This window comes from Nicotiana tomentosiformis, chromosome 6 (assembly GCF_000390325.3).
Source record: "Nicotiana tomentosiformis chromosome 6, ASM39032v3, whole genome shotgun sequence".
NCBI classification, from domain to species: Eukaryota; Viridiplantae; Streptophyta; class Magnoliopsida; order Solanales; family Solanaceae; genus Nicotiana; species Nicotiana tomentosiformis.
In genome coordinates this window covers 142,876,348-142,938,852 of record NC_090817.1, presented here as the reverse complement: position 1 = coordinate 142,938,852, position 62,505 = coordinate 142,876,348, and the positions used below count along the sequence as shown (strand labels likewise).

At 36.6% G+C, this 62,505-nt stretch overlaps 1 protein-coding gene and 1 pseudogene across 4 annotated transcripts; both read left to right on the top strand.

Annotated features, from left to right (window-relative positions):
* The first annotated feature begins 16,676 nt into the window (after nucleotides 1-16,676).
* LOC104092928 (uncharacterized) lies at nucleotides 16,677-39,212 on the top strand. Of its 4 annotated transcripts, none has more exons than XM_009598627.4 (17): nucleotides 16,677-16,882; nucleotides 17,936-18,070; nucleotides 27,175-27,219; nucleotides 27,603-27,643; nucleotides 27,744-27,825; nucleotides 30,241-30,285; nucleotides 30,517-30,573; nucleotides 30,749-30,808; nucleotides 30,906-31,033; nucleotides 32,800-33,067; nucleotides 33,148-33,214; nucleotides 33,868-33,938; nucleotides 34,015-34,104; nucleotides 37,195-37,303; nucleotides 37,735-37,826; nucleotides 38,156-38,261; nucleotides 38,795-39,212. In XM_009598627.4, the coding sequence occupies exons 2-17, from the start codon at nucleotides 17,939-17,941 to the stop codon at nucleotides 38,917-38,919; spliced, it is 1,518 nt and encodes a 505-aa protein (XP_009596922.1). In that variant the 5' UTR covers nucleotides 16,677-16,882; nucleotides 17,936-17,938; the 3' UTR covers nucleotides 38,920-39,212. The 4 variants fall into 4 exon arrangements, with proteins under 4 accessions (XP_009596922.1, XP_009596923.1, XP_033511197.1 ...); XM_009598628.4 differs by having other exon boundaries at nucleotides 16,685-16,882; nucleotides 17,946-18,070; XM_033655306.2 differs by lacking the exon at nucleotides 16,677-16,882 and adding an exon at nucleotides 19,512-19,603 and having other exon boundaries at nucleotides 17,935-18,070.
* A 12,725-nt stretch (nucleotides 39,213-51,937) lies between these two features.
* On the top strand, nucleotides 51,938-55,407 carry LOC104092927 (cathepsin B-like protease 2; annotated as a pseudogene).
* Nucleotides 55,408-62,505: the final 7,098 nt, after the last annotated feature.

The following is a 62,505-nucleotide window of genomic DNA, read 5'->3' as shown; positions in this document are numbered from 1 at the left end:
ACAATACACAATATAAGATCCTGTACCTGTAGGTAATACCAATACTGGGGTTATAGTCAAATCTGTCTTGAGCTTTTGAAAGCTCTCCTCACATTCCTCGGTCCACCTGAACGAAGCACCTTTCTGGGTCAATTTGGTCATAGATGCAGCAATAGAAGATAAACCCTTTACAAATCGGCGATAATACCCTGCCAAACCAAGGAAACTCCGAATTTCCGTAACTAAGGACGGTCTGGACCAACTCTGCATTGCTTCAATCTTCTTTGGATCTACCTTAATCCCCTCGCATGAAACTATATGACCCAAAACTCCCACTGAATCAAGCCAGAATTCACACTTTGAAAATTTTGCATATAACTTCATTTCTCTCAAAATCTAAAGCACAGTCCTCAGGTGTTGTTCATGATCTTCCCAACTCTGGGAATACACCAGAATGTCGTCAATAAACACAATGACGAAGGAATCAAGATAGGGCTAAAATACACTATTCATTAAGTGCATAAATGTTGCTGGGGCGTTGGTCAGCCCAAAAGACATCACAAGGAACTCGTAATGACCGTACCGAGTCCTGAAAGCAGTCTTCGGGATATCTGGCTCCCTAATCCTCAATTGATGATAGCCTGAATGTAAGTCGATCTTAGAGAATACTCTGGCACCCTGAAGCTGATCAAATAGGTCATAAATACGTGGCAATGGATACATGTTCTTAACTGTAACCTTGTTCAGCTGGCGGTAATCAATACACATCCGCATAGAACCATCCTTCTTCCTTACAAATAAGATAGGAGCACCCCAAGGCGATACACTGGGCCGAATGAAACCCTTATCAAGCAACTCCTGTAACTGTTCTTTTAATTCTTTCAACTCTGTTGGGGCCATACGGTATGGTGGAATAGAAATGAGCTGAGTGCCCGGTAACAAATCAATGCCAAAGTCAACATCCATGTCGGGTGGCATACCCGGAAGATCCGCTGGAAATACATCAGGAAAATCCCTTACTACAGGAACTGACTGTACAGTAGGAGTATCAATACTAACATCTCTCACATAGGCTAGATACGCAACACACCCCTTCTCAACCATTCATTGAGCTTTAAGAAATGAAATAACCCTGCTAGGAACATGATCTGAGGTACCTCTCCACTCTAGCCGCGGTAGACCTGACATAGCCAATGTCACTGTCTTGGCGTAACAATCAAGAATAGCGTGATAGGGCGACCACCAATCCATGGCCAAAATAATATCGAAATCCACCATACTGAGCAATAATAAGTCAGCTCTGGTCTCAAAACTACTGATAACAATCAAACACGACCGATACACACGATCCACAATAATAGATTCACCCACGGGTGTAGATACATAAACATAAGAACTCAAGGAATCACGTGATACGCCCAAATACGGGGCAAAATAAGATGACATATAAGTATAAGTGGAGCCTAGATCAAATAAGACAGACACATCTCTATGACATACCGGAATAATACCTATGATAACAGAATCGGATGGAACAGCATCTGTCCTAGCAGGAAGGGCATAATATCTGGCTTGGCCTCCCCCTCTAGGGCGACCTCCACCTCTAGCCGGATGTGCAGGTGGAGTGGCAACTGGTGCAGTAATTATGGCCTGAAAAGCCTGAGGACCATGTGGAATAGGTGGGGCCTGAGAAATCCGTGGAGGTGCACCCCTTCTAAGTATGAGGCAATCCCTCATGATATGACGAGTGTCACCACACTCAAAACAAGCCCTCGGAGGACGTGGCTGCTGGGACTGGCTCGGGCCTGATCGACTAGACTGTCCGCTGAAAGCACCCCGTACAGGAGGTACAGAAGACACTGGTGGTGCATAATATGGAACCTGAGGTCTGGGAGTAGTCGGAATACCACTAGAAGCTGGAAGTGCTGAATGAATAGGACGGCTCACACAACCTCTACCATGACGGGTTGCAACTGGGGCACGAGAATTATTATATGTGCCAGAATCTTGGGGTCTCTTAGCTTCTCTCTCTTCCCTCTCCCGAGTCTGCATACATTCTAATCTCCTAGCAATTGACACCACCTGTTGGTATGTAATATCCATATCTAGCTCTCGGGCCATACTGTATCTGATACTAGGGTGGAGACCCTCAATAAATCTGCGAACCCGCTCTCGAACAGTAGCAACTAAGGCTGGTGCATGACTAGCCAAATCACTGAATCGGACCGTATATTATGACACGGTCATAGAACCCTGGCGCAGCTGCTCAAACTTTACGCGTCGTGCATTTCACTGAATAGGGTATACAGTTCTACTAATTAATTTCAGGCAACTATATATGTCTATAATACTATTACATAATACACATGCATAAAGAGAAAAATCAAAAAAATAGTATACCACATATTAATATAATAATATATTTTAAGATATTGTACTATAATACTATTATATAAAACAAACGCATAAAGAAAAAATCAAAATGATTACATAATACACATGCATAAAGGAAAATTAAAAAAAATCAAGATATTGCACTATTCTACTATTACTAAAGAAAAATCAAACAGTGTACCAATTAAATATAGCTAATACAACCAAAAAAGATTTCAACTAACATATGATACCAATATAGTATATAGTTATACCAACAGAGTATACAGTTGTACACAAAGATTTTAAAAAAGATTTTTTAATTCAATTATTAAACTGAAATAATATCAGTTGTCACATAATCTAATTAACTCAATTTTGTACATCATCGATTATACTAAAATTTAGATGTGTTATTTTACCTTAAGCTTAATCACTTCCGTTGAATGCGAGTTCTACTAAAAAGGTCGTGATGACAACTCCTTTTTTACGCAGAGATAGATGGACGGGTAATTAATTTTGGTGGAATATGTATGTATTGTAATTATTTTTAAAATGGGTATAAACGGGTAATCATTTTGACTTGAGTAGGTAGTTGGAAGAATATGAAGAGAAAATGAATTGATGTCGTAAAAGGAAGAAAGAAAAAATGGGAAAAAAACAGGGAAACATATAAGCCAGCTTTAACTATAAAATAACAAAGGAAGAATGAAAGGTAGGTCGGGTAATTAATATGGGTGGGGTAGGTGAATATTGTAATTATTTTGAAAATGAGTAAAAGCGAGTAAATATTTTAGTTTTTGTGGGTATATAGTGTAGTTTCCTCTTTTAATAACCCAAGTATAGAGATGGGCAAGTCTTGGGGCAGCCCAAGACTTATCTTCCCAAGCCCATTAGTGGGGCCATATAAACATAGATATATCTCAATTTCACTTAGAAAATAATTCATAATACCTCTCTCTCCATTGCAACGTGAAGGAACTCCAAAATATCATCCCAAGATATCTCTCAAAGTTATCCTAAGGTTCAAGACCAAATCCACAAGTTGGTAAGGTGATTTCTCTCTTTGAAGATCAAGATCACCTAGTTATCTCTCTACTTTGTTGTTTGGGGTAAATAGCTTATTTGAGCTTGAAGTAAAGCTTAGTTGGATGAGTATTCTTGCTGCCAAGGTAAGGTTTAACTTCTCCTATATGTATTTAAGATCATATATGTATATTTAGTTGATTAGATAAAGGAAACTTGTGAAATAAGAATACTATTGCTATTATGGTTGATGTGTTTGGAAAAATAAAAGGCTTGGAAAGTGCAAGTTAGAACTTGGTTATTGGGTGAGATGGTGTGGACTATTTTGGTGATGTATTGTAATGAATATGAGGTTATATATATATATATATATATATATATGTTTGTATATATATGTTTGTTGATATTCTGAACATGTTGGTCTTGTTTGTGGATTTGAGGAAAATAAAAAGAATAAGGGGAGGTGCTGTCCAAAATTTCGTAGATGAGCTAGTCGCTCATTTGTGTTGAGTTCTAGCTTCCGTAATCTTAACAATGGTCCCTTATTGTTTGTTGTAGATTGAAGTACTAACGGGCTGAACCGACGTAGTGTGGTTAGGTAAACAACAAAGGTATGTTAAGACTATTCCTTCTTTTCTTTTGGCATGATTCATATGATACAAACGAAACGAGCAAATGCGCAACTTTCACAAATGACACTATTCTTAAAAGTACTAGGGGTTCCTATGTTATAGATTCTCCATGTGTCATATTATTCTATTGTTTGTTCATGGGTCTCAGAAAATACGTAAGTTGATAAAGTTTATTTCATGATATTAATCGAAGGCATAATGATCTTATGACATTCCGATAGATCTTATTGACTTACTTCTCATGCATTGTATTCATTTATCCATGTACATTGACCCATGACCATATGGCATTATACACGCATATATTATATGTATATGGGATATGGGGAAAGGTTATGGCCTTATATACGCATCACCACCTGATCAACTGGTATACCTTAATGATTTCGCCCACATAGGCCGAGATGATATGATGGGATGCCCTCAGAGACTTGATGATGTTATGTACTCATATACCTATGCATGGTATGACATTTGCATGCATATGCATGACATTATAATGTTTCACGATTCACAGAGATATTCAGACTTACATGCTGAGTTTTTTATACCATGTTTCTTTCATGTCTTACATACTCGGTACTTTATTTGTACTGACGTCCCTTTTGCATGGGGACACTGCGTTTCATGCCCCGCAGGTCCCGATAGATAGGTTGATAGTCCTCCTAGTAGGCTATCAGCTCAGCAGAAGGTGTTTGTGCACTCCACTTACTCCGAAATTACCTATTTGGTCAGTATGATTTGGACATGTATTCATTGATATGACGGGGCTTTGTCCAGGCCTTTATGACGTTTATGTACTCTTAGAGGCTTGTATATAGATGTCATATATATATGGATACTTGTATAGCTTTATCAGCCTATGTTTTGAGTGTACAAATGATCATGTCGGCCTTATAGGCCCGTACGTCACGTGTATAAGTTTCTATATCATATTGGGTTGTCCTATGTCTAGCACCCTCTTATGTTTATTCTGGTTATCTCATGACGGCATTTTCGAATCATTTGCCTATGATAGTATAATACGGAAGATACGTTACGCTGGTATTCGGTTGAGTAAGGCCTCAGTCCCGTTGCAGCCTTTCGGTTTGGGTTGTGATAAAAGTGGTATAAAAGTAGTTCTGTTCTAGGGAGTCTACAAGCCATGTCTAGTAGAGTCTTGTTTATGGGTGTGTTGTGCACCACACTTATAAGCATGAGGCTACAGGGCATTTAGGGTTGTCACTCTTTCTTCTTACTCTAGATCGTGTGGTAGAACTCAGTTGTAAGAATTCAAACTCCTAACTTTTATTTCATTCGTACTATAATGATACCTACATCCAGAAAGATAGTTGGTAAGAGACTTAGCTGTGGAAGAGTTGGGTCAGAGGAACTCGATTTTGCATCATGCTTATGATGAGTAAATATGAGGTCTTCAGCAGATCATGTGTGTACTAAGACGTATAAGCTTCTTGATAAGGAGCCCTAAGGCGTGAATATCTATCCACCCATATGGTAAGAAACAACGAGAGAATCAGAAGGTAGTTGCAAGTTTCAACAAGTAAAAGAAGCAAGGTAAAGAAGGGTACGAGGTACCAGTTGCTAGGCAAGCCAATAACGGAATTCCCACCGTCGGGACTGTGATGGCGCCTAACATTTCACTTGCTAGGCAAGCCAACGTTAGAGACTCATTAAACCAATCATTATTCCATTCAGTGATTAACAACAAATTAGCTAAGATGAAATACAGTAAGTGCGGAATAATATCAAATTAACTACTACCACCCGGATCTGGAATCACAATTCACGAACATTCTAGAATTCACTACAAGTAATAGTCTGTAGGAAATACAACTGTTTGGATGAAAGAAACAATAAAACAGAAAAGATAGGTGGGGACTTCAAGGTCTGTGAACGCCGACAGATCTACCTTGAGCCTTCGAATAGCGGGTCCAATAGCAAAAATCTCGATCAACTCGAGCCGGTACCAAAATCTGCATAGAAAGTGCAGAGTACAGTATCAGTACAACCGACCCCATGTACTGGTAAGTATCGAGCCTAACCTCGACGAAGTAGTGACAAGGCTAAGACAAGGCACTACAAATCAACCTATACAATTTAACAGTGTATATATAAGTAACAATAATGAAAAGCTTGACAGGTAATATCGGGAGGGGGAAACATGCTGAGGGAAATACGAGATAAAGAACTACAGCAGAATAATCACTCAAATAACCAGTGTACTATAAATCAACAGGAACAACGAATACAGTAAAGGAAAACAAATTGCACGGCATCACCCTTCGTGCTTTTACTCTCAACCTCACCATAAAATCAATAGAAACTGCACGACATCACCCTTCGTGTATTAACTCTCATATCATGGCACGACATCACCCTTCGTGCATTAACACTCATAATACGACACGACATCACCCTTCGTGCGTTAACACTCACAATATGGCACGGCATCACCCTTCGTGCATTAACACTCACAATATGGCACGACATCAGCCTTCGTGCATTAACACTCTCCCTTACTATAATGCAATGAACAATTAACAACAGGGAGATATAATAACAAATACAAGCCTTACTTCAACATTTGGTTCCACAATATCAACCTTAACTTCAGAGTCAATATTTAATTATCACTAGGAGATCCATAAACATGATGAGAACAATCAACTTAACAACACTAGTCTAAACACGTAGCAATCAGGCATGGGAAAAAGAGACAATATGAGCAAACGAGAGAAACAGGGAAAACAAGTAAATTGGTGGTGGATAAGTACTCGTCACCTCACATATACATCGTTCACATGAATTTCACATAGCAAATAGTCTAAGGTTTCTAATTCCCTCAAGTCAGGGTTAACCACGACACTTACTTCGCTCCGAAGGCCACTCAATACTCAATCACATCTTTTCCTCTAGAATCCACCTCCAAACCACTCGTATCTATTCAAAAATGACTTAATAATATCAAATATTGCTAAAGGAATCAATTACATTGCATAAATTTAGATTTTCCCAAACTTCCTCCAAAAAGTCAAAAATCGACCCCGAGCCCGCTTGGTCAAAATCCGAGGTTCGGACCAAAATCCATTTACTCATTCACCCCTATGCCCGGATATATAATTAATTTTGGAATCCGACCTCAAATTGAGGTCTAAATCCCTAAATTTCAAAATCCATAGTTTCTACCCTAAGCCCACAATTCTACCATGAGAACTCTAGATTTTAGGTTGAAAATTTATGAAATGTAATGGGTAATTGAAAGAAAATGGTTTAGAATCACTTACCAATACTTTGGGGAAGAAAATATCTCTTGAAAATTGCCTCTAGCCCGTTTGGTTTTAGAGAAGTTGAAGAAATGGCTTAAGTCCCGTTTTGGAACTGTTTTATGAACTGGGCGATACTATCAAGTTCGCGAGGACACTATCGCGTTCGCGAAGAGCAGAGTTTGCCAAGCTTACACGTTCGCGAGTCCTCCTTCGCGTTCGCGAAGGCTACTCCCCCTGGCCTTCGCGTTCGCTAGACCTTGCTCGCGTTTGCAATTAAGGAAAGACTGACCCCTCCCTGAGATCCCTAACAATATGCATTCTCGTTGAGCTGGTCACGTTCGCGAAGGGTAAAGCCCCTATCGCTTCACATTCTCGACCAAGCCTTCGCGTTCGCGAAGAAGAAAATTCAGCCATCCCAGTTTCTACTTCACGTTCGCGAGAGTGCCTTCGCGAATGTGAAGAAGGAAACCAGAAGGCACGTGGAACTGCAGAAAACCAGATTTTCCTAAGTTCAAACATCCCTTAGCCTATCAGAAACTCACCCGAGCCCTCGGGGCTCCAAACCAAACATGCACACAAGTCTAAAAATATCATACAAACTTGCTCGCACGATCAAATCGCTAAAGTAACACCTAGAACTACGAATTTAGCACCAAATCCAATGAAATTTTCAAGAAAGCTTTAAAATTTCTATTTTTACAACCGAACATCTGAATCACATCAAACCGACTCCGTTTCTCATCAAATTTAACAGATAAGTCATAAATATTATATTAGACCTATACCTGGCTCCGAAACCAAAATACGGACCCGATATCAATAAGGCAAATATCAATCAATTCTTAAAAATCATTAAACTTTCAGACTTTTAATTTTCATCAAAAATTCATAACTCGAGCTAGGGACCTCCAAATTCGATTCCGGGCATACGCCCAGGTCCCATATTTCGATACGAACTCACTGAGACCGTCAAAATATGGATCCAGATCCGTTTACCAAAAGTGTTGACCGAAGTCAACTCAACTGAAGTTTTTAGGCAAAAATTCTTATTTTTATCAGTTTTTAACATATAAGCCTTCCGGACCAATACCCGGACTGCGCACGCAAATTGAGGAGGGTAAAAATGAGATTTTTAAGGCTTAAGAGCGTAGAATCGAGTTTTAAAATGTAAGATGACCTTTTGGGTCATCACATTCTCTACCTTTAAAACAACCGTTCGTCCTTGAACAGACATAGAAAAGTACTTGAGCTGGTGAAAATGTGGGGATATCTACTCCGCATATCGGACTCGGACTCCTAAGTAGTTGCCTCAACCGGTTGACCTCTCCACTGCACTCGAACTGAAGGGTAACTCTTTGATCTCAACTGGCAAACTTGTCGGGCTAGAATAGCCACCGGCTTCTCCTCGCAAGTCAAATCCTTGTCCAACTGGACAGAGCTGAAATCTAACACATGGGACGGATCGCCGTGATACTTTCAAAGCATGGACACATGGAACACCGGACGAACTGATGATAACCCCAGTGGCAACGCAAGCCTGTAAGCCACCTCTCCCACACTCTCCAGAATCTCAAAAGGTCTGATATACCTAGGGCTCAACTTGCCCTTCTTTCCGAACCTCATTACACCCTTCATGGGTGATACTCGAAGTAACATTATCTCCCTGACCATGAATGCAACATCACAAACTCTGCGGTTGGCATGACTCTTCTGCCTGGACTGAGCTGTGCGAAGTCGATCCTGAATAATCTTGACCTTATCCAAGGCATCATGTACTAAGTCTGTGCCCAATAACCGAGCCTTCCCCGACTCAAACCATCCGACCGGCGATCGACACCGTCTACCATATAGTGCCTTATATGGAGCTATCTGAATGCTCGACTGGTAGTTGTTATTGTAGGCGAACTCTGCAAGGGGCAAGAACTGATCCCACGATCCTCCGAATTCTATAACACATGCACAGAGCATATCCTCCAAGATCTGAATAGTGCGCTCGAACTGTCCGTCTGTCTGAGGATAAAATGATGTGCTCAACTCAACCCACGTGCCCAACTCACGCTGTACTGCTCTCCAGAAGTGCGAGGTGAACTGCGTGCCTTGGTCAGATATGATAGACACGGGAACACCGTGAAGTCGGATGATCTCGCGGATATAAATCTCGGCCAACCTCTCTGAAGAATATGAAACTGCAACAGGAATGAAGTGTGCTGACTTAGTCAGTCTGTCCACAATGACCCAAAACGACATCGAACTTCCTCTGAGTCCGTGGGAGTCCAACAACGAAATCCATAGTGATACGCTCCCACTTCCACTCATGAATCTCTATCTTCTGAAGCAAACCACCAGGTCTCTGATGCTCGTACTTTACTTGCTGACAATTTAGACACCGAGCTACATAAGTAACTATATCCTTCTTTATTCGCCTCCACCAATATTGCTGCCGCAAGTCCTAATACATCTTGGCGATGTCCGGATGAATAGAATACCGGGAACTATGGGCCACCTCAAGAATCAACTCACGAAGTCCATCCACATTAGGCACACAAATACGACCATGCATCCTCAAAACTCCATTATCTCTAACAATAACCTGCTTGGCACCACCGTGCCACACTGTGTTTCTAAGGACAAGCAAATGAGGATCGTCATATTGCCGATCTCTGATGAGCTCAAACAAAGAAGACCGAGCAACTGTACAAGCTAGAACACGACTGGGCTCAAAAACATCCAACCTCACAAACTGATTGGCCAAGGATTGAACATCCAATGCAAGCGGTCTCTCACCAATTGGAATATATGCAGGGCTACCCATACTAGCTAACTTTCTACTCAAGGCGTCAGCCACCACATTGGCCTTCTCAGGATTATACAAGATGGTGATATCATAGTCTTTCAATAGTTCTAACCATCTCCTCTGCCTCAATTTTAGCTCATTCTGCTTGAACAAATACTGTAAGCTCCGATGATCCGTGAATACCTCACATGGCATGCCGTAAAGATAGTGCCTCCAAATCTTCAACGCGTGAACAATGGCTGCCAGCTCTAGATCATGAACATGGTAATTCTTCTCGTGAACCTTCAGCTGTCGCGAAGCATATGCAATAACATTGCCACCCTACATCAATATTGCACCCAGACCAATACGGGATGCGTCACAATATACTGTATAAGATCCTGAACCTGAGGGTAACACCAATACCGGTGCCGTAGTCAAAGCTGTCTTGAGCTTCTGGAAGCTCGCCTCATACTCGTTTGACTACCTGAACGGGGCACCCTTCTGGGTCAACCTGGTCAATGGGGTTGCTATGGATGAAAACCCTTCCACGAATTGACGGTAGTAGCCCGCCTAACCCAAGAAACTAAAGATTTCTGTAGCTGATGTGGGTCTAGGCCAGTTCTGGACTGCCTCAATCTTCTTAGGATCCACCTGAATTCCCTCTACTGATACAACATGACCCAAGAAAGCAACTGAACTCAGCCAAAACTCGCATTTTGAGGACTTAGCATATAACTAGTTGTCTTTCAGAGTTTGAAGAACGATCCGAATGTGCTGCTCATGCTCCTCTCGGCTGTGGGAGTAGATCAAGATATCATCAATAAACACAATTACAAAGGAATCCAAGTAGGGCTTGAATACTCGGTTCATCAAATCCATGAATGCTACTAGGGCATTTGTTAGCCCAAACGACATCTCTAGAAACTCATAATGCCCATACCGAGTCCGAAAAGCTGTCTTAGGGACATCAGATACCCTAATCCTCAACTGATGGTAGCCAGATCTCAAATCAATTTTCGAAAACACATGGGCACCCTGAAGCTAATCAAATAAATCATCAATCCTCTGCAATGGGTACTTGCTCTTGATGGTGACTTTGTTCAACTGCCGATAATCTATACACATCCTCACTGATCCATCTTTCTTATTCACAAACAACACATGTGCACCCCAGGGTGAGACACTAGGTCTAATGAAGCCCTTATTAAGTAAATCTTGCAATTATTCCTTCAATTCTTTCAACTCTGGCGGGGCCATGCGGTATGGTGGAATGAAAATAGGCTGAGTGTCCGGAGCCAAATCAATGCAGCGATCAATATCCCTGTCGGGTGGCATCCCCGGTAGATCTGTAGGAAACACCTCTGGAAACTCACAAACAACTGGCACTGACTCCATGGAAGGAACCTCCGCACTAGAATCGCGAACATAAGCCAAATAAGCTAGACACCCCTTCTCGACCATGTGTTGAGCCTTCACACAAGAGATAACCTCGCTGGTAGAATGGCCAAGAGTCCTTCTCCACTCTAATCGAGGAAACCCCTGCAAGCCTCCACCCAATATCCCTGTTGGGTTGTTCTATGTCTAGCACTCTCTTATGTTTATTTTGGTTATCTCGTGACGGCCTTTCCGGCTTATTTACCTATGACTGTATGATACGGAAGATACGTTACGCTCGTATTCGGTTGAGTAAGGCATCGGTCCCGTCGCAGCCCTTCGGTTTGGGTTGTGACACCCAAATAACTAGGTAAAAATGGATATATTTAGATAAAATTTGTGTTTTACAAGAAATATATTGGGTCATCATTTCCTTGGCCAACATCTGAACGATGCGTAGAAATTAAGGTCGTTCATATTATTTTCCACATAATTCATTCATGAGTAAATTCACATGGCATATTTGTTTACTAGGTATCCAACATCTATCTATCTATATCTATATATAAAAGAGGGCCAATAAATGCTGACATGGCATATCTCTTAAGCTAGCATTGATATTTATCTTTTTTGTCAAATTTTTGACATTTTTCTCTTATTTTCACCTTAAGATATTGCTTAAAATTATATAAAGACCCTCTATTAATTTCTTCCATAAGTTTCTACCGTTAGCTTCTTTATTATTAGAATTTACTTACATGTATGGACATTACATTATAACACAGCCGAAGAGGCAAAAGCTTGATGAATTTGTTCTTATATTTGAAGACCAGGTTTATGGCTTTGCACTCGGTAAGTACTATTTTTTTTCTTTAATTTCTTATTCATACTCTTATGCAATTGTTATTTGTGTTCCCTTGGGTGTGTTGCAGGGTCGGCAAGATTCAACGTATCTGTTATATCGTAAAGGGAATTAAATTTCAAAGCCAAGCACCTGATCTGACAAGTACTAAATTTCAAAGTCAAGCACCTGACCTGATAAGTACGTTGTAAACTTTGTTCGTAATTATTTTTGCATCATGTCTTTTTGTAATCTAAGCCTCTTTCTGATAATATTGAAAGTGCTCCGAGTGATACTCGCAGACAGGTTAGCCATCGACAAACTTTTTATATCTCATGGAATTGCATCTATTTCATATCCTTTCTCTAATTTAAAGGTTTATCTGAGTAATATTTCAATAATATAAAAAAAGAAAAAGAGAATTTCAAGAATCACAAGAGTTCTCAAGGCATATATGGCCTAAGGCAAAGATCTAAAATGCAATTTTATTATGAGTTATTTACATAGAATACAACTTATTTAATACTTATTTAAATGAGTTACAACTAATTTTAAATTATTATATATAATGCAACTTTTTAAAAATCTACAACATTCCATATTCCTAATACATATCTCTTAATTGAGTTAATAGTATTGACTCCTTAATTTTCTCATTCATTAACTAGACGGTATTGAGAAATCATAACACACTTGTTCTCTTTAATATCCAATCATCTCACCAAACCATATTGAGAATGAACAGACATTCTCTACCACAATTCCATGGAAATAATATTATTTTCTCCTTGCACTTCAATTTCATCTACTCGTATGAGCACTCAGAGGAGTCACCCAAAACACTTATTTTTGGAAATATTTGTCCTGTTATCCATGGAAGCAGAAATGAGTTACAAAGCCACCAAGAACAACAATATCGCTAATGAATTTGGATTTCGGATCTTCAAACTCATTTTGATTTTTGTTGTTCACACCAATGGTGTTCTTTTCTTCCTCTTTTTTCTTTCTTTTGTTCGGTATTAAATTCAATCAATAGAAATTAATATTCTTAAATTTATTTTCTGAGACATTGTTGTGATTCAATATTTTCATTTGAAAGTAACAATGTTTAATCACGTGTGGATTAAGGCAAAATACCAAAATATTTATTTATGAATTTGGTATAATATATGTAGATACTTTTCATATAGTATATATGAATACATTAATATACGTATTTGCAAAATATATTTAGATGCTCTATTATCTATATACAAATAAAGAACATTGGATATAAGAGGATTATATATAGTATATTTATAGTATATGGTATATAGTATGTAGTATATAGTATATTTATACTATGTACAACATACAATTTCTTTAAGTATATTGTATATTTACTTAGGTAGAAAGTATATTATTTTATGTATATAAGTTAAACCATTATTTCATAAGTAGAATATATAATATATTTTATTGTTCATTAATGATTAAATACATTATACAATATATTATATATCTATACCACTGTATAAGGGATATACAGTATACTTTCAATTATATGCAATACTGTAAAAAAACGTATTGTTACTTGATGAACATATATTATATATAGTGTAGTCTCTTACCTATTTTCAAATAACAGCCAAAGGACATCTTTTAAGAGAATTCATTGTATTTGAGTTGTAGTCCATTTGGTTAAACTATGTTTTAGGAATTTAGAGATTTTAGTTGTAGTCAATTCAGTTAGGCTTAAATTTAGGAAATAATAAGAATTTTATTAAATATGCCAAAATTTTGGGATCCTCATTCACTGATTTCGAGAGGAGAGAGGAGGTTTTTTAGGGATACTACCATATTTGTAGGGTGGCTTAACAAAGCTCGATACTCATTAATTTTTTAAAGCATAAATACAGTTATACAAAACGTAAATCAAATAATAGTTGTACATAATGTAATATACTCTTATAGAAGTTGTAGTTATAAAAATTTCTCTTTTATTATAGCACATGAGTTTGGCTCTTCAAAAAACTATTTCGTTATAATTTTCATTCTCAGCATTTTCACTATGGTGAAGAGCACATTTTATTTGCTCTTCAAACCATGCTGTTATCCAAAGCTGCGAAACAGTATTGTTGTTTGTGCCAGTTCACTTATAAGGGATCTCTAGAGGTATTGTTAATTCTTTCATTATTACTTCTATATAAATTTATATGCTTAATAACACTATTCTCTTTTCTCCTATAATGATTACCAGATGAATCACATCATGGTGTGTGCACAAGTGGTGACGGTACCTGCTATTTGGCTTTGTATTCACTATTCAGGTCCTTGGCTTGGTTACAGTTGTGACAATGACATTTTCGCTCTTGCATATGATTCTCCGCAAAAATCCTAAAGTGTAGTACATAGACATTATTCATGTATTATTGGATTTTGATTTTGATGTAATTTTCACTCTGGTTCTTTCACTATTTCTTGGATTAGTTTTTCTACTCTTATGTCAAACCAAAACTACTTTAAAATTTATTCAACAACTCGAGAGGATACTATTACTCAACATGGTATATTCTATTATTATTATTATTATTTTTCATTTTCTTGCTTTTATCTTATACTTTCCTATTTATCCTATGGTTAGAATAAAAGTCTCTACATTCTTCTTCTTCTTCTTATTATTTTTGCAATGAGAAGCACTGGCTATGTGTTGTCTGATGACTATAATGTAGATGCATTTGGTGAAGAAAACAAATAAAAGTAGGAAATAGAAGAGGCAATGTCACCGTATTAAAAGAAGATAAAAGTGAAAAATAAATGGATAAATAAAACCTATGAATACTTTTATACTGTCTATATAATTTATATTTAATAAAATAGAGTTTTTTTATATATGAAAGACATATATGAATTGATGTTAACAAATTGATCTTCTTAATTATTTTGTTAGTTAGTAGGGAAAAGAAGTCTCAACACTAAGCAAAAAAGAATTTGTCTCTCTATCTCGACTTGATTCATAAGAAGATAATTCTAAATTCTTTACTGTATCGCGCTTTTGCGCGAACAAATTCACTAGTTTCACTAGTAATGGTAGGAGTGAAAGTCAAGCGACTATTACGCTTAATACCACCAATTGTAGAGTAAATTTTATGGATGTCATTTAACTTTGTGTTCATTACCCTAAAGTCACTTTTCTTTTTTGCTGTTACATAAAAGTCATTCAACTCTGTGCTCAGTATCCAAAAGTCACTTTTATTTCTTTTGTTACATAAAAAATATTTTACTATACTCTTGTTATCATAATAGTCATTTTGGCCAAATTTTATAAAACTTTCACATGAAAAGTCTATTATGCCCTTGACATTATAAATTCCCCCATTTATACAATACCTTCTATATTATATACTGTATAATATATTTTTACCTAGGTATTTTATTTATAATTAAAATAACTTAATATTATTTGATTTATTATTTTTAAATATATTCGACATTTAATTTTTTCTTAAAGTTAATTTTCAAGATATAGAGCTAACATTATTAAATTTGTTAGTAACATTACTGTGAATAAATTTCAAGTCAATATTCTTAACTATACCTAATGAAATATTTTTAACAAAAGTTATAAAATTAAAGCTCATATATTTATCAGTCAAGCCGTATTCGTTAATCAAATAAACAAAATATCCACATTTAGCACAGTAACACATCAAATTAACACTTTCAAAAAAAAATAATTAACAGATAAAAGCTTTAAAAGACTTAATATTAAACACAAATATCTTTGAATGTTTTTGAAAGTTTTACTGACTATAAAAAACTATCATTTGTTAACTATTTTTTTTTTTTTTTTTTAATTTTTATTGGTCTTTTTTATGTTTCAATATATGTTCATGTTTGAATATGATTAAATAAATTGAGTGCCATGACAAAATTAAATATACAGATATATTATAAAATAATAAATAAAATAATTTAAAGTTATTTTAACTATAAGTAAAATACCTAGGTAAAAATATATTATATAGTATATAATATATAAGGTATTATATAATGAGAGGATTTACAATGCCAGGGGCATAATAAACTTTTCAGGTAAAATTTTTATAAAAATCTAATCAAAGTGACTATTGTAATAAGTAAAGCATAATAAAATAATTTTTTGTGTAAATAAAAAAGAAAAATAATTTTTGAGTAATAAACACAACATTGACTGTTACGTAACCAAAAAAAGAAAAATAATTTTAGTATAATAACATAAAGCTAAATGACAACCTATAAAACTTAATCCCAATTGTATTGCATTAATTATGCAAAGATTTTTCTTTATTCGGCATTTTATTATTTCATGTAAAATTTATACAGGAATTATTTTGCTAATGCGACTGAGCAAAGACCCTTTTATTTGTAAACCCTAAAGCGTATCAAATGGTTTGGTACGGTAGAGTTTTACTGTCTTAATTTGAACAATTCATGCGCTCGCCCTCAATCATAGAGATGCGCAACAGTTCGTTCGGTTATTCATGGGAAATGCTTTTTCAAGCCAAGTTTATATGACTACGAGTCTCCAATTTCTATTCCTTGCTCTCACACAAAGAAGGCCGAATATTCCAGCTTTTTTTGGATTCTGTCTCTGGTACTTTTCTTTTTCTTTTTATTTTATTTTTATCTATCTTATTATTCTATGTATTTTAGCCTAATACTGAAATACAGCAGTAAAAGATTGCATCTCAGTTATCTTTGTAGTTAGTCATGACTTAAAGAAAGGATTTACTTTGTTAAAATTTGCAGAACAAAAGAAAAATGTACATAATCATTATAAAAAGAAAGAAAAGAATGGCTAATTTTTACTAATAGAAATATTTTAGAACTTTTAATAAAACTATTCAAATCTTCATATTAATAAATAAAGCTTTCTACAACAAGATCCAAGGTAATATATTGTAAACAATGGCTAATATCTTATTCACTTGAATTAAACGCTACCAGTATAAGTAATGATCTTAAACGCTTTATGTCTTGTAAGCATACTACATTATAAACAACAAAGTGCTAAAAAGAAAAAAAGAAAAAAGACAACACTAGCCTAAAGCCAAATGTTAATAAGAGACCTTAAACTTTTAATTATATATAAATATATATTAAAAAAAGTTTAGGCCACTTATTAAAATCTGAATTTTAAAAAACGAAAAAGTGTTAAAAGCGCCATCTGTGGGGATCGAACCCACGAGCACGTGGTTAAAAGCTATGTTACTCGGACTCTTCAAAAATATTGTTGGGTGCGTGTCGGATCCTCCAAATTTAGTGCATTTTTGGAGGATCCGACATGGGTGCGTCAGCACTTTTGGAGAGTCCGAGCAACATAGGTTAAAAGCCACGCGCGCTACCGCTGAGCTAAGACGACTTGTCGAACTTTCCTCTCTATGCAAATATATTTATTAGGTCCTTTTTTATAGTTACTGTGAGTGCCGAATGTGCCCATCTCGTGCCCTCGCGCTTCTACTAGACTCTTGCGCAGCTTCTCGAACCAAAACTTCTACAACCCAATATTATTAGAACCTGTCTTCTGCCACCATTAACTAGCACACGAACCTTAGAAAGCTTGCTTCAAGAAAAAAAAATAAGAGAAGCATGATTGAAATATACTTTTGATTATTTTTGTCTCACCATTTGATTATTATTTTATTAGAGAATGGCAGGTGCTAAGGAAGAGACAATGGATGTTCGGTCGGTGGTGGAAGCAGTAGCAACCGCCGGAGATGATGTTGAGATTGATACTCCTCTTTATGTCGTTGAAAGTCTCTGTATGCGCTGTGGTGAAAATGTATGATAACCTTCTTTCTCCTTTTTGCTTCTTTTTTATTTTCTGTACGAGGAAAAAAGGTTTTTGTTGTTTATTTTTATCCTATTTCAGGAAAAAAATGTAATCTTTTTCTTTCTTCTTTAGAAAAATGGGAAGTTTGCTTTAGCTGAAGAATGTAAAAGCTTTTGTTGGTTAATTTACTTTTACATGGATTGTTATTTGCTCTGTCTTTGTGATACAAGCTATCGAAATTAAAAGAAGAGTTAAGTATCCTAAAGAGCAAATTGAGAGAATTGCTCTTGAACAGACCACTTGGAGAGATGATTCAAAGATTTTAGAGAGAGAAAGAGAGATATTTCATTAAGAATCAATTAGCCCAAACGTGGCAGCCCATAAAGTCTTGATCAAAGCCTAATATGTGACTCTTAAGTGAATAAAATAGGTGGCACATTTGGAGAATTTATGTGGCCTAGTCATCACAAAAATGTGGGGCCCACACCCAAAAGATTAAAGAGATCTCTTTAATTCACTTTGAGTCTACAATTCAAAGAAGGTTTCAGCAGGAAAAATTTCATCCAAGATCATCCAAGATCATATATGATAGTAACGTAAGTTACTTCAATTCATACGATACTTCTTAGCATAATAGCAACAAGATTTTGCGATTCTAAGGGAGTACGGTGCAATCTTTCTCAAGAATATCATATGGATTTTTCCCTACTTCGATCCGCCATTAAATGATTTGTCGCAATTTATGTATGTTAGAGGTTGTGTCAAGAGAATCGGCTCAGGTATGTTAAGGCTATCCCTTCTTTTCTTTTGGCGTGATCCAAATAATAAAAATGAGACGAGCAAAATACGCAACTTTCATAAATGACTCTATTCATAGAAATACTAGGGGTGTCTATATTCTTGTTTCCCCATGTGAATTATTATTATATCTTCTGTTCATGGGTCTCAGAAAAATACTTATTTGATAAAGTTTATCCGAAAGGCATATTAATTTTTATGGCATTCCGAGAAATCTTATTAACGTAATTATTATGCATTTCATGCATTTATACATGTACATTGACCCATGACCAGATGGCGTTATATACGCGTATATTATATGTATATGGGATACGGGAAAAGGTTATGGCATTATATACGCACCACCACCTGATCAACTGGTATATGTTGATGATTTGCCCACAGTGGCCGAAATGATATAATGGGATGCCCTCAGAGGCTTGATGATGTTATGAATGCATATACCTATGCATGGTATGACATTTATACGCATATGCATGATATTATAAAAATGAAATGATTTACAGAACTGTGCAGACGTACATGTCGAGTCTTTTACTCCATATTTCTCTCATGTTTATTATTTACTGATTTTCATTCCTTACATACTTGGTACATTATTTGTACTGACGTCCCTTTTGCCTGGGGACGCTGCGTTTCATGCCCGCAGGTCTCGATAGACAGGTTAAGAGTCCTCCAAGTAGGCGATCAGCTCAGTGGAAGATGTTGGTGCACTCCATTTGCTCCGGAGTTGCTTGTTTGGTCAGTATGATTTAGATGTGCATTGTTTGGTATGGCGAAGCTCTGTCCCAACCTTTATGACAATTATGTATTTTTAGAGGCTTGTAGATAGATGTCATGCATATGAAAGGTTGTATGGCCTTGTCGGCCTATGTTCAGTGTACGAGTGATCGTTTTGGGTCTTATAGGCCAGTATGTCATATGCATAAGTTTATTCCCTCATGCTTTACTCCGGTTCATTTACTTATGATGGAATGATACAAAAGATACGTTATGTTGGTACTCGGTTGAGTAAGGTACCGGGTGCCCATCGCGGCCCATGGGTTTGGGTCGTGACAATCGGGTGGACCGGGAGTATTTCGGCGCTTATTACGGAAGGTTGGCATTTTGAAGGTTTGATAATTTCCTAAGTTTGGGTTGAAGTGGATTTTGATGTTATCGATGTTCGCTCTGGATTTCGATCCTGGAAATAGTTTTGTATGGTGATTTTGGTCCTATGAGCGTGTCCGAACGTCGATTTGGAAGTCCGTAGGTCGTTTCGGCTTCAATTGGCGAAAGTTGGGAATTTGAAGATTTTTGAAAAATTTGACCGGGAGTGGACTTTTTGATATCCGGTTCGGATTTTTATTCCGGGAGTTGGAGTAGGTCCATAATGTCAAATGTGACTTGTGTGCAAAATTCGAGGTCAATCAAACGTGATTTGATAGGTTTTTGCATCAGATGTAGAAGTTTGAAGTTCTTAAGTCCATTAAGCTTGAATTGGGGTGTGATTCGTGGTTTTAGCGTTATTTGATGTGACTTGAAGGCTCGACTAAGTTCATATTGCATTTTGGGTCGTGTTGGTATAATTGGTTGGGGTCCTGAGGGCCTCGGGTGGATTCTAGATCGTCAACAGATCGAATTTGGATTTGGAGGAATTGCTGAAGCAGTTGGGCATCTGGTGCGATCGCAGGTGCGTGAAAAGGGCCGTAGGTGCTAGCCCACAGAAGCGGCCCAGTGGTCGCAGAAGCGGAAGGGAGTGAGGGACTGGGAGTCCGCAGGTGAAGAAGATTTTCCGCAGAAATGGATGCGCATCTGCGGTGAAGGAGCGCAAAAGCGAAGGAGCTGGTCTTGGGGGAGAGCCGCACCTACGAGTAATCCTCCGCAGAAGCGGAGGCGCAGAAGTGACAAAAGGACCGCAGGTCCGAAGGTTGGGGCTGGGCAATGAGTTGTTTTTAAGACGGGATTTGACCCATTTCTGTCATTCTCTCTTGGTTTGGGGCAATTCTTGGAGAGCTTCAAATGGAGGTTTTCATCATTAATGGCAAGGCAAGTTATCCCCACCTATTGTGAGTTAAATACAAGGATTTTATATGGATTCAAGCATGAAAATTTGTAGAAATTTGGAATTTTGAAGAAAAACCTAGAAATTGGTATTTTTTGGATTTTGACCACGAAATCGGACATTGGATTAGGAATAAATCATATATTTGAGTTCGTGATGTTATGGGTAAAGTTTATCTTCGAATATTTTCGAAATTCGGTCGAGCGGAGTTGTAAATTGTTTAAATTGATTAATTATGGGTATTATAACACATTTTGATTGGTTTGCACCTTGTTTGCATAGTTTTGGATCGACGAGCATCGATTTGAGGTGTTAGAGTGGCGTTGGAGCCGGCTATGGAGCTTTGGAGCGAGGTAAGTCTCTTGTCTAACCTTCCAACCTAGTTTGTTTTCGGAGACCAAAATGGAAGTTTTGTCGGATGCAATCGTGAGAAGTGTCTGGGGAGGTAGTTGGGTGAAATATGACTGGGTCCCAGCAACGGGAAGTGCCGGGGGCATTCTACTTATGTGGGATGATAGAAGCTTGGAGGTAAAGGAGATTAGGAAGGGAGTTTTTTCTTTGGCAGCTCTCGTCAAAAATAGAGTGAGTGGGGTGGAGTGGGGATTTGAGGGAGTGTACGGGCCGGTAGGGGAAGGGTCCAAGGTGTCTTTCTGGGAGGAACTTGCCAATATTATGGGGGAATGGGACATTCCATGGGTTCTAGGGGGAGACTTTAACACTATTAGATTCCCGGAGGAGATATTAGGGTGTAGTGTGATTTCGAGGGCCATGGAGGAGTTTTCTGACTTCATCAATGATCACTTTCTCATTGACCTTCCTCTGTCAGGGGAAAGGTTTACTTGGGCCAGGGCGGAGGATTCTAACTCAAGGTCTAGACTTGATAGATTCTTGACATCTCCCTCATGGGATGAGCTGGTGCCGAATGTGCTGCAGATTCCGTTACCTAGGTTGACTTCAGATCATTTGCCTATTTTGCTAGATGGATGCAGAGGGAGGGGGTGCGTGCTCCCTTCCGATTCGAAAACATGTGGTTGAAAGTGCCAGGATTCGGTGACAAGGTGAAAGAATGGTGGACAAGCTACGGGGTATCAGGGACACCTTCATTCCGTCTTTCGAAGAAACTCAAATTGCTTAAGGGAGATATTATTAGGTGGAATAAGGAGGTTTTTGGGAGGGTAGACGTTAAAATGAGGGAGCTTATGCATGAATTAGGGGAATTAGAAAGAGGGGAAGGGGCGGGGGAGTTAGATGAATCTGAGAAAGCGAGATTGAGGGAGGTTAAGAGGGAAATAGTCGAGTTAGCAATAGCCTAGGAGACTAGTTGACGGAAAAAAATCGAGGGTGCTCTGGTTAAAAGAGGGGGATTCGAATACCAAGTTTTTCCATAAGGTGGCGGTCGCAAATCGAAGAAGAAACTTCATAAAGTCCTTAGTTGTGGATGAGGCGAGGATTGAGGGAGAGGAGGAGGTAAAATGGGCGATAGCGGGGTTTTATGAGAACTTATATAAAGAGGAAGTTAGTTGGATGCCGACTTTGGGGGGGAATAGAGTTCAACCATATAGGGGAGGGAGACAGCAAGTGGCTAGAAACGGTTTTCGAGGAGGAGGAGGTGCACGAGGCTGTGTCGAGTTGTGCTGGTGATAAGGCCCCCGGGCCTGATGGTTTCTCCTTGGCTTTCTTTCAGCTCTTTTGGGACACCATCAAGGGGGAGTTGATGGAAGCCATTGAATACTTCCATGTGAATGGTGTTTTTGAGAGAAGTATCAATGCTTCCTTTATTACTATTGTGCCTAAGAAAGAAAGTGCATCTTGTATCAGAGACTACGGGCCTATTAGTCTCGTGGGGAGCATTTACAAGATTATTTCTAAAGTGCTTTCCAACAGACTTAAGAAGGTTCTTGACATGACTGTTTCGTCCTCCCATAATGTGTTTGCGGAAGGTAGGCAAATCCTGGATGCTGCTTTGGTGGCAAATGAACTTGGAGACTCTAGAAGGAAAAATAAAGAACCCGGCTTACTATGCAAGTTGGACCTTGAGAAGGCTTTCGACCATGTCAATTGGGAGTTCCTGGACTTCATTATGATGCGGATGGGGTTTGGGGCAAGATGGAGGGGATGGATCAAGTTCTGCATTTCCTCAGTCAGATTCTCTGTCCTGGTTAATGGTAGCCCGTGTGGTTTCTTTGGCAGCTCCAGGGGTCTCAGGCAAGGTGACCCCCTATCCCCCATGTTATTCATTCTAGTGATGGATGCTCTGAGCAAAATGATGGATCGTGCGGCGGGCGGAGGCTTCTTGAGAGGATTCTCAGCTCCGATTGGGGTGCTCAGTGCCCAAAGAGTCTCACATTTGCTTTTTGCGGATGACACACTGGTTTTCTGTGATGCCGATATGGATCAGTTGACCTACCTGAAGCAGGTCCTGCAGTGGTTTCAGTTAGTATCAGGACTCAAAATCAACATCGACAAGTGAGAGATTTTCCCGGCAGGTGAGGTTGCTAATATTGATGCCTTGTCTTATGTTCTCAGATGCAAGGTGAGCTCCTTTCCCACTACTTACCTGGGCCTCCCATTGGGCGCTTCATATAAGGATACTACGGTTTGGAATCCAGTGATCGAGCGGGTTGAAAAAAGATTAGCAGGCTGACAGAAACGGTATTTGTCAAAAGGAGGTAAGGAAGTGCTTATCAAAAGCACTTTATCGAGTATGCCCACCTATTACTTATCCCTGTTGTAAGCACCGGTGAGCATCATAGAAAAACTGGAACGACTTCAAAGGAACTTTCTTTGGGATGCGGCGGATGGAACTAGAAAGTTTTATCTAGTGAATTGGCAGACAGTCACTTCCCCAAAGAAGTGGGGTGGACTTGGAGTGAAAGATCTTAGGGTATTTAACAGAGCTTTAATGGGGAAGTGGCTGTGGAGATTCGGGGTAGAAGAGCATGCTCTATGGAGGGAGGTCATAGTACAAAAGTACGATTCCACGGGAGGGGGTTGGAGGACCAAGGCAATCACAACACCTTTTGGGTGTGGCATGTGGAGGAGCATCATGAAGAATTGAGAAGCATTCAGTGGCAACATCACTTACAGGGTGGGAGATGGAAGGAGAATCAGCTTTTGGAATCATAGGTGGTGTGGAGAGGATACTCTGAGGGTCTCCTTCCCCCACATCTTCAGAGTTTCAAACCAGAAGGAACTGATGGTCCAACAGATTCGTAAGGAGCATGAAGGGGTAGTATGGGACCTCTCATTCAGAAGCAACATGCAAGATTGGGAGATTGCGGAGCTCCAAGATTTGTTGGCACTGCTATATGGGCAAGACAGGTCCCGGCCATCCTGCGACTCTTGGAGATGGGGCTTGCGTGGCGATGGTTTGTTCACCGTAAAGTCCTTTTACCAGAGTATGTTGGTGAGAGAGGAGATCACTTTTCCATACTCCTCGATCTGGATTCCTAGGGCGTCCACGAAGGTATGCTTTTTTGCATGGCTAGCGGCGAGGGGAGTGATCTTGACTGCTGAAAATCTCCGTAAGAGAGAAATTACACTTGTTAGTTGGTGCTACATGTGTAAAAGCTCAAGGGAAAAAGTTGATCACCTTTTGTTGCATTGCCCTGTGTCCTCTGCTTTGTGGAGGGCAATCCTGAATCTTTTTGGTATTCAATGGGTGATGCCAAGCACTGTAAAGGAAATGTTATATAGCTGGGCCGGTTTTCGTAGAAGAAGAAAGCAAAAGGCGTGGAAGTTCGCCCCGTTAGCTCTCATGTGGATAGTATGGGGGGGAGAGAAATAGGAGAGCTTTTGAGTAGATTGAGTCTCCTTTTTCACATCTTAAGAATAGTCTTTTATCTTTGATCGCTTTTTGGTGCATTCATTTAGCCCCTACTTGTATAGAAGATTGGGCGTCTTTTGTAGAGAATCATGTTCTGATGTAAATTCTCTACGTTTTTGGTATACTTCGTGTATACGGGAGTTCTCTCCCTTTTGATTAATACAATTTATCTTATCAAAAAAATGTCACCCAATGTTACCCGCCATTGCACTCGCAAAACCATGTTACAACCACCAAGAGGAAGAGTCAGCATCTCAGACATGAATTGAACCCCTTGCATTTTCCAAATGAATCCCTTGCAGATGGCTTTGCTGTACATTCTATTCCCATCAGCTACAGATACAACAAATGGATGGATCCCTGTTAAATAGCATCTTAGCCTCTTTGCAGTATTAAGATCCATAAAGTTGTGGGTACTGTCAGTATCAATCAAGATCTTCACTGCTTTTCCTTTAACTGATCCAGTAGCTCTCATAGTTCTGAAATCTTCGGTGCCAGTCATAGCATGTACAGAAACATGAGGTAGGATTGCCCCATCAGAATCAATATCATAAGCAAATCCTTCCATGTTCAGTAATTCATAGGGATCAAACAAGATATCCTCCTCACCATTCTCTTTTTCCTCAGGTTGCTACCACCTCAATAGAGAACAAATGTCTTCTCTTTGCACATGCAACTGTCTTCTCTTTGCACATACATGACCTACAATTAAAGCCCAATCCCTTAGCCCTCTTCTCATCCATTTCAGCAGGGCTCAAAAGTCTTGGATTTCTGTAGGATGGTTTAGTTGTTCCTGAGTAGGAACCTTGGTTTTTTTGGATTGGTTTAGAGTAGTTTGGGTGTGGGTTCTGTGAGTAAGTAGGATTGGTAAAGGGTTTATGAATTGGTCTAGGGGTAGAAAGAACAAGAGCATTTTTTAGAGTTTGTTTTTGTATGAATAAAGTTTGTTCTTGGATTCTAGCAAGGCTAATTAATAGCTTTCTGCAAAGATCTAGGTGCAAACATTTTGACTGGCAAACCAATTTCAGGTTAAAGACGTCTAAGAAAACAACTAACAACATACTCTTCATTCAACTCGACCCTAGTTAGTAATTCATCAAATAAGTCTACATAATCTTGCACAGAAGTTACCTGTCTAAGATCCTTCAAATCACCCATTGGATCATCGAACAATTCTGACCCAAACCTCGTATCCTCACATACTCCCCCAAATTAGGCCAATCCCTTGACAGTCGAGTTTTCATGTACACTTGATGCCATTGAAGAGCTTTTCCAGCCAAACGACAAGAGGCCAACTTCACCTTTGAAACTTTAGGGGTTTGATCGACCTCAAAAAATTGCTCGCACTGATACAACCAATCGCGAAGCCCAGTTCCATCAAATTTAGGGAATTCCAACTGATGTCTCCTAGTGGGCAACTCATATTCCTCCCTTCGTTGAGCCCTTTCTGCTGTCGCTGTTACCTCTTCTTTTGCAGTTCGTATATTATCTCCACTCAATAGAATCTTCTTAAGTTCTTCCATTTAGTGTGCAAGTCTTTCATCCATAGATCTACACAATTCTTCCACTGATCCAGCGAGTCCTTCGAATGATCCTCGAAGACCATCCAAATCTCGACGGAGTTCCTGAATTTTGGTGTTATGTTCCCCCATTTTCAATTCACAGATCCAAGGAAAGATTTGCTCTGATACCAATGATACAAGCTATCGAAATGAAAGGAACAGCTAAGTATCCTAAAGGGCAAATTGAGAGAATTTCTCTTGAACAGACCACTTAGAGAGAGATGATTCAGAGATTTTAGAGAGAGAAAGAGAGATATTTCATTGAGAATCAATTACAATTGAATGAGCATTACAACAGCCTTGATCTAAGCTTATATGGAAGGAAAGGAAAAGGAATCAGCAGTAACTAACTTCCGGAAAGTTCCTCCTCCTCTAACTGCCTAACTAACTCTCTGCGCACGTGCACCTCACGTGACTTCTACTAACTCTCAGCTGAACGAAAATTGATAAAATATGGAATTCAAACTAAACTATTATGGATCGTAACACTTTGCTATAAAGTTACCACTTTGAGGAGATTTTGTGTTTGTTTAAGTCTTTTCTTTTTTGGTGTTAATCTGGGAAAGGAGAAACAGTGCAATAGCTTTCTTCTTCTTGAATTTTCTTTAAGAGAATGATAAAAGGTTGGTAACATGAAAATATGCTGAATTGAAGAATGCATACGCGTTGGTTCGTCTCTTTACTTTTAATACATAGTAGTTATCCATTATTTTCTATAAAGTTAGCTTTTTGGTAATAAATGTGGTGCATTAAGCTCCCCTTCCCCTTTTGCAATTTTTGTTAGACCTACTTTAGTGAAAAATCTATTTTCTCTTTTTGTTTTATGTGGAAAGGTCAGCAGGATACTGCTCTGTCTAAGGGTCATTGTTTCTTTTGACAGGGTACAACAAGGTTTCTCTTAACACTGATTCCACATTTTAGAAAGGTACTTGGCTTCCTTGCTCTCTTTTCTGAGGTGTGTTTATGCAAGTAAAGAGATGTTTAGGTTTCAACCTAAACCAGAGTTTTGATTGGTCAATATTTTTCTAGAATTGAATAATACAAATAAGAAGATAATTCTGATCAGTAAGGCATACTGTTATTGTCTAGTATCGATTTCGTTTCATATAATCAAGGTCTAATCCTTAACATGCACTATTTTACCAGAATTTTGTTTGATATTTGAAAAACTAAAAAAACTGCAGAATGTGGTATAAGATTTATAGCTTCTTGAAAAATTAAAATTTTTCGTTTTTGTGTCTCTTGTTTTCATCCTCTCTATTTTTCATCAATGATTGTTATTCTAAAGGGAAAATAATATTCTTCCAGATATTATTGTCAGCATTTGACTGCCCACATTGTAGTGAAAGGTATGGCATTTCATCTCGGAAGACATTAGAAATTGGAGTAACTTATAGCTCAATTACCTACCTTACCCTGTTTTTCTGCCTTTTCATTCCCCTTCTGAAGAAATAATGAAGTGGAGTTCGCTGGTGAAATTCAGCCTCGAGGATGTTGCTATAGCTTGCATATTCCATCAGGTGATCAAAAGGTATTGCCACGAGTTAGGATTTTAAGATGAAAGTGTATTATATCTGTTGATGTTGCTATATGCTGTTAGATAATGTATTAAGTTGCTGTGTGCAATAACTACAGTAGTTCTATTGCATTTCTCATTGAACTTGGACTATCCTTTCTCCAAGAAGTTCTCAGGTAGTTATTGACGTAGTATAATGTCTTGTTGTTGCTGTATAGTGTGGAGTTGCATACTTAACTTGATTCTCTTTTTAATTCGTGAGAAAAAACTCTCGGCAATGCTAGAGTGCTAGTAGACTTGATCGAAAATCGTTGAGCCGTCTAGAATTGAAACATTGAAGTTGATATAAACTAGGGGTAAGCAGTTGCCTATGTTGCAATGGCTTCTGGAATAAGGGTTAGTTGTTCTCTCGTGAAGTTTTTGTGATACTTTTGTTATTCTTCTCCTTTTCTCAGTGTTATTCTTTTAATTTTAGTTAGTGATTTGACATGCTTCGCACAGTGAAGCCAATTCTTTAGGGCAGTGTTGTAAATAGCGAGCGCTACAGCGCTAATAGCGTGTAGCGACGCAAGGTGAGACAACATCGCTATTTTGGTCTGTTGCGTTGCGAGGAAGAAAAGGCGAGCGCCTCTGCCTGTGTAGCGAGAGGCGCTGCGAGGCGTCGCTTTTTGAATAAAACGGAAGAAAAGGCAGCATTAATATTAAAACACAAAATTAGGGCTTGGGTTTTACTTTTCTCCTTCAGCGACGAGCAGCGACCTTCTTCTCCTTCAGCGACCTTCGATCTTCTTCTTCTTCTTCCATCATCAGCTATCATCACCAAGGTATGTTACTTTCTTTTCTTTTCTTCTTCTTCTCCTTTTTTCTTCTACTTCCTTCTTCTTCTATTTCAGCAGCGACTTCTTCTTTTTTCTTTTTCTTCTTCTTTCTTCTTTCTTCAATCATTCAATGATCAGCTCTTTCTTCTTTCTTTCTTTCTTCATTTTTCTTCTTCTTTCTTTCTTTGCTGTTTTTCCGAGGATGAAGAAGATGATAGCCAATATAATGCTAACATTCATGAAGTTGTAGAATTTGAAATCTTGAAGAAGAATAGATGTTGCTTGTTTTAGACTATTAGACTTTAGTTTATGAATCTACTATGAGTCTATGACTATCTATTGAGTCTTTAATTTTTGAACGATATATTTATTAATATATTATTGTTATTGAGTTTTTAGTTATATGTATATAATATTTTATGTTTTTGTATAAATTGTCGCTTCACATCAAAAAGGCGAGCGCTTCGCTGCGCGCCTCTCGCCTCAGTGAAGCGGGCCCTCGTCGCTATTTGTTGCCGCACGCTATCCAAAACACTGCTTTAGGGTCAGTGTTTGTTTTAGACAGTTCTTTTGGATAATATTCGTGTTTTACAATCACGTAGCTTGGTTATTTCCCTTTTCTGCTTCTTCTACATGCTTTTTCCTACTGAAAAGGGAAAAGAATTGTCTATAGACTAGCTCTTTGCTCTCATACAACGCTATTAGTCCTTGCTCATGCTGTGATGTAAAACTAGGGCATCCGCTGTAGAGAGTCAATGCTATTTCTACGAATTGCAATAGATATCAGTTTGATCCCATGAGACGAAAGGTAGAGTGGTAGATGTCAATTTTGAAAATTGTGGGTAAAGTTGTGCAATATTTTTGTTCAAAGAGATTCTGGAATAGTCATCAGATAAATTGCTTTGACCCGGACGGAGAAGTGTTTGGAATTTAGAACATACCTGGCAATTCTTTGTTCAAGCTCAAGATCATCAGAGTTGGTGAAATGGAACTAAGTTGGCTCTTACTAAGGAGGAGAAAATCTAGTTCTACTAATGTTCTGTGTGGAAGAATGTAGTTTGGAGTTGAGACCTTTCTTTCTTTCAGAGGCAAATATGAGAGGATAGAAAGTACTTCATTGGCTTCTCCCTATCTACTCGTAGACGTGCTCTTCTCGAGCCATTGTTCAGTCATCCTATTAAACATTAACCTGATGCAGACACTATATGCTGGATGACAGACTTATTCTTTATCAAAGATAGACCTAATCTTTAAGAATTTTCTTTCTGGAAATGCTAAACACAACCAAGAAAAGGCCCTTCATCAATCCTAACAATGTCTTCAAATTCGCTAATGAAATTGTTGATACGGACAAACAGCGGTCACTAGAAAACTGCATGGTTCTTCAAGATGTTTCTTTCGATGAAGCCTCTCAGGCCCTTGTGATAGACCTTTTAGCAAAATTTCAAGAGCATGATTCGTTCTGCCATTCTGGTTTTTATCTATTTCAGACTGCTAGATGCATATCTTTGTGAAATAAAGAATGTTGCGAGTCCTAGGGTGTTTTAAGGTAAACATAATTTTGAGTTTAACTCTGCGTGAGTGTTGAATTACTGGTATTTTGAAACTGCAGATGCTCGACCGAACGGTTGTGAAGTCTGAAAGTGCTACCATCAAGGTACTTTATTTAACTCTCTTGTAACTTGTTAGGGTCTCGAAATGTACATAAGCCTATTAAATCTCCATGTTTTAGATGGATGCTTGTACTTCTTAGGAAGGATCAGTAAAATTTGAATAGGATCCTAAGCAAGCTATTTTTTCCCGGAGTTACACTTACACATATCTATTCTTTAATAATCAGTTATACAGTACTCTGTTTATCTTGCTAATTTGTGGCTGTGCTGTGCAGATCCCTGAACTGGATTTTGAGATCCCCCCCGAGGCTCAGCGTGGATCGTTGTCAACGGTATATGGCCTTTTACTAGTTTGCCTATTCAAAAATTTATGCTGATGATTAAATGGTTATATGATTCAGTCGTTGTTTGTTTTCCCAGCTGCAAATACAGCATATCTTTGAAAGGAAGAAATACTTAATTGCTTGCCTCTTGCTCTAATAAATATCTCTATGTTATATATTACAGGTAGAAGGCATACTGGTTCGAGCTGCCGACGGTTTGGAGGCCCTTCAAGATGAACGGAAGGTGGAATTTTTCTCTTGGTTTAGAGGCTCACACATTGATCTTGTCCTTTTCTTTGTATTTTTCGCGTTCTGATATTTCCATCTCACTGTGTTTGCAGAAAGTGGACCCCCAGATGGCTGAAGCAATAGATCGGTTCTTGATAAAACTGAGAGCTTGTGCTTCAGGAGATTCATCCTTTACTTTCATTCTTGATGATCCTGCTGGTAACAGCTTTATTGAGAACCCGTAAGACTCATTTTATATGATATAAAGTTATGGCTTCTGCTGTTACCCTATCTAGTTATATATTGGAGAGATTCATGCCTATAATGGAAAAATAGTGTTGTATAATAAGATGATATATCATGGTACAGTCATGGACACTGGCACCATGTTGGACGCTGTGACCTGAAAATTCTGACCCAGTGTTATCAAAGGCGAAAAGCGCAAAAAAGCTCTAAGGTCCGTTGGGGCTTTAAGCGCAAATAAAGCGTGGGCTTTAATGAAAAAAGGTGCAACGGGAGAAAAAGTAAAAATATGTATGTAGTCCAAGACTAATCATTATAAGCACGAATAACAATTATATGGACAAAGAAATTGAAAAAAAATTCACGATAAAGTGAAATATCAATTGTTTAAGGTCGCCTTTTCAGGATTACACTCATTGGCAAGAAAAGGTATGCCTTAGAGCTTTGATGCTACACTAAAGCGCCCACAAAGCGAGGCGAAGCGCTCAACGTGTTTTGAGTAATTGAGCCTCGCGCGCCTTTGACAACACTGTTCTGAACCAAATTACTTTAGAGTGTAAATTAGGAACTAGCTGTTAATCTTCCAAAAAGGAAAAGCATTACCACATGTGAATATATAGGCATAAAATATACCATCAATACAGATCAAGAAATGACCGCGATCAAGTGTTAGAAGAATATGACAAACGCGACTCAAACATCTAAATTGAATTGTGGTATAGTGCTGTCTCTTTTTACTTTCTGATCAAGGTTTTTGTTCCATATTTATTTTGTTGTATGGTTAACGATTTAGTGGTTATTATTAAAAAAATTATCTTTTACTTCAAAGAACATTTTCTTCTGTAACTCACATAAAGTTAGGAAGTGAAGTACGCACTGTTGTTGTACAGTAGTGTGAAGCAAATGTTCAAACTGGGTAACATTATAAAATCAAGTAAATAATTAGGACAGTACTTACTAGATATTAGACTTGTCTATGTGGTACTGCTATTGTTATCCATGTCTTACATGTCTCGGGTGCAAAACCTAAAACTAAAGCAAGTAGGCTGAGCCAGATCCAAAACTCTGCATAAGGACCCAAATCACATAAAATACAAAAGTTTGAGGTGCAATTTTGACGCTTAATAACTTCTTCATCTAATAGTTGAGTTTAAGCTGTAATGTGACTGATCTTTTGCTGCCTTATGCAAACTGCCTTTGTTCATTGATCAATCAATTAATGAACTATGGCTCAATGCAGGTTGGCTATATGAATCCTCTATATCCAATGTGCTCTTTTCATGTCCATTTCATCTCAAAACTGCGTTTGTTAGTATGACAGTTAAAAAAAAGTACAAGCAGATCCAATTCACTTCAAAAGCACCTTTGTTAATATGTGGTTTAAAAAATGAGTAGGCTTATCTTTGCTAATCTCTATCCAGTCGGCTCTATTTGTGTCCATTTCATCTCAAAACTGCGTTGTTTAATATGGCGGTAAAATTAGGTCCATTTCACTTCAAAAGCACCCTTGTTAATATGTGGTTTAAACAATGAGTAGGCTTAGCTTTGCTAATCTCTATCCAATCTGCTCTTTTCGTGTCCATTTTATCTCAAAACTGCGTTTGTTAATATGGCGGTAAAAAAGTATTAGTAGGTCCATTTCACTTCAAAAGCGCCTCTATTAATATGTGGTTTTAAAAAACATACAAGTAGGCTTATCTTCGCTACATTTTGCTCCGTTTTATTATTGTTAATCGTATGCTCAGGTGAATGCCTATCTCACAGGTTAGCTCCATCTCCTGATCCCTCATTGAAAATCACATTCTACGAGCGTACTCCTGAACAACAGGCAGCTTTAGGGTATCTTGCCGACCCATCACAGCTTGGAGGACAAAGTGATGAGGTATCAAGTGAGGGTATAAATAATGTTCCTCATCACCTGCTAAAGGAACCACATGGATCAGTTGGAGCAAGAGCAGGACGTCAGGCTATTGCTCAGGGTAACAGTGCAGAAATAGCTGAAGCTCTATTTCGATATTCAGCTCCTGAAGAGGTACATTGTTCTGCAGCGTTACTTACATTTATGTGTGTCCGCTTTAAATTTTCTTTCTGATAGCTTCCTCTTTTCGACAGGTGATGATGTTTCCATCAACTTGTGGAGCATGCGCTGCAAGGTGTGACTGTAGAATGTTTGTTACCAGTATCCTTTTCTACATTAACACAATAGATAACCTCGTGATTTCTCCGTTCCACCCCACACAGCCCTTGCCGCATCATAGAAGGGAAATATTAATAGTTGCAATTTTTGTCCATCTGTTTATTTATATTTGTTATAAAATTATTTTGTTTTATCAAGGCATCTGCTTCTAATTGATCATGTGGGGTTGCAAACATTGACAATTGTAAGAGCTTAAATGGTTAAATGTATTAGCTAATAATTTTCAGTTCTTTGGAGGATCCCTGGATGTCTCTGTTATTAAATCTCCATAACAGAGGGACAACCTAAAACAGTTAAAAAATCTAGAGGGGATTTTGTACCAAGACTGCAGCTTCTTTAGAGTGATTAGATGTAAGTAAAGAGATTTTAATAGATGTCTTGTTCATCATGGAAAACTTTATTGTATTTTTTATTTCTTTCCAATGGAGTTGCATACTTCCATCTAGACTGAGAATTAATTGGCTCTCATTTTTTTTAAAGATAGAACTTGTACCGGTTGGTGCATGGTGGTGCTGTTTCTGTAGTTTGCCCTTAATTAATTTTTGATTTAGCATTTCTTTTTGTAAGAATTGTAACTGTCATCTGCTGCAAGCTATTCTGCTTCTATGGTACTTGTTGAACTTAACCACTTAAAGATATTCCATATTTTCAAGAAGTAATAGTTATGGCATCCTCTTGTGATGCTTGTGGTTATCGCAACTCTGAGGTAATCACTGTCATGTGCTAGAAAGGAATAGCTTTTGGAATTTGTATTAATGATGAGATTATGCTCGTCTTCACAGCTGAAACCTGGTTGTCCTATATCTGATAAGGGAAAGAAAATTACGCTTCATGTGGAAAACATTAAAGACTTAAGCCGTGATGTGATTAAGGTATACTCTCCAACCTGTGTTTGACAGAAATACTTGCTAATTATTTGTTTTCTGATTTATTTTATTTTATTTATTTTGGTGTTCTCTCATTCATTCTGCAATTCCCCTGTAGGAGGCAACATTTGATTTTACTTTTAGAATTGCTCTTATACTGCCAACTTTGTGGTTCCATAAAGCTGAGATCAGTAAATGACAAATCATTGAAATTATATCTTTGTGGGACTAAAGACATTTCATTTCCCTACTATTCTAGCTTCTATCAGACTAGAAGTCCTTCTGGCCCCTTGTGACTGTGAATTGAATGAATAAATGGATAAAATCAAAAAATAGTTTAACCCAACAGTTCGAACTCGGAGACTGACTCGCCCTGGGATCTCGGCCTTATTCCAGACTATTCAAAATGATATTTAATAGTTAATAAATAAGATTGCAATAGTTTAGTCAATTACTACATATATAAGAATTTTGTTACTTGGGCCTCTTAGCTCAGAGGTTAGAGCATCGCATTTTGTAATGTGATGGTCATAGGTTCGATTCCGATAGCTGGCTTATTTCTATTCTTTGGTTTTTTAAAGTACAATTATTGTATACGTTATCCGATCCTTTATAGGAACTACCCGTAATAATGAACATGCAAAATGGATCTCTTTACCATAAAAGATTCGTCGTTCCTGACCCTACTTCTGTGCCTTCTCTCTAGTAGAATGCTATCTGTTCACAGATATATGTTTTGGCAAAGGACCAAGCCCTTATAAAAAAGAAATTCAAAATCGATTTCAAGTAGAAAATGACCTGCTGAAAAGCGGGATATTTTACATAAAAAACTATAGTCGTTCTTCTATATTCCAATTTTTCCAGTTTGTCGGTCCCTACCGATAAGTCATCGAAGGGTTTATGTGAAAAATGGAATGGTTAACATAACTCATTTTAAACTCTCCATGGTGATATAATATTTACAATCCCATTCCTCCTAGAATTCTAGGAATTCAGTAGATTCGTAGACCCAAGTCGAGTAATTCGTTTTCAATATATGTCCAATCAAAAATGGTTTTATCATTTCAGAATCTTCTATGCCATATAGATGGATATACCCCATCTATATGTCTCTCTTCCTGTCATTTTGCTATTCAATTTGGAATATTTCAACCGTAAATTATTTCCTTTTTTATTTACCTTATCAAAAAAGAGTTGTTTTCTTTTTTATCTTAACTTTACTTTTCTATTTGCTCTATTATATTTGGCTTTAGAGAGCACAATTACATCCTGCTTTCACATGTAACATGTACTTCTCAAACTTTGTAGATCATGATTAGTGAAAGCAAAGTTGTGCAATGATGTAAAATATCCAGCCCGTTGGCATGAGTGCCAAGATTTGATTTTTTTCATTTGGAAGTTGGGACTTTTTTTATTATTTTTTCCTTGTGGATTGATTGATACAGCATTTGAGAGCATGCTTGAATAACAAAGACAAAATGAGCATCTGAAAATGGAATCATTTTATGCTTATGACCCAAGATTTATAAAAATTGTTTCTAGATAGCCACAAGTAAATGCGGAAAAAATACATGTTGGCTGGCAAAGATAAAAACTAAAGAACAAACGACATCAACTTCCCACAATCCAGCATCAGATCAGAGAGAATTGATTTTTCACGAAATTAAGACTAGCAAAGCACCCTGGCACCCAAGAGTAAGGGTGTGTGGCCTAGTGGTCAATGAAGTGGGTGTGGTGACCTGTGACAAGGGTTCAATTCCCAACAGAGGTAAACACATTAGGTGTTTTCTTCCCATCCGTCTAAACTTTGGTGAGCAGAGTTATCTAGTGCATGTGCTGGTGGGATGTAGCTGTATCAGGTACCCAGTGGAATAGTCGAGATTTGTGGAAGTTGACCCGGACATCACCATTACCACCACCCCCCCCCCCCCCCCCAAAAAAAAAAAAAAAAAAGACTAGAAAAGCACCCGATACCTTAATAGTTTTCTTCAGTGGCCCACTAGTTATATGCCGCTCCTCTGTTGTCTTGAATAAGGTTAATCAGGATTTTTGTCCATTTCCTTTCTCCTTATATTAGTGGTTTTGTTCTGAAGTCTCTGCGTTAATACTGATTGAATTCAACCACTTCGTTTATAATTTAATAAAGAGAATAAAAAATGACCTGTCCAAAGAAAAAAGATAATAAGAAATGGAATGAGGGGACAGCATGAGAATAAGAAATAACCTATCAAAAAAAGAAGATAATAAGAAATGGAATGAGAGGACAGCATGAATATCATGTTCAAGAGCAGGCATCTTCATCTGATGCATAAAAGAAGTTTTGAAGGAGTTGGCACCGCTTAAGTATTTCTGTTCACTTTTTTACTATTTTGTATTCATGTCTGATACATCTCAAACTTATAATGTTGACTGAACTTTCTAGCTGAGCACAGTGGCCTTTGTTTGGTCTTTAACTGGTATAGAGCTTGTAACAGATTTGGGTCTGTTCTGGACCAGAATCTATTCCTTCATAAAAAGGGACAGTTAACCTGAATAGACAGTTAAGCTAAATGGATAAAAAAAATTAGGGCATGTATTTTTGCAATATACTTTGACTAATGCACTCATCTCTTGCTTGACTTCTAAAATCTGGCTTCCCTCTTCTCTGGAGCTGGGAGAATATGCGTTGTCTGAAACTTCAATTTTCTTCAGCTAAATAAAACACATTTAGAAGTGGAACAGAGTTTGTCAACTAAACTTCATCTCAGGACAGCGACCCCCCCCCCCCCCCCCACAAAGGGTCCCCCACCAAACAATCAAAAAGAAAAGGAAAATTTTTTTAGCAGGAAGTGTGGAATCGCTGCAATTCGGAGGAGTGTTGAAGAAGCCGTCTTTAATTAGTTCTACTTGGCAGTTGACATTTACATCTCTATGGATGCATTTCTTCTACGTTTATCATACTTACCTTCATCCTAACCATTGAGCCCTAATTGTCTTGAATCTGCTTGACATTACGCATGTCACAAATAGGAAAATAGTTTTTAATGGCTTGGAGCCATTTAACTGTTCCACTCTGCTTCTTTGCACCCTGACTCCAAATTGTTTTATGTATACCAGTCTGATAGTGCTGGAGTGGAAATTCCTGAGCTTGAGTTAGAGCTTGCTAGTGGCACTTTGGGTGGAATGGTGACGACAGTTGAGGGTCTAATCACAAAAATTAGCGAAAGTGAGTATCTTCTTTTTCCTTATTTTCTTATGCCTTTCCTTGTTTCAATTTCTTGGACAATAATATCTTTGAATGCATATTCAGTACATGGAATATTTCAATGAGACATACTTGTCAAACTCCCCAAGGTCGAGCTTCAGTTGAACTTCTGTGAATCTACAGTTGTTGTATTTAAGACTCTTTGCATGTTTTTGATTTCTTATTTCAGTTATTATGCGTCCGTTAACCTTAAGACTTTTTGTGTCAAATGACAAGTATCTAATCAATATCTTATTTTACATGGACTACTGAATCGTCCTATTCAATCTTAATGACCTATTCTTTTGTGGTATCTATATTTATGTTTTCCTATTCTTTTTTTTTTTTTTTTTTTTTCCTAAATTTTTGTCATTTAAACATCCTCTTGAATGAAAATTTTGTTTTAAATGTAGGTCTTGAGAGAGTACATGGATTCACATTTGGAGACAGTCTTGATGAAGACAGGAAGAGCAAGTGGTTGGACTTCCGAGCAAGACTAGACAAGGTACAGGTGGAGAGATACCTCTTAATTGCTATATCAGATATGGTTTGAGCTTATCTGTAATTTCTCTATTAAGAATTTCATATCTATTCAAGGTTATGAGATGTGAATCACCAGGTTCTACGAATACGTTAATGGAAATAATTTATCAACATGCGACAATTACCTCTAGCTTTCCTAAGAGGAGCTATTTTAGGTGGATGTAACCATTTTTGGTCCATGACTGAGATGTGAAGATACAATCTGTATTTTCAAATATAAGACTCCTTTCAACTTTCCTCTATATAACTCCATTCTAAAATTTATTTGTTTGAATTTCAAACATTCAACAGCTTTTGAGCTTGGGACAACCGTGGACATTGATCATCGACGATGCACTTTCAAATTCCTTTGTTGCACCTGCAACCGATGACATCAAGGATGACAAACAGTTAACATGTAAGTCAGATTTGCAGCTCCAGAGTAGTTCATGCAAGATGTGTGAATTGTTTTGATAATATTGTAATATGAAATTTCGATTGGAAACAAGTATGGCTGGTAAATTTTATGCTTTAAGCTTCGCACATCATCTCGTCTTCATTCGATCCTACCTATTTGTTAGGTTTATACAGGAATTATATTTGTTTGGCTGGTAAAGTCAAGCAACCCCCCTCCTCTCTTCCCACAGGAAAAAAATGGTGCGCTTTAAAAGAAGAAAGATAGAGGACAAAGAACCTCAGATAAACGAGCCATTTGCGCTATAATAAGAATTGAATGGTGTAGTTATAGTGGAGTAATGTTTCTTTGATTTCTGTTGGAAGGATAAAGAAGATATCCCAAGCTTGTGGATAAGGCTCTCTCTCTCTCTCTCTCTCTCTCTCTCTCTCTCTCTCTCTCTCTCTTTTACACAAACCTCCTTTAATTGACAAAATATTATGCTAAGCGTGTTAAAATTCTCATTTATGAATATATATGCTGCATTACTACTGCAGTTGAAGAGTATGTGAGGTCGTGGGAGCAGAACGAGGAGTTGGGTCTTAATGACATGGACACAACCTCGGCTGATGCTGCTTACGGTTCAGCAGATGCTGCACCCAGTGAGAGAGCTGACAATTGATGAATTTGTGCTTAGCGGTTTTCTTTTATACTGCTCTGGCCTTAAAATCTATAAGGTTTGAGCTTCCTTTTGCCCCCCATGGAGTTCTGTTTCTTCAAGTGATGAAATCACCTTGATTAGATTTTGTGTATTGGTCTTTCTTTTAGCTTTGTAGTTGTAAAATTTCCAAGTTATTGTTTCCTTTTACCTTTGGACATGTACAACCTCATTCCACCAGTGTTGATTATGAATGTCAAATTATCATACACTTATTTCTTGTATTAATGCAAAATTATATGTACTTTATTGGTCTATTTAATTTTGCAAGAGCTAAGCGTTGATTGTTCTTGCATATGATTGTATAGAAGGGGTTTAGTGACCTTGTGACTAGAACTCCGACAAGCATTTTAATTAGCTATATGGGTTCCTTCAATCGTTAAAACACTTCAGAGCTATTAACAATGCAATTTGTTTTAGAAGATAGTTTGCAATGAGTTTTCACTTGTAAAGAATATAAATTTAAAAGACTTTTGGTACTGAAACTAGCAAGGAGTTACTTTCAAGTGTACCAAGATTAAATTGAAGCAAGTTTCTATCTACCTAAGACATGAGTTAACTGATACTTGTGTTAGTGAGAATTAACATATATCCGTTGGAATAGTTGAGTTGCACATGAGCTGATTCAGACGGAAAAAAATAAATTAAAGCAAGGATGTTAGCATTCCAGAGGCAAAATTGAAATAAACAATAATCCAAATGCTAAAGAAATTCATAGACGTCTCTGATTTAGGATTTTTAAATTAAGCATTATTATATTCACTATTTACAAACATGGTTCAAGAATAATTTTTTTTTATTACACTTTAAATAGAGTATAAGTCGATTGTAATGTGAGGAAAAGACATAGTACATTCGCCCATCAGATTCTCCACAATCATTTGATCCTTATCAGAGTAAATGTTCATTATAGGGTCACCTACCTCTTCAAACTGTTATAAAAAGGGAGTGAAAAAGATATATTACCAGTGGAAAAAGAGATGAAGATAAGGGTAAGTGAAAAAGATATATTTAAAATTTGCACTTTGGATTATATATATATAATTACGGGTTTAACAGAAAGAGTTTTAACTCTTTGTAATATCTGCTACCGTTCTGTTAAATTAGACAAAAAGTGCTCACGTTTTATAAACACAAAAGAAGTATAATACGTTCAGCATTATCATACAAAATAGACGAAAATATACCACCCCTCGTAACTAACGTTCTGTTTGGATCATTGTTATCGATCATTTTATAATGTATCGTATTATACTGTATGATGTTGTATTGTATCGTTTTATGAATACAACATTTGGATAGATTGTATTGTTTGTTGTTGTCAAATAACATTTTGCTATTTGGTTTGACTGTATCGTACTGTACTGTAACTGATAAGTTTACTAAAATACCCTCAATTGTTTTAAATATTATCAAGAATTACACATAAAGTAATTAGAGTTGGAATTAAAAATCAATATTATATAGCTAATTGGAGATCAAGTAATTAAAATTTGAGTTAAAAATCAAAGAAGAAGAAAGAACAAAACAAAAAGAAGGCAAAACCTATACCTGACGTTGGAGTTGGAAGTGGCAGAAAGAAAAAAAGAATAAAGACGTAGGTTATAGGGTAGGAGATTTGGATTAAAATAAAAAAAAGTAAAGGGTAAAATAGAATAATCTATCTATATCATATCATCATTTTATATAATAAGCATACATACTTTCAGGTGAAGTTATTTTACTAATATATCCTTAAAAATTAAATGACCAATTTACCCTCTAAATTTAACCCACAATCTCTTCTTTGATATAAAAATTCTGAAGAATATGAAGAGTTATTTGCATTGAATAACTCAATAAAGAATCATATTCAATTTATTAAAGCTAATACTAACATAAATATAATGGGAACGAAGGGTTGGAAGTTAGGGAAGAAAGGAAGAGAAAAAGTCATGAATTTTGTGGATTAGTTTATGCAGAACACAATTTCGCACTCATCCTCTTTTTGATGGTTCTAATGTTGGAGTTTTGTTGTGTAAGTATTCTATATTTTTTTCTTTTCTTTAAGGAGACTTTTCAAATGTATTCTTAGTTTGTTATTACTTATTTTCTGTCAGGTATGGAACTAAACTCTTAAAGAAGCAAATTTGATGGATCAATACATATTTCTTTCATCTTAAATTATATGGGTAATATAATTCTCCAGGTGAGAAAAAATTAAGAGGGTGGGTGAGGGAGATCTATGTTTACATTTTTACTTTTTGGCTTTAATTTCTTTTCTATTTTGTTGAATTTTGATTAATTAAATTTTTTCTTACTATGATTAATATCACATTTTGATCTTTTAGGTAACAATACTCATTTGCTTCTAATTGACAACAAAGACTTTCATATTCAGTAAGTCATTCAATTTCTTTGAAGGATAACATGTGTGTCTTAATTGTTGACAACTAAATCTTTTGTCCTTTTAATTTATATTTATGGATATTACAAGGTAAAATTGTAAATAGATTTAGACCTTATCCAACTACACTCGAATGTAAAGTGATCGGAAAGTCCAAAATTAGGAAAAAAAGAATAAAAATTAGAGGAAGATAGTACTGGAATATCATGTTGACAAAAGAGGGCAAGAATCATTATTTGTCCAAATAGTAAGAGAGTTACCATTCTTACATGTCTCACATAAATAATTTTATATAATTTAAATAAATGCTCTTGTAACATGTATACAGTTAAAAACTTATCATTTTTGCCCTTAACTAAAAAGTCAAAATACCAAATTACCCTTTTAAATCTACGTAAGTACCCTTTGTATTAATTAAACTAAATATCCTATTTAATAAAATAAAAACCCAACGCCTAGGAGAAGGCAACGCTTCATGATCTGCTGTTTCTAGGTTGCTCAAATTGCCACGTACAACACTACACTTTTTACCACTTAACATTCCAAATGCCTACAAACAGCTCTCAAACCGTCAAAATCGTTGGTTACAACACTACACTTTTTACCACTTAACAGTAATTTTTTCTTTATACTTGCATGCTTGATACAACGGGGTTTTGCTAATCAATTTTTACTGGGTTAATTATTCGCACGTGTGGTTATTGAGAGTAGCAGTCATACCAATACTTTTCTTTTGAGCGAATTACTAGGAATTTCTTTGTCCATTCTTTTCGATTGCAAAGTTGGGTAATTCATTTTATTCTCTTCCCATCCTTTTCAGTTTCTTGTCAACGATTCAATAGACAAAATAAAGGAGCAAAGGTTAACAGAAATTTTCAAAATGGTTATCTCAATGGGGAAGGATTATATTGCGCTTGGGAAACAAAATGAAGTACCAAGACTGTGTGGCTTTAGTATATAAAGAATAGGAATATATATAAAGTTATAAACCACTCATAAATATTTCACTTGAATTTCTTTTGTGGTTTAACTGGCATATTATAATATTAAACATAATTAATTTACTAACAACTACATTGCCACCACTGCTTGTACTTGTTAAAAATCTCCACCCTCTTAAGATGTCCTTATTTAGACTAGTTTACTTTGATGTGAAACGTCTTAGTATAAATTTCCCGAAATAGAATAGGATGATTTGATATCCACATAATGTATCACAATATACTTCAGCAAATACATGTTGATATCTAATGTTTATTTGGAAATGGTGTTAAGTGCTGATCATGAGTTCTATTAATTTAGTGGATATCCGTTTAGGGCTTGATAAAAAAGAGGATTCAACTGTTTTCTCTTTTCACTTACCTTTCTATCGAGTAATGTTTAATTTATGTAGAATGTACTTCAGTAATTAATCCCTCTATTGTTGGTTGTGTGAATAGAAATTGGGTAAATTACATTCTCCTTTCTCTTCTTTCATTAAATTCTTTTGGGCTAAGTTATTCTCTTGATATGCATCTTATACCATGTAGCTCTTCTTTAGATTTGACCATTCGCAAATATCCATATCTTCTAATACCTTCCTTGAAATTCTAGCACCTCTAATTTTGACTTTCTCTCAAAATCAAATAGTGGCTTGTGTCAAATTAAATTGTAACAGACTCTTGTTTAGAAGGCAATAAAACATCAATTGTCGGGAGTAGCTATTCAAGTTATTAATGCTCTCATTATTCTTACAAGTCTTCATCCAAATTGAATTTTAAATCTTAGCTATTCTAAATTTATAGATCTATCATATAAACCAGTATATATTATATTCCTTTGTACATTGATCATTTGAGTTACTATAATATCTTCAGTTCAACTCTCACATCTTCAACTCCATGCTCAAAATGTTGGGCTTTTAAGCTTGGTGTAGCTTAAAGAGGGTGAATGGAAAATGCAGGGAAATGAAATATTTGAGTTTTTCTTCTTGGCAAAGGGACATTGTCCCATATTGGAGGAAGAAAAGGCTTTTGATATACAATTGCTCTTCTTCTAGCTCTTAAAGAGTTAAGAAGAAGGCAAGCCTCGCGCCGTTGTCGTCGCTCATTCAGTTCGGCTTCGGCTTTGGTTAAAGATTGATTGATTAATCTTTTTAGACAAAATTCCTTTCAATTAATTAATTAACAAAAATTCAATCTGGAATAACTCGCGACCCGGTCCAGTCCGGCCCGACCCATTTTCTTTCCCGGATTATTTTAAATCCATTTTTCTTTTTTTTTTCCCGTAATATTTCAACAGAAATATTCCCACCTGTTCCAACAACTATGGTTGTTTCTGAAAGGTTGCAAACCTTTTTAGAAACAATACCAAATGGTCTGTAAATATGCCTTGAATCCCAGGATCTTTACTTACTAAATTTTCTGATTATCTTCTTCTTCTTCTGCACAATATTTTCCAGTGTGTTTTGCGACCATTGAGTGATTCGAAGTTCAGCGGAGTTTTGGTACCAATACGCTGGTGAGTTAAATCGTTCTATCCTGGGAGGATAATATTCCAACACCTCGGGTACTTGATGGGAATTATTTTCTTAAGGACATACTGTTTATTCAATGGGCTCGATTTATTCCAATATTGTTTTTCTAGAATTTATTTCGTGCAACTGGTTCTACTAACTTTCTGTTTCTGTTTCTATTTCAGAAAGTTTAATAGTTTTTATTGTTTATTACAGTAATACAGAGTGAATAACAATCTTAAGAAAATTATTTTATTGTATTATGTATTCTGTTTGTGAAGATTAAAACCTATGTGGTTTTCTACTCCTTCTGAATTTTACTATTCTAACTTGAAGATATAAAAACTTCATCAGAGTATTGAAATTCAGAAACGATTTGAAGAACATAAAAGCTTCATCGTTTTCTGTGAAACAAATATAAAAACTTTGATTTTTTATTTACTAAACGTACTGGTTATTGTTAATTATAGTATTGTTTACCATTCTGTTTTCTGCCATTAATTGAAATCTTATGTTATTGACAGTGAAAAATGGCAATTGATAGCGGAAATTCTTCTATGACTGTTGCGGCAATGATGATAGCCTCGTCAAGCCGAACTGCTGTTCCACCGGCCGAGAAATCGGAGAAATATTCTGGAGCCAACTTCAAAGGACGACAACAAAGAGTGTTCTTTTGGCTTACCACACTTGGTATGCAGAAATTCACTAGTGAAGAACCTCCAGTGCCTGTTGCGGACATGCCGGACAATGAGAAATTCATGATTGTTGAGGCATAGAAACATGCATATTTTCTTTGCAACAACTATATCTTAAGCACTTTAGAGGATGACTTGTACAATGTGTACAGTGTGATGAATACTTCGAAAGAATTATGGGACGCACTTGAGAAGAAGTACAAGACTAAAGATGCATGCTTGAAGAAGTTTGTGGTTGCCAAGTTTCTAGACTATAAAATGATAGACAACAAAACTGTTGGAACCCAAGTTCAGGAGCTTCAACTTATTTTTCACGACCTTATTGTTGAAGGTATGGTCGTGAATGAAGCATTTCAAGTGGATGCAATAATTGAAAAATTGCCTCCTTTGTAGAGAGATTTCAAGAACTATCTTAAGCACAAGCGCAAAGAAATGAAGTTGGAAGATCTTGTGATTCGTCTCAAGATTGAGGAAGACAACAAAACAGCCGAGAAGAAGTCTCGTGGAAATTCAACGATCATGAGAGCTAATATCGTTGAGGAGGCTGCTCCAAAAAGTAAGAAAAGAAAGAGGTCTTCTGGACAGACTAAGGAGCAGAACAAAAAGAAATTCAAGGGCAGTTGCTACAATTGTGGAAAAGCTGGTCATAAAGCCCCTGATTATCGTCTCCCGAAAAAGGATAAGAAGAAGGGACAGACCAACATAGTGGAGAAGAATGATAACATTGATGATCGGTATGCAATGCTTTATGAATGCAACCTAGTTGGAAATCCGAAGGAGTGGTGGATTGACTCTAGAGCCACTCGACATGTTTGTGCTGTCAAAGAAGCATTTGCGTCTTACTCTACTGCTGGTCCCGAAGAAGAGCTTTCCATGGGAAATACTGCAACATCCAAGATTGAAGGTTATGGGAAGATATTCCTGAAGATGACTTCCGACAAGGTGTTAATGCTCAACAACGTTCTTCATGTTTCTACTATTAGGAAGAATTTAGTTTCTACTTCTTTACTTGTTAAGAATGAATTCAAATGTGTATTTGTTTCTGATAAAGTTGTAAGCAAGAATGAAATGTATGTTAGAAAGGGCTACCTCACAGAGGGCCTTTTCAAACTAAATGTAATGGTTGTTGACAGTATGAATAAAATTTCAGCTTCTTCTTATTTATTGGAGTCAAATGATTTATGGCATATTCGTTTAGGACATATCAATTACAAAATCTTGCGGAAGTTAATTAATTTAGAAGTATTGCCTAAATTCGAGTGTAATAAATTAAAATGTCAAATATGTGTATCTAAGTTTGTAAAACATCCTTATAAGTCTATTGAAAGGAATTCAAATCCTTTAGACTTAATTCATACTGACATTTGTGATATGAAGTCGATACCATCTCGAGGTGGGAAAAAGTATTTTATTACTTTTATTGACGATTGCACTCGATATTGTTATGTTTATTTGCTTAATAATAAGGATGAAGCAATTGAAGCATTTAAGCAATACAAGAATGAAGTGGAAAATCAATTGAATAAAAAGATCAAAATGATTAGAAGTGATAGGGGTGGAGAATATGAATCTCCGTTTGCAGAAATATGTTCGGAATATAGAATTATCCATCAAACTACTGCACCTTACACACCTCAATCCAATGGAATTGCGGAAAGGAAAAATAGGACATAAAGGAAATGATGAATTCTTTATTAATAAGTTCCAAATTACCGCAGAGTTTGTGGGGGGAAGCTATCCTTACAGCTAACCGAATACTCAACAGAGTACCCCACAACAAAACGAAATCTATTCCATATGAAAAATGGAAAAGAAGAAAACCCAACTTGAAATATTTCAAAGTGTGGGGGTGTCTAGCAAAGGTACAAGTACCTTTACCTAAAAGGGTTAAAATCGGACCAAAAACTATAGATTGCGTTTTCATTGGATATGCTACAAACAGTAAAGCATGTCGGCTTTTGGTTCATAAATCCGATAATCCTGAAATTCATGTTAATACGGTAATAGAATCAGATAATGCTAAATTCTTTGAAAGTATCTATCCGTATAAAACTGAATGCGAGTCGTTAAGTGAAAGACCTAAACGACCTCGGGAAGAACCAAACGAAAATACTCTAAGTGTAGGAGATCCAAGGCGTAGCAAACGTCAAAGAACATCTACTTCCTTTGGACCAGATTTTGTGACATTCTTGCTTGAAAATAAGCCTCAAACTTTTAAAGCAACTATGTCATCTTCTGATTCAGTATTTTGGAAAGAAGCAGTCAATAGTGAGATTCAATCAATTTTGGATAACCATACATGTGAATTGGTTGATCTTCCTCCGAAAAATAAGCCTTTAGGTTCGAAATGGATCTTTAAACGGAAAAAGAAAGCTGATGACACTATTGACAAATATAAGGCAAGACTTGTTGTCAAATGTTATAGACAAAAGGAAGGCCTTGATTACTTTGATACTTATTTGCTAGTAACGAGGATAACATCTATTAGGGTGTTAGTGGCACTAGCGGCCGTGTATGGTCTTGAAATACATCAAATAGATGTTAAAACAACTTTCTTAAATGGAGAATTGGAGGAAGAGATTTACATGGAATAACCTGAGGGTTTTGTGGTTCTTGGTAAAGAAAAGAAAGTGTGCAAACTTGTTAAGTCGCTTTATGGACTTAAACAAGCACCCAAATAATGGCATGCCAAATTTGACCAAACAATATTGGCAAGTGTGTTTAAAATCAACGAGTGTGACAAATGTATTTACATTAAAAACACTCCAAGTCATGAAGTCATTATTTATTTATATGTTGATGGCATATTGATAATGAGCAAAAATATGGCAGATATAAATGTTACTAAGCACATGTTGGCTAGAAAATTCGATATGAAAGACTTAGGAGTTGCTGGTGTGATCTTAGAAATCAGAATTCACAAGACTCCAAAAGGTCTAGCATTATCACTGTCTCACTACATTGAAAAGGTACTTGGTAATTTCAAATATTTGGATTTCAAAATTGCCAAGACTCCAATTGACGTGAGTTATGCACTTCAAAAGAATGAAGGTGAAGGTGACTCACAACTAGACTATGCAAGAGTATTGGAAAATTTGATGTATATCATGAATTGTACGCGAACAAATATAGCATGTGCTATTAGCAAACTGAGTCGATTTACAAGTAATCCCAATCAAATACATTGGATGGCAATGAAATGAGTTTTGGGGTATCTAAAACATACCCAAAATTACGCTATGCATTACAACAAATATCCCTCCATGATCGAAGGATATAGTGGTGCAAATTGGATCACCGGATCATCTGAAGTTAAATCCACGAGTGGATATATTTTTACAATTGGGGGTGGAGCAGTGTTTTGAAAATCATCCAAACAAACGTGCATCGCCCGTTCTACAATGGAATCTGAATTCATAGCTTTAGATAAGGCCGGTGAAGAAGCTGAATGGCTCTGTAATTTCTTGGAAGATATTTTATTTTGGCCCAAACCTTTGGCACCAATATGTATACATTGTGATAGTCAAGCGGCAATAGGCATGGCAGGGAGCGTTATGTATAACGGAAAATCTCGTCACATACGATGGAGACACAATACCGTTAGACAACTACTCTCTAGTGGTATTATCACGATTGACTACGTAAAGCCAAGAGATAACGTGTCAGATCCACTTACAAAAGGCCTATCTAGAGAGGCAGTTGAAAGATCATCAAAGGGAATGGGGTTAAGGCCTAGGATAAGTCATCATGGCGGTAACTCTACCTAGCAGACTGGAGATCCCAAGAGCTCGGTTCAAAGAGATCAAACAAAATTATGAATGACGGTTCAACATTGTCAAATAACTCAACCCATTCTCGCGATGAAGACAATGTTCAGAAATCGAGGTAAAGTATTAAGGTTTTTTGATGAGTCAATAAAGCTTAAAGCTTTTTAATGATTTGCTAAGTCTGGCAGGATATGACCAGATAGTGTGTCTATAGGATTACACGTTTAGAAATCACCTATGTGAGTGTGAAGTGTAAGCTGCTTCAAGGGGAATGAAAGTAAAGGCCCATTCTCTAAGCACTCATGAAACCAGGCGATGTTTATGGCTGAAACGAACACAACCGTGAGAACCATAGATTGTTAAGGGTTAATTGTGTGACTTATGTTGTCTAGGTATATAACAAAGCTCGACGGTTCAAAGAATCAAATCTACCTATTGACCGAGTATATCCGATATAAGTTCACTACGGAAAGTTTAAAGGAAAACCTACTTATCCAGATGCAATTAATTCTTGCATGTAAAACACACATGCGTCCGTGCATTCCTTTATTTTATAGCCATTCCCTATTCATGTGGGGGATTGTTGGGCTTTTAAGCATGGTATAGCTTAAAGAGGGTGAATGAAAAATGGAGGGAAAATGAAATATTTGAATTTCCCTCCTTGGCAAAAGGACATTGTCCCATATTGGAGGAAGAAAAGGCTTTTGATGGGCATATATACAATTGTTCTTCTTCTAGCTCTTAAAAAGTTAAGAAGAAGACAAGCCTCGCGCTGTCGTCGCCTTCGCTCGCTCGGTTCGGCTTCGGATTCGGATTCGAATTTAGTAAAAGATCGATTGATTGATTAATCTTTTTGGACAAAATTTCTTTTAATTATTTAATTAATTAATTAACAAAAAATCAATTCAAAATAACCCATGACCTGCGATCCGGTCCGGTCCGGCCCGTTTTTTTTTCCGGATTATTTTAAATTTATTTTTTTTTCCGCAATATTTTAACGGAAATATTCCCACCTCTTCCAACAGCTATGGCTGTTTTTGAAAGGTTGCAAACCTTTTCAGAAACAGTGCCAAATGGTCTATAAATATGCCTTGAATCCTAGGATCTTTACTTACTAAATTTTCTGATTATCTTCTTCTGCACAACATTTTCCAGTGTGTTTTGCGACCATTGAGTGGTTCGAAGTTCATCGGCGTTTTTGGTACCAATACGCTGGTGAGTTAAATTGTTCTATCCTGGGAGGATAATTTTTCAACACCTCTGGTACTTGAGGGAAATAATTTTCTTAAGGACACACTATGCATTTAGTGGGCTCGATTTATTCCAATATAGTTTTTTCATAATTTATTTCGTGCAACTGGTTCTACTAACTTTCTATTTTTGTTTCTATTTCAGAAAGTTTAATGGTTTTTATTATTTATTACAGTAATACAGAGTGAATAACACAAAATTTGTGTATTTTTTGGGTGCGTGGATCCTTTTCTAGATTGAGTTTTCGTGAAGAATTGAATGGATTGAGATATGATCGTTGCTATTATATTTGGATTCTAAATTTTTTGAAGAAGACAACAACGACCCATAATAATTGGTTGGAAACGACATTAAAAAGGGTGGAAATGAATATATACCAGGAATATCGTATATAGAGAAATATTTGGTGAGATACGCTTCATTACTTGTTTGTATCTCATAAAATTAAATTAAGTATAAAAATTTCATTTATCTAATTAAATTTGATTGCTCATCTTCATAGATCCAATTGATATCCAATTATCTTGATCTCAACAAGCAAGTCAGATGATCTACATTTATCAATTACAGAAACTTATATTTTATTTTTTAATGTATAATTATTTACTCAAATATTTTTTTATTTATTTTGCAAAGTATATGACTCGGCATACACGTGCCGAGAAATTAGTAATGTAATAAGTTTAGGTATAATTGGAAAGAAAAATAAGAAATAATTTCACCATACCAAATCGGTTGTTTAAAAAAAAGGGGATTTTTTTATTGTTTCGGAACAATGGATTTAACAATATAATACAACCAATTTTAACTAAATAATCAAAACAAACATTATTTTGGGATAAAATACAATACGATACAACGTGCAACTACCATCCAAACAAGTTGTAATCATTTTAAAAAGATTGACACATTTCAATATTTTCTTAATAGGAAGTAGTTGTAGCTCCACAAATAATGTTATAACAATTTAAGATGATTAGAAAAATTTTACCGTTAACACAAATATTATGGCTTATGTGAAACCACATATTTCTAAAGTTTTGCCTTTTGTGCAAAGGCTAAGATCAAGTGTGTCGCATCTAACAATTACAGATAAGCAAAACTCGATGTTACGCCTTAGAATTTCATATATTGACTTGAAAATTGGAATAGACGACAACTTTTACCATGGCACAGTCACGCCAGCGCTAAGTTAATGTTTATACTACCAGAATAGAATTATTAGTTCAATGTTATGCTTTGGGTTTAATGTACCAAAAAATATGTTTTCCGTTAAATATAATTTATTTTACATTTCATTTCACTTTCTTTTTACATTATCTTTCCAAATTGTTTATTCAGCTTTGTTACATTTTTCCAAGAGTTTTCTAGACCACTAAACTAATAGATTTACAAAGAAAACATCCGGCATACCATCAAATTAAAAATTGGGTGGCTTTGATTTCTAAGTCAATTTAGAGAGATGTTATTTTTTAACTATAATATCCATTTAATTTTTACAAAACTAAGTCTTTTTAACCCTTGAGTTATTATATTATTCTAGTTTCAGTTCCTCTATTAATTATTAAGCATATTTGGCATTCAGTTAAAATAAATATGCATTTTAATCCAATGATTAACGGAAGCTTAGAGACATTAATTTCTATTAAGGGCAATATCGACTATGGTGAACATATAAAGGTCTGTGTACTCTCACCTACAGGTGTGTTTGACTATTTTTGGCGGATCAAAATGGACTGAGTCAATAAATGAGCGGATTAATGACCCGTCCAAAAGTAACATCGTCTGAGATGATTTAGGTCAAGTTGGGCTAAAATTTGGGTCATACCCAACCCATCCAATTCTTACCAAGCTTTAATTAATGTGTATTATTTTTTTATATATTATTTAATTATCAAATAAGATATATTTCTTTTGTATGGTCATATATAATACATCAAACAAAAAAAAAATATTTTAACAAAGTTAATCGCGGATCAATTTGACAAAAAAAAAGTTAAACTTTAGATGGGTTCTACGAATAGACGGATCAATGACCACCCCACCTTGAACGGGTTGACGGATCAATGACTATCCAACCTTGGACGGGTTTGGCCAAAAATTATCACCCCTATGATGTTTTTCCCAAGAAATCTCACATGACTACATGAGACTTAAAAATTTCTGTTAACCAAACACAAAAAAACAAAAAAGGAGAATGCAATATTGCTTGTAAAATAGTCCAACTAGAATACCTAACGTTCCAACTTGAACCAGACTTTTGGGAAAGGTGAAACGGACTAACTTGATTAAATTCTTCAATACAAAAGTATCCAAAATATATCTTATAAAACCACCAGTAGCCATCATCTTCCGTTTGATAAAGCCATCATTTTTATATGTCAAGAGAATGGGCCAATAATTGATTGTTATTCTCCTTTTTCTTTTTTCATCTATCTATATATACCTTTGAGTTTCCTCCATTTCCACCCCACAACTGGAAAGATAAAAAAGAAGCAAAGATGACCTTGACTCTGAAGTCTTTAGCAGCTCCTTTGTTTTTGGGTGCTTTTTGTATCCTTATATTGCAGGTTTGTTTCTTCATTCGTTGAACCTTTCTACAGTAAGAGTATTTCTTTGTTTAGATGGATTTAGATTATTGGTTTAATTTATATAGGTTTTGATGATTACATGGATTACCCTTTTTGTATTTCTTCAGAAAGATCAAATATTGTTGGGTATTTTGGACTTTTTATGCTTTAGTTAAGCGTTGACTTGAAATCATGAGTAGAAATAAATTTTAATGATTTTCTTATTACCTAGTGAGAATGAGAAAACAGAAGTATAGACATGTTTCTGAAGTTAAATATATGGTTTGATGCAAATTACTTATGTGTTAGCTAACTTACATGTTTCTATATATAACATGAGAGGAAGTATTGCTTCACAAAGAAATACAGAAAGGGGAGAAAAAGGAGGACAAATAATGGAATAGTTACAATTTATGCTTGTTCTATGGTTCTTCCTCTATGTTATAGTGCTTTAGACATATGATGCATTTGCTACAAATTTTTTATTAATTTTCCTAAGTTAAGAGGATTATAATGTCGAAAATAAGAAATGTTGGAAGCGTTTCATCTTGATTAAAGTGAAACCTTTAGTTCTTTGTTTGTCACAGTACTGTCATACTTTTGTTCCTGGAATTGCAACTCTGTTTCCTAAAAGCTTTTAGCTTGTCTATTGATGAATAGAATTGATGTGTTCTTATGGAAAGCAGGTTGTTGCAGAGAAGCCAATATCTGAAGCTAAAGTTGAATCTGCAATCCTTCAGGTATATTATTCTTCTTTTCATGATTCAAGATGTTATAGCCCTTGTCCTTCAATTCGAAAACTGAGAGAGCTTTTTTGGATGATCATGCAGGAATCAATCATCAAAGAGGTTAATGAAAATGCCAAAGCTGGATGGAAAGCTGCATTCAACCCTCGATTCTCGAATTTCACGGTCAGATCATCATTTTTTTAAAATTCCCCTCCACTTTTGATTCCCCTGTGATCCTCTTTGTTGGAGCTATTGCTCCTTTGGTGACTCGAACCCACAATCCTGGGGTCGTAGGTGGAGGGTGCTGACCATCGGAGCAACCCCCTCTTGTCGTCATATCATCATATAGTTTAGCGCTTTCTCGAACCATCAATAACAGTTGCTTATTTTGCAGCTATACAATGAAAATATGCTTTTATAATTATCTCCATCTTTGGTATTCACAGGTTTCACAATTTAAGCGCCTTCTTGGAGTTAAGCCCGCAAGAGAAGGTGATTTGGAGGGAATTCCGATTCTAACTCATCCAAAGCTTTTGGAGCTACCAAAAGAGTTTGATGCACGAAAAGCTTGGCCTCAATGTAGCACTATCGGAAGAATTCTAGGTCAGTTTCTTCTTGTTCTTGCTTACTACTACTGAATTATAATTCTATTTTAGTGATCCTAATGCTTTCCATCTTTGCACATCAATCACCGGGACAAATTTGCATCACAGATCAGGGACATTGCGGTTCTTGTTGGGCTTTTGGTGCTGTTGAATCTCTGTCTGATCGTTTCTGTATCCATCATAACTTGGTAAATTCTGTTGCACTGTGTGACCGCCTCATTTAAAAGCTTTAGATGACACATTTTTATTTAGTTATTTATATATCTTCAGCATGCTCTCTCACGTGCGAGCCCTGATTCTTTTTCATGGGCCAAGCACATGGAAACCATCTTATCTTAATTAGCACAAAATGTTTGTGAAGTATTTCTGTAGTTATGGTCACTGATGCTAAACTTTTAATGTGTATTGCAGAATATCTCTCTGTCCGTAAATGATCTGTTAGCATGCTGTGGCTTTTTACGTGGGAGTGGTTGTGATGGTGGATATCCTATATCAGCATGGCGATACTTTATCCGTAGGGGTGTGGTCACAGAAGAGGTAAATGCTGACTTATTTTCACCTCACAGAGGTTACAGCTTCCACTAAAACCATTAGCTACTGTGGATCTTTTTGATCAACCACTAATAAAGTTGTTTTTTCTGGCAGTGTGACCCTTACTTTGATAATGAGGGATTTCACACCCGGGTTGTGAACCAGGATATCCCACCCCAAAGTGTCGTGTGAAGGAGAACCTACTATGGAGGAAATCAAAGCATTATGGTGTCAATGCATACAGAATCCACCATGATCCCTACAGTATCATGACAGAAATTTACAAAAATGGACCAGTTGAGGTCTCTTTTACAGTGTATGAGGTAATGTTAAGTTGTGATCCTAAAACTATTTGATACAGTTTTTCGTATATGACATTATCTGAGCTGGTAACCTTATATGTGGTTACCTACCTATCCCAAAATGTGATACATGTAATTATTTTTAAGTGACCTATAGTGTAACTGTTATGATAATTGAGAAACTTTAACTACCGGTTACCTTCCCAATTTATGTTGTCCGAGATTTACTCGCAAACTTATATTTGTAAATGAGATATTTAATGCTAACCACAAGACAATATCAGAAGTTACCTGGTGTCGTAAAACTGCATCATCTCTTTCTTTGTGCAAGTCGATTTGTTAGATTTTGTTTGTTGTCTTTGATCATAACTGTTATTGTATCTTTTTCTCAGCAATGCTTTCCTCTACCCAATGAGTTAAATTTTCTTTTTTTTTTGTCAATCACAGGATTTTGCTCACTACAAGTCAGGAGTTTACAAGCACGTAACAGGTCAAAGTATGGGAGGCCATGCTGTTAAGCTTATTGGATGGGGAACTAGTGAGCAGGGAGAGGACTATTGGGTATGTTGGCATGTCCAATTTGTGGTTTCCTATTTTCTATTTAAAACCATATCTTTTTGTCAAAATCTAATCTCCTTATATATCTTCTGCAGCTTATCGCAAATTCTTGGAACAGAGGCTGGGGTGATGTATGTCCTTAATTCATCCCTATATTTTCATATATGAGCAAAAAGTCCTTAGCCATAGCTTCTTGTTGTAGATAAAGTAACTGGCAAGTTATTTACTGCATTTTTTAAAGTTACTAATTTGGGATTACTATAGAGAGTTACATGTTGTCGTAATGATGCAAATAAATCGTATGCTATTAATGTATAGAAGTTAAACTATCTTCTTCTCTAAATGAATGTATATCTCCAATATGACAGGATGGGTACTTCAAGATCTGAAGAGGAACAAATGAGTGTGGCATTGAACATAATGTGGTGGCTGGATTGCCTTCAGCCAAAAATCTGAATGTGGAACTAGATGATGTCATCTCTGATGCTTTCCTTGATGCCTCAATGTAAAATGCTGCTACTTCAACAGGACACTACATAATACTGTAGCAAAGTATACTGGAGACAGACGAGAAAAACTTATGAACTAGCATATATATATATATATAAATTTTTTTTTTTTAAAACCTCTCCCAAATTAGGAGGATCTATAGTGTTTCCACACTTCCCCTCCAGCGTGACTCGAACCCAGGACCTAGCGGTCGTAGGTGGAGGTGCTTTTACTGAACTGTTGTTAATTTCATAATTATCACCTTTTAGTTATGTTGTTAATTTTATTTTTCAGTTTTATGACTCAAGTATAATTTTATTTTTTAGGACTTAGGAGTAATAATTAAGTCCTACGAGCTTAGCATGCCATCCAAGTTGTTCACACAAGTTACACAATTTTATTTAACAACTTTGGCCCAAATTTAGAGAAAAGCATATATACAAATGGTAATTCTCTTGTTTGTCAGGACTTCTGGAAAAATATATTTTTTCAATTTGCTAGTTAAGAGTATGTACCGCTTATGTTCTGTTGACTAGATTACTGCTTAATACAAGATTTGGCTGTTTTTGAAAAGGTAAAACAATCAAAAGGTAAGTCGAATCCAGATATGAAAATTTTCCATCTATAAGAATTTTAAAAAAGAGAAAAAAACATATCGAATATTTACAAACTGCAAAATATTCCTCACTTTATCGAGTTTTTTTTGTGCTTTTCTAGTTTAGGAGTTTTGAAAGATGCATATTTTCATGATCAACAAACAACAAAGACTACGTCTTAATTTGAGGTTAGTTAGGGTCAATTATATCAATCCTCCTCCATGTCAGTCGATTTAGTTCCATCTCAATTTATATAATTTAGGCATTTAAAGCTAAAAATTATCGACATTTTCTACATACCTACAAATTTCTTATGAAATTTAAGGGGAAGTGCACAGTTAGCCACTAATTAGAGATGTCTTTACGTTGTTTAAAATATATTTACTCTTCAACCAGTGCTTAATAAATTTTTATCCGCCTGGATGAAAGTACCCCCGTGCTAGACATGGGTGCTGTGTAAATATTAAGGACACGTTATTCTTAACTTCATGATTGTTGTGTAAATATTAAGGACAAAGTGTCCTGTATTTGCACCTTCCGTTGTTAAACTTTAGGACATCATGTCCTTAACTTTATATGTGCAGTGTAAATGTTAATGACATAATGTCCTTAACTTGTATTTGCACCTTCTGTTGTTAAACTTTAGGACCTCATGTCCTTAACTTCATATGTGCAGGGTAAATATTAAGGACATGGTGTCCTTAACTTCATGTGTGCAGTGTAAATGTTAAGGACATGGTGTCCTTAACTTCATGTGTGCAGTGTAAATGTTAAGGACATATTGTCCATACCTTTATGAGTGATGTGTAAATATTAAGGACATGATGTCCTTAACTTCATGAATGCTATGTAAATATTAAGGACAAAGTGTCCTGTATTTGCACCTTCCGTTGTTAAACTTTAGGAGATCATATCCCTAACTTCATATGTGCAGTGTAAATGTTATAGACATGGCATCCTTAACTTCATGTATGCAGTGCAAATGTTAAGGACACCATGTCCTTAATATTTACACAACACTCGTGAATAAAGGGTAAAAATATCTTTTCGTATTAATTTTAATAGAGTAGTGGCTATTTTTGCCAAGCATTAGTAATACTGGATAAAAACTAAATATCATGTTGAAACGTGGCTATCCCACGCCATTTCTACGAACTTTAAAGACTCGTAGGCCCGCTTATTTTATTAAGATTAAAACGATCGAGTCTAAATACAAGTTTAAATATTAAGATATTGCACTAAGATACTAATCTATCTATCTATATTATTATAAAAGTATGAATACAATGTCGGTTTATAAAAATAACCTTATAATATTAACCATAATAACTCATAATAAAAGGACATAACCGAAATTCTAGATATTAGCCTTATAATCCTATTAGTTTTAGGACATAATACTATACGTTAGGAATCCTACATGATTACCTTTAGAAATCTTATCTATATTATTATAAAAGCACGAATATTTTATGCTAAATGTTGCTAAATGTTGAACGACTAAAATATCCCCGAAATATTAATCGACTTTTATGCCCTTAAATATTTGTATAATTTAAGGATGTTCGTTATTGTAAATTATCCAAGGCTGAAATTTTTTTCCAATCTAAACTAAAATTCTAACATAAAAAACCTCACAGTAATACAAATTTGCGTTGAATTCTTATACCAATCAGACATCCTACTTCCATACAAGTCCCACCTGAATAAGAATATCTGGAACCATCCCTTAGTATTATAAAAAAAGGTTTTACCGTATCTTTTTTTTGCCATAGATATTCTCGCAAGTGTATAGCCGCATGAAGTTCCAAACGGACAGGTAATTTATAATTATATAATATAACTTCATACATATTATCATGTATTTACGGTTTGTAGTTGGTTATAAGCATGTCAAAGGGCTACACTTGATATTTAGTTCTCCAGTTTGTATGGGTATTGTTCCACATTATTCTAACGTAATATAAAGAAAATAGTGTCCTTTCAGCCAAAGGTATGGCCGTTCCTTAATAAGATTAAATATCCTTAGTACAGACGGCAATCCCGTGATTGTTCTTTAGAGAGGTAACTCTATCTCTACTCTATGATTTTTTTTTCCACATATATACTTCCTTAAGAAAAAAAGGAAGGAAACAAAAGAATCTCTTAATTTGTTGAGCAACAAAGAAAAAGCATAGTTATTTTGTTTAATAGTGCATTTGCAAAATTATACGTGTTAAAAAATGCTTAAAATAAGTGTATAGGATGTAGGTTTCCAAATTTTCATTTTAGATTTCTACCACTTAGACTATGTAATTATTTTATTCATTATGATTAGATTGAATTCTTAAATATCAAATATGTTAATTCAATATTAATGTACAATTTTGTCTAGAATCATCGTTATTCAAGGCGGAAAGAAAAAAAATTATGCAGTTTCCCTCTATTTTAAATAGATTGTGTATTTTACATAGATATTATTCATAATAGTACTATCTCTTTTTCTTCAATTGATTTAGTATGCGGAGGAATTTTATTTTTAATATTGATCACATATCGATGGGATCATTAGAAGATGAACTAATTTATTTATTACAATGCAGTTATTAGTTCTTTTTTAACTATTTTTTTGTGTATATAACGATATTTATTTTTCTTCATTTTTTGATCAGTTATATGTAGTTATTTGCTAGGAGCTTTGATAGTATTCAATTCCTTTAGATTGTTTATGTATAGAAGTTAAACTTCTTTTATTTTTGTGATCTTTTTCTGATTCTAATATGTACTTCTATTTTATTCTACTTTATTTTGTTGTATTTGTGAATGGAAAATTTTGCAAATAGATATTGATAAAGGATGAAAAACGCTTGTTTTGAGTGTGTTTGTGTGTTATTTCGTGTGTGAGTTGCGGGAGTTCATGTCGCTTTTGAAGTGAAAAGTATGCTCATTACGTGTTTCTTATGTGTAGGGATAAACTTGCACGGAAAAGGATCAAATGAGAGAAAAATTGGTGAAAAAAGAGCTGAAGAGAAAAATCCCGGACAGCGAAGCGAGGTTCACTTCGTCAGACCGGGACCGAAACAGAAGAAATCAGGAAAGTCCCGGACAGCAAAGTGAGGGTCACTTCGCCAGATCGGGACTGGAGCAGAAAAACTCAGCTTTTCCAATCCGAATTAGGAGAAGCTAATTCGGCCCAACTCAACCCTAAACCATATAAATATGGAAGTTAGCCACTTTTTGAAGGGGGAGAAAACTTAGGAGAGACAAGAACACGCTTGGAGCAAGGAGAAGAATTCAACTTCATGTTTTTTCCTCTTTCTTCCTAATTTTCTATTATTTTGAATTCTAATCTTGTATTTGTGCAAACAATTATGAGTAGCTAAATTCTCACATAGGGTTTGATGGAACCTCTTGAAGGATGACTTTTTCACTACGTTTAATATGAATTTGCCATTTACTTTTCTCTACTTGTTCGACTATATGATTATTGTGGTTAATTGAAGGGCCCTCAATTGACTGTGCCTATATATTGCGTATTGCTTGGAAAATAATACACATTTAGGTAGTTGTTGACCAACATCACTTCTAGCGTATATGAGGAATCAATACGGAGGGTTTAAAAGTGGGATTAAGAATAACGAAATCTTGGTGCGTTCTTAGTGATCGGTAAACTAGTACCAGTTAGCGTAATTCAGAAGAATACGTCTAGTAAATTATTGTATTTGCTCGAAAGAGAATTATGACACCTATAGTACTCACGATCGGTAGAGATTATCTAGGCGAATTTATATGAGACGTGGCAGGGAGGATTCCAACGAGAAGAAAAATCGTAACCCTGGACCTTTCCAATCTTGTCTACAACATTTGCAGCTTTTTAATTACCTTGTGTTTAGTTAGTAAACAATCAACTCATTATTCAATATTTTTGAAGGTTGATTACTTGAATTCTTGCGAAACTAGTGGTTGTGATTAGTGTGTTAATTCCCTGTGGGATTCGACTCCAGACTTGTAAACCAGATCATATTTGTAACGACCGCTAAATCTCTTAGGAGGCATAATTGGGCGTGATCAGTTATCCAAAACATGTCATAGCAGATGATTATCTTATTTTGATAATTTCTTATTTGTTGGACATAACGTTAGTAGAAATTCTTTACCATGAATGAAGTCAGCTATAAATGTGATAGATATAAATAAACTTGCAAAACTTAACACGGGCATTTATGTTATTCATATAGATTTTTCACCATTTGGCCTTACACTACTACTCTTACTTGAACTGAATGTTTTTGTTGCTAGGTGGCTTGAAGAAGACATACAACAACAACAATAACAACAACCCAGTAGAATCTCACTAATGGGGTTTGGGGAGGGTAGTGTGTACGCAAACCTTACCCCTACCCCAAAGAAGTAGAGAGACTGTTTTCAAAAGACCCTCGGCTCAAAAAAACAAAAAGACAAAATGACAAGAGGAGACAATATTAGTATCACCACAACAACCATAGAAAAAATAGGAACACCATAAAATGCAGAAGAAAGATGCAAAGCAAAAACGATAGCTAGTAAATAGGACATGCACTGAAAAGCGAAGTAGTAAAACACAACATTGTCACTGGCTATCCTAGACAAAAATCCTATGTGGCTAGTCCCACAATGGTACGAAGTAAGTCAAGACTCAACTACATCCTAACCTACAACTCTAATACTCGACCTCCACATCTTCCTATCAAGTGTCATGTCCTCGAAAATCTGGAGCCTCGCCATATCTTGTCTGATCACCTCTCCCCAATACTTCTTAGGCCGCCCTCTACCTCTTCTCGTGCCCTCCATAACCAGCCGCTCACACCTCCATACCAGAGCATCTGGGCTTCTCCTTTGAGCATGTCCGAACCATCTAAGCCTCGCTTCCCGTATCTTGTCATCAATGGGAGCCACGTGCACCTTCTCCCGAATAACATCATTCCTAATCTTATCTATCCTAGTGTGCCCGCACATCCACCTCAACATCCTCATTTCTGCTACTTTCATCTTCTGGATATGTGAGTTCTTAACGGGCCAACACTCAGCCCCATACAACATGGCCGGTCTAACCACCGCTTTATAGAACTTACCTTTGAGTATTGGTGGCACTCTCTTGTCACACAGGACTCCAGATGCTAACCTCCACTTCATCCATCCTACCCCAATACGGTGTGTGACATCCTCGTCGATCTCCCATCCCCCCTGGATAACCGAACTAAGGTACTTAAAGCTGCTTCTACTCGGGATGACCTGTGATTCAAGCCTCACATCCACGCCCACTTCCCCTGGCTCAGCGCTGAATTTACACTCCAGGTATTCCGTCTTCGTCCTGCTCAACTTGAAACCCTTAGACTCAAGAGCATGTCTCCAAACCTCTAGCCTCTCATTAACACCGGCTCGCGACTCATCAGTCAGAACTATGTCATCGGCGAATAGTATGCACCATGGCACCTCCCCTTGAATATGGTGTGTTAACGCGTCGATCACGAGGGCGAATAAGAACGGACTGAGCGCAGAACCTTGGTGTAACCCCATTACAACCGAAAAATACTCAGAGTCACTTCCTACTGTCCTAATCCGAGTCTTAGCCCCATCATACATGTCTTTAATCGCCATAATGTACGGAACCGATACACCTTTTGCCTCCAGGCATCTCCAGAGAACTTCTCTAGGAATCTTGTCATACGTTTTCTCTAGGTCAATAAAGACCATGTGCAGATCCTTCTTCCTCTCTCTGTACAGTTCCACCAACCTCCTAACAAGGTGTATAGCTTCTGTAGTCGAACGATCCGGTATGAACCCGAACTGATTGTCGGATACAGACACTGTCATCCTTACCCTCACTTCAACCACCCTCTCCCACATTTTCATAGTATGACTTAGTAATTTGATACCCCTTTAATTGTTGCAACTCTGGATATTACCTTTGTTCTTATACAATGGGACCACCGTACTCCACCTCCACTCTTCCGATATCCTCTTCGCCTTAAAAATAACTTTAAATAACCTAGTCAACCACTCCAAACCTGCTCTCCCCACACACTTCCAAAATTCCATCGGAATCTCGTCTGGCCCGGTCGCTCTGCCCCTACTCATCTTACGCATAGCTCCCACGACCTCATCAACCTCGATACGCCTGCAGTACCCAAAGTCACGGTAACTCTCGGAATGCTCCAATTCGCCTAGCACAATATCCTGATCCCCTTCTTTATTCAGAAGTTTATGAAAGTAAGTCTGCCATCTCCTCTTAATCTGGGCATCTTCCATTAATACTCTACCATCTTTGTCCTTGATGCATCTCACTTGGTCCAAATCCCGAGCCTTCCTCTCTCTCAACTTGGCCAGCCGGAATAACTTCTTCTCCCCGCCTTTTTCCCCAGTTCCTCGTACATACGACCATATGCCGCAGTCTTAGCCTCTGTGACTGCCATCTTAGCCTCCTTCCTAGCTGTCTTATACCTCTCCATGCATGCTTGCCTCTCCTCCTCATCTATGCTCCCCACTAACTTCAGGTACGCCACCTTCTTAGCTTCCACTTTACCTTGAACCACTTCATTCCGCCACCAGTCTCCTTTGTG

Coding starts and splice junctions, on each gene's coding strand:
- LOC104092928 (XM_009598627.4), top strand. CDS start 17,939: ATGGCAGGTGCTAAGGAAGAGACAATGGATGTTCGGTCGGTGGTGGAA. Junction 30,809..30,905: donor CCCTTCAAGATGAACGGAAG/GTGGAATTTTTC, acceptor CTGTGTTTGCAG/AAAGTGGACCCCCAGATGGC. Junction 33,068..33,147: donor GATATTCAGCTCCTGAAGAG/GTACATTGTTCT, acceptor TCTTTTCGACAG/GTGATGATGTTTCCATCAAC.